The sequence below is a fragment of the Mytilus trossulus genome, chromosome 2 (assembly GCF_036588685.1).
Source record: "Mytilus trossulus isolate FHL-02 chromosome 2, PNRI_Mtr1.1.1.hap1, whole genome shotgun sequence".
Lineage (NCBI taxonomy): Eukaryota > Metazoa > Mollusca > Bivalvia > Mytilida > Mytilidae > Mytilus > Mytilus trossulus.
In genome coordinates this window covers 100,335,389-100,407,477 of record NC_086374.1, presented here as the reverse complement: position 1 = coordinate 100,407,477, position 72,089 = coordinate 100,335,389, and the positions used below count along the sequence as shown (strand labels likewise).

The window sequence follows — 72,089 nt, the reverse complement described above, 5'->3', positions numbered from 1 at the left end:
ATCTCCCATGGTGTACTACAAATCTATAGCAACATTCTGGATGACCTTTGAGTTATCTCCCATGGTGTACTACAAATCTATAGCAACATTCTGGTGACCTTTGAGTTATCTCCCATGGTGTACTACAAATCTATAGCAACATTCTGGTGACCTTTGAGTTATCTTCCGTAACCTTTGAGTTATCTCCCATGGCGACTACAAGTCAAGCAACATTCTGGTGACCTTTGAGTTATCTCCCATGGTGACTACAAGTCCAAAGCAACATTCTGGTGACCTTTGAGTTATCTCCCATGGTGTACTACAAGTCTAAAGCAACATTCTGGTGACCTTTGAGTTATCTCCCATGGTGTACTACAAGTCTATAGCAACATTATGGTGACCTTTGAGTTATCTCCCATGGTGTACTACAAATCTTTAGCAACATTCTGGTGATCTTTGAGTTATCTCCCATGGTGTACTACAAATCTATAGCAACATTCTGGTGACCTTTGAGTTATCTCCCATGGTGTACTACAAGTCTAAAGCAACATTCTGGTGACCTTTGAGTTATCTCCCATGGTGTACTACAAATCTATAGCAACATTCTGGATGACCTTTGAGTTATCTCCCATGGTGTACTACAAATCTATAGCAACATTCTGGTGACCTTTGAGTTATCTCCCATGGTGTACTACAAATCTATAGCAACATTCTGGTGACCTTTGAGTTATCTCCCATGGTGTACTACAAATATATAGCAACATTCTGATGACCTTTGAGTTATCTCCCATGGTGTACTACAAGTCTAAAGCAACATTCTGGTGACCTTTGATCAGTATTCTACTTTTCTATGGTTATTTTTAAAATATCTAAAGTTCCTTGTCATAGTGCAAAAATGACATGTTTGAAGATTATATATTCCTAAATCCTTCAATACAAATTCAAGATCTGTAAACAGTAAAATTAGTTGATCATTTTTAGCTTATAAATTTAACCTAATACAAATGTTTTACTCTCTTACCATAATCAAACTGGTGTAGGGTATTTGAGGTATGACAATCATAAATATTTATCAGTCTTGTCAGGCTAAATTTACCATAAAAGGGAACATAGTTCAGCATACTGTCAATTTTGAGATATTTCATCATTTCACAATTTTGAGATACATGTATTTCATCATTTTACAATTTTAAGATATTTCATCATATTAACACTGAAATAGTGTGATGACTGATGATGTTGAGCAATTTTACTGTTTCCAACACTGCAAGTGAGACAAATATTAATAAAATTGATGGTAATGTGTTATAAAGAAACTTTTATATCTGTCCATATTTTTGCAGGTTTGATGCCAGTTGGTGGATTTGAAAACAAGTCAAGAAATAACAGTTTGTATCTAATTTTAATGTTACTTATATATACATGTGTGTGTAGGGGGTAGATGTTGATATAAGAACCTTACAACACAGACACATGAAAGAAAAAATTTATACAAATACAGATGTCAATTGATAAAATAAATTGACATAATACTAGTTACACCTCTCCATAAAACATATACAAATTGGAATCCATGGAAGCCATGTGATATCTCAACTATAAGGATTGTCAAATACCTTTTTTAAATAGAAAATGTAAGTGTAATTCTAAAATAAATTGTATCTGCAGTTGGATATCTATATTCAATGTCTTGGTTTTGCCAAATTTGTAATTTGTTTAATATTTGAATTTGTGGTTAACGTAACAGTACCCATGGCATCTACAAATACTTATCCTACAAATAATAATGAATCCACAGAAGGCCTGTGTTCTGGAGTAATTGGACTGTAAAAATCCGAAATTAAGAAACGCAAGCTTATGAGAGAATATTGCCACTGATTATTTTTTGTTTATACTTGATTTGATTATCATGTTGGAATTATTGCAGGTCAAGGTTTCCAGAGGTTCTCAGCTTTACAGAATGGTCAAATCAGTGAAAGGGGAGATCAACCAACACATCCCTTTCATCAAAGAAACCATGGTAACCAGCAGGGAAATGGCCAAAATCCAATCACTCAGTCAAATACTGGAGCATCATTCTCCACAAATAGAAATTCTTTTTCTGGTGTAAATCAAATGGGAGATTCTTCCAGATCAATGAAACAGCAAACTAAGGGAAATAACTCTGTATCACATCAGCATCAGGGTGTTCCTTACCTAAAAGGAGGATATGCAAGTCAAAATAAGACAAGTTATGTTGATCAGAGTAAAGTCAACCAACCAAGAAGATTGCCAAGTGCTACGATCACATCTGCAAATCAAAGAATATGTAGTACTAGTTCTGGACTCCAGTATGGCCAGGAACAAGGAAACAATAGAAATCAGCAGCAAAACTTCCAACCAGCACACACTCCAACAGTTAAAACATATCATGGTCTTCAAAATAATCAACAGAATTATAGAAATTATAAGCAAAATACTCAGCAGAGCTATGGATATGCAAAAAACACTCAGCAGAGCTATGGATCAGCCCAAAACACTCAGCAGAGCTATGGATCAACAAAAAACACTCAGCAGAGCTATGGATCATCAAAAAACACTCAGCAGAGCTATGGATCATCAAAAATCACTCAACAGAGCTATGGATCAGCCCAAAACACTCAACAGAGCTATGGATCAGCCCAAAACTCTCAGCAGAGCTATGGATCAGCACAGCAACAAGGTTATCAACAGAATTCAAAAATTAATCAACAAAATAAACCTTTTAACAAAGTTGCAATGCCAAGTATGTTTCAACAAGAAAGGTATGCACTGCAATATTTGTTATTTAACTTAACTTCTTCTGTTTCCTGTAGTTCTCTTTATTCTATTAGCATAGCCTATTAAGGACTTATATGTTCTTGTTTTAAATTCATAATCATTAACTTTAGTATTTTCAATTGGAGAATTAATGGTCATAAAATATGAATTATTTAGTTCATTTTGCAGTATAACTAAAAGAGTTGAATTATAAAACCTCTTTTTTATTGCAAATTTATTGTTAAATTCAAAATAGATGTTTTTTTGTTATTTGTTATTGTTTGTATTTTATTCAAGTGGTACAAGTCCGTCTACTGGAGGTATTCCTATTGACAAGAGTCCAGCTAGGGGTGTTGTTTATCCTGGAGAGTCAAAGGTTTTTAGTAATGGATCCCAAACCAGAGGTAGCTTTCAGAAAGAGGTATAGTATTTTGGATTTATTCCATAAAAAAAAGATCCAAATTAAATAGCTTTTGCTTGATAAGAAAGTAATAATACATTTGTACTTCAACACTGATATGTTTGATAAGGTACAATTTTATAGAATTTCAATGTTTTAGTTGGTGTTTTTTTTATAGGTGTCAGACCACCAATTCAAAATCATGTATTATATCTATATTTATATTCAACTAAATTTTCTACTTCCACTATATCTCTGGCTGAGCTTTCTGATAATAAGTTTAACTTCATAGAAACCAGTGAGTTGAACATATATCACTTTTCTACATTCAAATTTTCAACCAATTTTTAATGTCTTGTAGTGAAACACATCAATTAAAGAAACTCCTTTCTCTATTTTTTTTCATTACAACAGTACAGATGCCTAAAAAAAGTTTCAAAACAGGATGTAGTGTTCTTGTGAGAGAAGCTTTGAACATGATCTGTTTTTCAAGCTGAATGCAAAATTTTCACAGATTGAAAACAATTCATCTTCTTGATGTACTTTCATTGGTAACACTCAAACTAAAAAAAGAATATAAAAGAAACAGTCAAATTCATTTAGGTCCTAATTTTGCTTAATAAGATTTTTTGCTGAGTTGAAAAAAAGCCATTTTTTTTTAAAACCAAAATGCTTATTTTATTTCAGAAACAGCAGAACAAAAAGCCCAGTGAGAAGAAGATAGACCCAAGTTTACATGTGATGACTCTTCATGCCTCAAGTGTTCCTCACTGGGCCAAGTATAGAGATAACATCAATATGATATTTGAAGTCTTTGGTAAATATTCTGAACTAGTATACATATTTGTTTAGGGTCCAGCTGAAAGAGTTTCTCGCTGCATTGAAGACCCATTGATGGCCTTCAGCTGTTGTCAGCTCTATGGTTGGGTTGTAGTCTCTTAGACATATTCCCCATTTCCATTCTCATTTTTATCATAGAATATAAATCTGACAGGTTCTATAATGGCAATTAATAGAATCAGCCTTAGTCTCCAGTCCCTTTCACGCTCATACAGGTCAAAGGATATGATACCTGTTACAGTAATGAGAATGCCATATAGTAAACTTAGATCTCTTTATGACTTGTGTATTCCCTTACCTAGAAGGATAAGAGATCAATTCTCAGGACTATTTGTCCAAAAGTTCAACTAATTAAAGGAAACTACTGTCAGACCCACATTGAGTCAAAGTTTAGTAGAATATATTTAAATAATTTTTTTTTTTACTTATAATAAAACGTAAGAAACTTTACAGTTTATATTTTGAAGACAAAGTTAATTTTTTCCTGATTGATTATAAAGAGAGAACTGATAAAACAAAAGCAGGAAATTTCAATGTTGTTTTGTTGATCACAAAAGCAGATGTTGTTTGGTATTTACAAATTCAGCAGGATGCATTTCAGAACAAACGTTGCTTTCTGGCTTCCTCCACCAATAAAAACTGAATGCCACAAAATAGCACAATAGTGTGGCATTAAACATCAATCAATCAATCAATCAATCTCAGAATATAGTCTGATTTAAATTTTAATCTTTATCAGAAGCATGTTTAGCTATTCAAAGTACATTTAAAGCTTTCAAATGTTTTAATCACTAGAATTTTTCGTTCATTAGGTATAATAGATTCAGCTGTTATGATGTTGTACTCACTAGACTTTTTCGTCCAGTAGGTATTATAGATTCAGCCATTATATGATGTTGTACTCACAAGAATTTTTTGTCCATTAAGTATTATAGATTCAACCATTATGATGTTGTACTCACTAGAATTTTTCCTCAATTAGGAATTATAGATTCAGCCATTATGATGTTATACTCACTTGAATTTTTCCTCCATTGGGTATTAGATTCAGCCGTTATGATGTTGTACTCACGAGAATTTTTCGTCCATTAGGTATTATAAATTCAGCTGTTATGATGTTGTACTCACTAGAATTTTCTGTCCATTAGGTATTATAAAGTCAGCTGTTATGATGTTGTACTCACTATAATTTTTCGTCCATTAGGTATCATTGATTCAGCTGTTATGATTTTGTACTCACTAGAATTTTTCGTCCATAATGTATTATAGATTCAGCCGTTATGATGTTGTACTCACTAGAATTTTTCGTCCATTAGGTATCATTGATTCAGCTGTTATGATTTTGTACTCACTAGAATTTTTCGTCCATTAGGTATCATTGATTCAGCTGTTATGATTTTGTACTCACTAGAATTTTTCGTCCATAATGTATTATAGATTCAGCCGTTATGATGTTGTACTCAAGAGAGTTTTTCGTTCATTAGGTATTATAGATTCAGCCGTTATGATGTTCTACTCACGAGAATTTTTCGTCCATTAGGTATTATAAATTCAGCTGTCATGATGTTGTACTCACTAGAATTTTTGGTCCATTAGGTATCATTGATTCAGCTGTTATGATGTTCTACTCACGAGAATTTTTCCTCCACTAGGTATTATAGATTCAGCCGTTATGATGTTCTACTCACGAGAATTTTTCGTCCATTAGGTATTATAAATTCAGCTGTTATGATGTTGTACTCACGAGAATTTTTCATCCATTATGTATTATAGATTCAGCCATTATGATGTTGTACTCACCAGAATTTTTGGTCCATTAGGTATCCTTGATTCAGCTGTTATGATGTTCTACTCACGAGAATTTTTCCTCCATTAGGTAATATAGATTCAGGCGTTATGATGTTCTACTCACTAGAATTTTTCGTCCATTAGGTATTATAGATTCAGCCATTATGATGTTGAACTCACGAGAATTTTTCCTCCATTAGGTATTATAGATTAAACTGTTATGATGTTCTACTCACGAGAATTTTTCGTCATTAGGTATTATAGATTCAGCCATTATGATGTTGTACTCATTAGAATTTTCCTCCATTAGTATTATAGATTCAGCCATTATGATGTTGTACTCACTAGAATTTTCCTCCATTAGGTATTATAGATTCAGCCATTATGATGTTGTACTCATTAGAATTTTCCTCCATTAGTTATTATAGATTCAGCCATTATGATGGTGTACTCATTAGAATTTTCCTCCATTAGGTATTACAGATTCAGCCTTTATGATGTTGTACTCACAAGAATTTTTTGTCCATTAGGTATTATAGATTCAGCTGTTATGATGATGTACTCAATAGATTTTTTTGTCCATTAAGTATTATAGATTTAGCCGTTATGACGTTGTACTCACGAAAATTTTTCCTCCATAAGTTATTATAGATTCAGCCTTTACGATGTTGAACTCACGAGAATTTTTCGTCCATTAAGTATTATAGATTCAGCCGTTATGATGTTGTACTCACTAGAATTTTTTGTCCATTAGGTATTATAGATTTAGCCATTATGATGTTGTACTCACGAACATTTTTCCTCCATAAGTTATTATAGATTCAGCCTTTATGATGTTGAACTCACGAGAATTTTTTGTCCATTAAGTATTATAGATTCAGCTGTTATGATGTTGTACTCACTAGAAATTTTCGTCCATTAGGTATTATAGATTTAGCTGTTATGATGTTGTACTCACTAGATTTTTTCGTCCATTAGGTATCATTGATTCAACTGTTATCAGAGATGCTACAGACACCTACAAAGAGTTTATACTGAGAGATGAACAACATCACTTGAAGTGTGTCTTCTATGAGATAGTAAGTATTGTTATGCTCAATAGACTTTTCTGTTGATATGCCCAGCAAAGGCACTCTTTACTCTGCTATTAAAATAACCTGAGGTGCCAATAACACTGCTTAAGAATTGTATTATGGTTATCTGAAGTTGCAAGAATAATTTAAAACCAAGTACATAATAGTGTGCTGAAAGATGATACTTGAACATTAAGAGTTACTTGATTATATTTTTAAACAAATTTTTGTTTTTTATTTCCATTAAAAATTATGTAGAATGATGTTGTTTTTTTTTAATATTTAGAGAGTAATAGACATGACAATTATTTCCAATTTTAATTTTTGAAACTGACAGCAAAAAATACAAAGTATGGTATAGTTGAATGTGTCTATGTACAGAATGACTGTAATATTTTTTCTGTCCATTCCAAATAACATAAAAAATGTGGTGCATACTGAATTTAGCAGGTTATTTTAAAGTGTGCACCACATTTTTATGTTATTTTGAATAGACAGATAAAATATTACAGTTATTTCTTATAATTTAACTCTAAACTCCTTTTTAAACTGGAGTAAACCATGAAAAAACATTGATGATGTCACAGTTACATGACTTAATTATGTCTATGAGCTGATAAACAAAACAACGTCAGCCAATCAGAAGACATGTTACATCCAAAATTGAATTATATGTGATTTAAGAATTAGTTTTTTTTATAACATATGATGTTTAATATAAGATTGTATTATTTAAGACAAGTTTTCTTTGTGATTAACAGGATAGAGAATTACAAAAGTTAATAAGAGGACACTGGCAAAGGTATGTATTAACTGTTTAGGTGCTGCAGTATAACATATGAGGTCAATCCCCAAATTAGGCAGTAAGTGTATCAAGAGGTTGATGATATACCTGTTATGCATATCTTTTGCTGTGTTATTGCAACATCTCTGTTAAAAGTTTGTCTTAAAAATTGTTGTGATCCTTTTTTTTTAGCACTCCTTGCCTGAAGGGTCAAGTGAGCTTTTCTCATCAATTTGCTTCTGTCTGTCAGCTATCTGTCATCGTTCGTTAACCTTTTCAAAAATCTTCTCCTCTGAATCTAATAAGCCAAATTTAACCAAACTTGGCCACAATCATCATTGGGGTGTCTAGTTTTAAAAATGTGTCCGATAACCTGCCCAACCTGTCAATGTGATAAGGCTAAGCATGTTTTTAGTATAACTTTAGTGTTCCCAACCCCTAAATTATATAAATAAGAAAGGCTTTCACTGGAATTACAACCAAGAAAAACTCACCTTAATAGCCCCCTGGAAATACTTTCATTTGAGTCATCACCCAGAATGACTTACACCAAATCATCCCCATCAAAACTTTTCCACCTTAATCACCAACCAGAAAAAATATCAATTGAATCACAACCTTGAAAAAATTTCACTTGAATCACTATCTTATTAAACTTTCACCTAAATCATCATCATAAAAAACTTTCACCTGAATCATCTAGAGAGACTTTCACTTGAATCATATTGTGTGTATACTGACTTAATTCTCTAAATGAGGACCCTTATAGCTTTACATTTGGCATATATTTAAATTACACCTGTTCATTGTTGAAAACCATCATTATATGCTCTCTAGATGACAGTAACCCATCATAGTTATTACACTTTTCTTAAAATAAACTCTGTTTGGTGAACCAACACCAGTATGATTCATTTCAATAGAGTCCCGTAAGTGGATATCTTGGTATACAGGGTTGTCAAATTATGCAAATGAATGCAACATTAAAATAATACTCCAATAAGAGTATTACTTTCTTAAAGTAGACCAACTATTTGATAGGCATTGCAATTATGTTTAGCTCTTTTACAAACTTGTATTTTTTTTTTACAAATTTTAGCAGGACTGCACATCCATTCTGTAAGTCTTCAAAGTGCAAGGTATAGACTGAAGTTGCATAGTCTGAAATTTTGAAATTGTTGGCTGTAGTAATTATCTGTAGTTGCAGTGGAACTTTGTCAAGTTTCTAATGTGAATTTATTATTTTACAGATGTGTTGGTACATATGATATCAAAAATGGATGTTTTAAGTGTGTATCTGTTAGAGCTGCTTCTATGGAGGAGAAAAATCATGGACAACAGCTGGCGAAATCTACAAATGAATTATTAAAACAGATTACTAGACATTTACCAGAACAGTGAACATAATTCTAAATCTTATTGGAGAAATGGTTGTTATTTCCATGAAACTCTGGGGAAAAAAGCTGGACATTTTTTTTTCAAACCTCAATTTAATAGAAATCAGTAAAAACTGATATTTTCAGAATACATGTATTAAAAACTAATTCATAAATGAGGCACTAAGCTATTCACATATGTGATGACCAACAATAGTGAGTTAGACTATCATGAAATGGCCTTGCTTGAACCTTACCAGTATAAATTTGAGGGCCAAAAATATACCATCTGTTTTCACATGTTAACTGATGAAGAATGAACAACAATCCTAAAGAATACAAGACATTTAATATTCTTTGTTCCAGAATATTACTACTGCTATGCTCAGTTGTTTTCAAAACTTTATCTTACTTTGATAAAAAAAATAATTTGCAATTGCTTGAACACAATAAATTACCACAAAACTGTATTGAACCATTCAGTAAACATTTTCTTTTTAATTATTCCTATATACAGATATGTTTCTCCTTTTAAAACCAACTGAGTTATGTCCCCTGGAATTGAGGAAACTGCCATTTTTTTAATGGTTTAATACTTTTTGGATAAAATCTTAAGACAGAAGTGACTATAATAAATAAAAAATATAGTTTAGATTCTATTTTCTATGATTACATTTGATAAATGAACTATTTGTCACTGGACATAGTCATAAAACAAACAATAGTCTATCAATCCTTTGATAAATTAATTAATAGTTTGATACTTGGATTTGAATTTGGTACTACAAATTAAATAGTACATGGGTTATGCCTATAAAAAAACTTCGTCTTCATGAATTGAATTATTTACTGTTCATGATTATTTTTTTTTGGTCATTCAAATACCCTTAAAAGGATTAGTTCTTAATTATAATTTCCTTTTACTTGTTAGTCAAACCTAATATCAATGCCTCCTCTTATTTAGGGTATTTTAACACAGCCTTTTCTTGAGTTATTCCCCTTTATCAATAATGCCTCTAAATTTCTACTCCTGTATATAAATTTTATACATGTTACAATGATGTGAACTACAAAGGAATTCAGAGAGCATCTGTTTGGTTGTGCCAAATATTTACTTATTTTTACTAGTGTGCTTTTATATTGTTATTAACAAAGTTTCATGTGATAAAATTGTTATATAATGTTAAAACTTTTTGTTGTTGATAATTAATTAAAACATTACTGATAGATTGTTTTTGTTTTGATTTTTTCAATAACAGAAGGTAAATTGGTATCTGAAAAGTGGTATATACATAATCATTGAATTAAATGGTAAAAAATGTCTGCACTTGACACTCATTTCCACAGTAAAAGTCTCTTCAGTTATGCTCAGTCCATAAACATTTGAAAACAAAAACTTTGTTAAAGAGCTGATTAAATTGAAATGGACACAAAGTACATTTAATGATTTATTGCCAAATTCAGAAAAGAAAGCAGAGATATGCATAAGGGAGATAATAAGTTAATATCAAATTATTTCCCTTGTTGTATTACAACAAAATACAATAAATACATATCTGCATGTTCATGCCATCATTAAAGTGCTGAGCTAGTGAATAAAATTGCTTAATGAATTTAAATAGAACATTTTTAATTGATGGTATCTCTGAGTAGGAAAAAAATCTACGGTTTCTTTTAAATAAATTCTTTTACTTTTTATGAACATCTTCAACCATTGTATGAAAACATATTTGAATTTAAACAGTTTCTGTCTGGCATTTAGCAGTTGATTTTGGCATTATTGTCATCCTTGTTGATATACTAATGTCAAAGTTTAATTATTGCACTTTAGATAACTTCTTGGTTACTTTAGGTGTAATACCACCAAATTGTGGTACGTCACATTCGAATATTGGTTGAAAAGAAATATTCCCTTGAATTTGACAGTTGTAGGTAATTAATCCTACCTTTTATTGCAGTAAAAGTTTTCTGCATCATAAACATGTCTTGGGTATTTCAAAGCACAATATTTTTATATTATTTTTTTTTTTTTGGGGGGGGGGGGGGGATTTCTATAGAATATTTACATGGTGACTAAACCTTGTACACATAAGGAGAGAAATTTGATTGGTTAACTTCAAGTGATGGTTATTTTCTTATATGCAATGCAATGTTATGTGAAAATAGTACTGGACAGGATAGAACTTGACTCATGCCAAGTATTTCTATTTCTTTATTTGAAACAAAGATAAATTCTACAGATTTTTTGAAAAAAAGTGCAGATTTAACATAGACTAATAGGGGAAAATCAATGGTTTACATAAGGTAAAATGTTGGCTCTATATTTGGTCTATTTGAAATATTTTGATCTGTCTGTCTGTTTGTCTGTCTGTCTGTCTGTCTGTCTGTCTGTCTGTCTGTCTGTCTGTCTGTCTGTCTGTCTGTCTGTCTGTCTGTCTGTCTGTCTGTCTGTCTGTCTGTCTGTCTGTCTGTCTGTCTGTCTGTCTGTCTGTCTGTCTGTCTGTCTGTCTGTTGTCTGTCTGTCTGTCTGTCTGTCTGTCTGTCTGTCTGTCTGTCTGTCTGTCTGTCTCTTTACTTTTACCTTTTCATTGATTAGGTAAAAAGAAATATCAAAAAATTACCAAAGGGATACTGAAACTAATAATAAGTAAATAAACTGACAATGACATCACAAAGGAATAAAAAGAAAAAAAGCCTGGTATTTGATGATTGATTTGCTTAACATCCAGTGGCAAATATGTCATGTATGTTCAGGATAATATTATTCATTGTTATGCATATGATCACTTCTCAGTAAACATCAACAAGACCAAGGCTGGCTAACTTTGACCTTGACATCATGTTGATGGTTCAAAGGTATTGTTTATTTTTTTCCATTTTATGGTGGTGTTATGAGTAAAATGAGAAGTAAATATGAACAATAGAATCAATGTGAGGTGCAGATGCTTGTCTGACCTTGACCTTATTTCATGGTTCAACTTTTAAGTTTTAATCATGCAAATAGTTTTAACTCCCTGATGTCAAAATATGATTTAGTTATAATCAATTAAGCAGACACTTTATAATGTGGTATGTTGGCAATGAGACAACTATCTTCCAGAGACTAATGACGTAGATGAAAGCAACACTAGGTCACAGGTCCAAATTATCCAAAAATGCCTTTTGTGAATATGAAATAGATCATTTGTATTGGCATGAAACACTATAACGAAGAGGGTAGATTAATGTAACTAAAATTACAGCTTTCACAGCCTAGAATGGTGTACTGGTACTAGCTTTGTTCAGTTATCCTAGAATGGTGTACTAGTACTAGCTTTGTTGAGTTATCATAGAATGGTGTACTGGTACTAGCTTTGTTGAGTTATCCTAGAATGGTGTACTGGTACTAGCTTTGTTGAGTTATCCTAGAATGGTGTACTGGTACTAGCTTTGTTGAGTTATCCTAGAATGGTGTACTGGTACTAGCTTTGTTGAGTTATCCTAGAATGGTGTACTGGTACTAGCTTTGTTGAGTTATCCTAGAATGGTGTACTGGTACTAGCTTTGTTGAGTTATCCTAGAATGGTGTACTGGTACTAGCTTTGTTGAGTTATCCATTGTTATGTGTAAATCAATTTTGTATTGCTCATTGTAATTAGAAAATTAAAAAGAGTACAGTTTGTTCTCTTTTTTCTTGTCAAAGATTGCCGACAATCTTGTCTTCAGGAAAACTTTTTGATTTGTAAAAATCATATTAAGATAAACTACCTTATAAAAAAACATATGCTCCATTTAATTTTATGTAACAATAGACATACTGACTTGTGTGAAAGTTTGGATCTTGATTGCTATCTCGATTTCTAGCTTCAAGTGGAAACTTTTCTTTATAACTAAATTTTTACTTTTTATGTCAGTATACTTTTCCCAAAACCACAAACTCTGATAACCTTTTTAGCTTACTAGGCCCAAAGGGCATAGTGAGCTTTTCTCATCACCTGGCGTCCGGCGTCATTCGTCGTCGTCGTTGTCCGTCGTCGTTAACTTTTACCAAAATCTTCTCTGAAACTACTGGCCCAAATTTAACCTAACTTGGCCACAATGATCATTGGGGAATCTAGTTTAAAAATTGTGTCCGGTGACCCGGCAAACCAACCAAGATGTCCGACATGGCTAAAAATAGAACATAGGGGTAAAATGTATATTTTGGCTTATAAATCTGAAACCAAAGCATTTAGAGCAAATCTGACATGGAATGAAATTGTTTATCAAGTGAAGATCTATCTGCTTTGAAGTTTTCAGATGAATCGGACAATTGATTGTTGAGTTGCTGCCCCTGAATTGGTAATTTTAAAGAAAATTTTCCGTTTTCTGATATTATCTTGAATATTATTATAGATAAAGATAAACTTTAAACAGCAATAGTGTTCAGCAAAGTAAGATCTACAAATAAGTCATATGAACAAAATGATCAGTTGACCCTTTAATGAGTTATTCAGTGCCCTTTATAGTTATTTTTTACCAATTTTTCGTAAATTTTTGCAATCTTATACAAAAATCTTCTATGAAACTGATGGGCCAAATTTAACAAAACGTAGCCACAATCATTATTTTGGTATCTAGTTTTTAAAATGTGAACGGTGGCCCAGCCAACCAACCAAAATGGCTGCCATAGCTAAAAATAGAACATAGGGGTAAAATGTAGATTTTCAAGTGGCTTATAACTTTGAAACCAAAGCATTCAAAGCAAATCTTATAAGGGGACAACTTGTTTATCAAGTAAAAATCTATATCCCCTGAAATTTTCAGATGAATTAGACAACTAGTTGTTAGGTTGCTGCCCCTGAATTGGTAATTTTTATGGAAATTGTGGTCGTTTTTGGTTATTATCTTGAATGACCAAACATGTGATCCAATCCCATTAAATACACATCCCTTAAATATTTTAATGTATGCTGATGATGTAGTTCTTTTATCATCATCAGAGCAAGGACTTCAAAATTGTGTTAACAAATTAAATAAATTTACAGTTGATTATAAAATGACAGTTAACACAAAAAAAACCAAGGTTCTTGTATTTAACAAATCAGGAAGACTTAAAAATATTAAAATATCATTAGGAAACCAGACTTTAGAATGTGTACAAAACTACACATACTTAGGTATAAATTTTTCATCATCTGGGAGTTTCCAAAAAGCAAAGAAAGAACTTTATAACAAAGGAATGAAAGCATATTTCAAATTAAGGAAGACCTTTTCAGTAGAAAGCCCAAAACCTAGTACTTTACTACACATCTATAACCATACAATCCGACCAATCTTGTTGTATGGATCTGAAATTTGGGGTTATATACCACATAAGAAACAAATACATTTGGATAACTTTATATCAAAAGAAACTGATTATCTTGTACTAGAGAAAATTCATACTAAGCTTTGTAAATTTTCACTTGGAGTTAACATAAAAACATCAAATATGGCATGTAGAGGAGAACTAGGTTCACTCCCTACACTGTATTATGTAATAATGAATATGATAAAATATTGGATCCATCTTATGAAAGATATTGAACCTTCAAATATTATTCTAAGGGAAGCCATAAATCTGTCTCATTCTATGGTCAAACATAACCAGGAATCTTGGATAGGAAGTATTAAACATATATTTAAATTTCTAGACTTAGAATATCTATTTGTTAACCAGTCAAACTTTAAACAAAACCATATTCTAAAAAAGGTAAAAACATCTTTAACTATTAAATTTAAAGAAAGCTGGTTAGCTAGTTTAGAAAGCAATTATGGGAAGTGTACTAATTTACAATCTGGCAATAAATTAAGAACTTACAGAAAATTTAAAAATATTTTTATGTTTGAACCATATTTAAAAATGAATTCAAAAAAAGACAGGCAAATAATCACAAGATTTAGAACTAGCTGTCATGATCTTGAAATCGAAAGAGGGAGGTATTTTGGGATTAAAGCTGAAGACAGAAAGTGTAAGCTATGTAAGAACGCAGTTGAAGACGAACTACATTTTCTTTTAAAATGTCCTGTTCTAAAAGATACTCGATCTCAACATCTATCTAATTTAAATTCAAAATTCAAAAATTTTTCAAGATTATCTGATGAAATGAAATTTGTTTGGATTCTTTCATCTGAAGATTTGTTTGTAACTTCAAACTTATCTAATTTATTGCACTCCCTTTTTGAAGAACGAAAGAAAATTATAGAAAATATTGTTGTTTAAAAAAAACAAAAACAAAAAAGAAATAAATAGAAGAAAAATATAGATAGATATATAATTATAGGAAATAAAATTGATCAGGAGTTGTCTCCCATAGACCTAGTACTATAAAGAATTATGTCATTTCTCCAGGTCACAGTGGCACCCATAACAACTATGTTTTGTTAATAACTTGGTTTATATCAGGTTAATTAGTGTAAATGTGTATTCATGTGTTGTTTTTTTATTTTTTGTTGTCTAAATGTACTTTAATCATTCTAATCATTTTCTGTGCTTTATTTTGTAATTCATTCATTTGATTGTATAGCTCAAATTTTGGGCACCATGATTGGTTAATAAAAATTATCTTATCTATCTTATCTTATCTTATTATAGATAGAGATAAACAGTAAACAGCAATAATGTTCAGCAAACTAAGATATACAAATAAGTCAACATGACCAAATGGTCAGTTGACCCCTTAAAGTAATTGCCCTTTATAGTCAATTTTTAACAATTTTCATTAATTTGGTAAATTTTGGTAAACAGTTTTTACAAAATATTTTCCTCTGTAACTAAAGGGCCAAGTTCATTTCAGATAGATAAAATTTTAAGTAGCAAGAATGATCAGTAAAGTATGATCTACAAACACATCACCAAAACACAGTGTTGTCATGAATCAATCTGTTTCCTTTGTTTAATATGCACATAGACAAAGGTGAGCAACACAGGCTCTTAAGAGCCTCTAGTTTTACTTGTAGCTGATCATTTTGTTTCTGACAATATAGATACATTTGAGGGTTTATCTTACTAGTAACATAATGTGAGGTTAATTTACATCAAGACAGAATATATATAATTGATAAATATATGCAAATTAAAAATAGAGGAAAAATGAATTCGATGTGAATATAAAAACGAAGATGTGGTATGATTGCCAATATGACAACTCTCCACAAGAGTCCAAATGACACAGAATTGAAAAATTAGAGGTCACCGTACGGCCTTCAATAGTTCAGTTTGATATTGATGTTTGGAAATCGAAAACTTCAGATTGTCTACTTATGCGCTATTAGATCTCGTGGTAGCAATTTTTTTCTTGCTGTACTGTGTTTTGCAGGACGAAATTTGTAAACGTTTAGTCTTTGAATGTCTTGTCATCTTTTTTATGGATTGATTTTGCAACCTTTTCGTACTATATTTTATACAGCATTACCAATAGCGAATCTTTCTTCTGTAAGAGAACTTGGGCTTCGGCTTTCAAGGTGTTGTGTTTCAATCTGTAGTTTGTAGTTACAAAACGGACGTCTCACACCGATTAAAATCCTACTTACTAGGGACATGTATACCTTCTCTTTAATCATGGATATTCACGATTCCCTCGCAGGACAACCTTACCCACCGTGATATTGGGCTAATATTCAGGTTCTACGACCTCTGTCAATATAATCTGAACAGCAGGTCCATATATAACGTATTGGCCTCGTCAAAGTCTATAATTGATAAATATTTAATATAGTGTGAAATCCGAACTAAAAACATCTGTTCGAGCTAGTGGCATGTTTATAAGGGACTGGTCATTTGAACTTGAAAGGGGGTAAAGGATGCCTCGATTGCTGTTTTGGAAACGGGGAGTGTAAAATTTATAAAATCAGATGGGGGACATCTAGAAAAAAAAACAAGATTTGAGCAAATCGGTATTAAATAGCTAGTCTTGTGACGGTTTCAAAATCAGAATCTTCTTATTCCTTAGAATTGTCCAACGCTTGATTCTGGTATTCCAGATAAATGGTGTACTTGATTTATAACTTCAAACTTCCTTCATATGTTAAATATTTTACTATGTGAGTCATGGACATCTTCTGTTTGTTTGTTGGACATGAAGAATGGCAATATTACGGAATAAAGGGTCGATGTCTTTCAGTTTTAGCAGTTTTTGCGCGCAGTCTTTATAATATTATATCATTTTCCATATTATACACACAGGCACTTGTCTCAGAAAAAAAAATTGCCTATATACCTTAATAATTAAGGTATATAGGCAATTTTCTTTCTTTCTGAGACAAGTGCCTGTGGGCAAAACTTATGATTGATATGAGCAAAAAGCCGATGATATATTAATTCAATCGGGTTCAAGTTTAAAAGAACTTCATCTATATCTAGGAGTCAAGGGTGGCATTTTTTCTTTTTTGTAACAATTCCTTTTTTAAAGTCGTGTAACCCATTAACTTTGCTTTCCCTTACAATAAAGAAAATTCATTTTTTGGCGGGAAAGTCATAAAAATTCGCTCCACTCGACTCAATTGTTCAAAAGAAAATCCTAATGAGCTTCCAGCACGAATATTTTTATCTGGATACTGCAGTAAATTTTTTTGATAAAGGATAGGATTCATGTGCTGAACTTTAATTTCTATGACTTGAGACCATATCATACCACTGTATAGCCACGTACAGTAGACTTATCTGAATAAAATATTCTATGTAGTCACACACCACTCGAAGCTCTATATTATTTCCAATGACTGATGTAGGGCCTATTACTTTACTCGTGGAATGTTTATACATGTACTTTTTGTTGTAAATAAGAAATTCATATAAACTCTGAACATGATAAGGGAGCTACCATTTGATTTTTTATGGGGGGGGGGGGGGGGCTAGGATGAAATTTGAAAAAAATAGGCAGGACAGGAGTTTTGAGTAAAAAAAAAGTCAGGATGACAATTTATGTAAAAAAAAGTCAGGATAAACTAAAAAAGAAAAAGCAGGACCGGATAGAGTGAAAAAGAAAAAGGCAGAACAGAGATTACAACTAAAAAAAAATGCAGGACAAAATTTTTCATCCTAGCCCCCCCATAAAAATCAAATGGTAGCTCCCTAAGTTTATCAATAAAGACAGTTGAAGTATGCTGGTAGGGTGTAAATTTTTTTTTATATCTGTCGTTGATAGAAGTGGAAGTGGCGGATCCAGTGTGGTCCGGGACCCCTTCTTTTTTGGACGATCAATGCATTTGAAAGGGGACATGTACAGAGTAGTTGAACCCCCCCCCCCCTTTTGTGCTGGGGTAGGACCCCCGTTTTTAAATGACTGGATCCGCCACTGAGTGGGGGTCTTGAATATATATTTTCCTCAAGGTAGATACTTGAAAAAAATATTGAGAAATTCTCTTTTTCAATGAAAGAAAATAACCAATCCTTAGCCAATGATATGATAGAAAAAATGATTAGTAAATATAGTGACATTCTAAATATAAATGTCTTTTGTCTGCACGAAAGTCGTTGACCATATATAATAAATACGTTGTGTACACACATCGCATCATTCGTGTGATAAGCTTTGTTAAGAGGTCATTTGAACCTGGCACACTTGGAGTTGCGGGTTTTATTTCGTTTGTAAACTTGTTAAATGTTTACACCACGTGGTTTACACGCAGGTGTAACTTGACTGCCGACTTGGTGTGTCATATCAGTCAAGGTCAAGGTACACACAACATGTGTATAATACAATGATATACTTTGTGTCAACTGTTCACACTTACGACTGTTTTGTGTAAAGGGTAAACGAAGGCTATTTAATATATAACATACTAACAGGTCAGTATCATTCGTTTTAAATGGTAATATTTTATGAGCAGTATAAACCTTAAACAACATTCTGATTCAAGAACACTTCGTGTCCTATTTTGATACGCCATACGGGATCATATGGCATTTGTGTGAAAGGATGTATTTTATAGTTTATTGTGGCATTCGGGGTACATGCCATTGATAAATTGGTAGAGTGCATCATACTCGAAGGGGGGCAGTAGGAAATAACTTTAAAAGAGAAAAAAAGATATGTTCCCGGCTCCGTCAAAATAGCGATTTATATAGAGTACAGCCACGGGCACTCGTCTCAGATTGTCCCCCCTACTTTTCTTCTGAGCTTTCATAAGGTTCATAAAAAGGGGGGGGGGGGGGGGGGTCTGAGACGACTGCCTGTGAGTATTGATATTCGATACAAATTTGAATTCAGATTTTCACTATAATGATTTTGAATAGAAAAAAAAAAGAAACATTACACATGTAACAGTTTTAAAATAAACTGTTTTGAATCATTTATTTACAAATTACCTTCAATTGACATGCTTGGCATTTGCATTTTTAGAATGCATATATATAAAATAAGTTATATTAAAATCATGAAAATTTACAGTTTATATTACTTTCATAAGACATGTAAGAGGACTCTATACATATATGTCTTTAGAAAAAATATAAAACACTCCAAGCACTTTAAGCATGCTTAAAAAATCTACAGCAAAAAGTCAAACTAAAAATTCAAGATTAGAAAATATCTGAAAAAATTATTTAAATTTTTTTTTGTAATAATAGTAATAGTATAGTACATTTGTAGATCATAGTAAGCTTTCTGAAGCCTAAACAAAAACTATTTGTATTAAAAGAGCCTCCTGGCCCTGGGGAAACTAAATATTAATCAAATTTGATGAAAATGTAATACACTTTCCAGTGGCGGATCCAGAAATTTTCATAAGTGGGGGCCCCACTGACTGACCTAAGAGAGGGCCCCCACAAGTCACGCTTCAGTGATTCCCTATATAAGTAACCAAAAAACTAAATCCGCCTATGTTTTCAGCTTCTGTGAACCAACTTCTCGAGCGATTTATTTTCGTGACAGATTTATTTTCGCAACTTTTGCAAGTAGAAAAATAACGTAAATAAAAATTGTCACAAATATGTCAATCTTTGATCTTTCCTTAATAAACTTCATCAAGTAAATCAGATAATCACGAAATTAAATAGCCGGGAAGAAGGCAAGAAAGGGTAAAACTTGAAATTAAGTATCCGTGAAAATAAGTTGGTTTACAGTATTCTTTAGTCATCCCCACCCCCAACTCTGTAACGTCAGAGTATATACTTTCATCAGCAGGACTGTTTGTTACGTGAAAATTCAAACATCCCACAATACATAAAATGGGTATAACTTTTTTGTTTCCATTTACCATGTTTACATGATTTAGTAGATGTTTTTCTACCCTATTAGTAAATCTTTACTGAATTCAGTGAGTTGACATCTCTACTTTCAATAGACATAATTGACACTATATTTACATATTTTTTTTCTATCTTCAGATTATTTTTCATGCAAACAGTAGAAGATGTTAGATTTGGGATTTGTAAAGAAAGATTTTACATCTTTGATTGGAAACATTCATCCATGGATGCTGAGTCATTTTATAATGTGGTTGGATATTAAAGTTGCAGAGTACAAAGTGTACGGCCATATGGTTCTAGGTTTGTATATAATAGATATAGGAAGATGTGGTATCATACGTATGAGTGCCAATTAGACAACTCTCCATCCAAGTATCAATTTATAAAAGTAAATCGTTATAGGTCAAGGTACGGCCTCCAACATGGCGCTTTGGCTCACACCAAACAGCAAACTTTAAAGGGCCCTAAAGATTACAAGTGTAAAACCATTTAAATGGGAAAACCAACAATCTATTCTTCATATATATATAAAAAAGAAAAATGAGAAACACCTATGAACCACATAAACAGACAGCAGGTTTCAACCACTGAACTCACTTAGGGCATGTGCAAACAAATGCAGCGGGATTCAACGTTTTAATGGTACCAAACCTTCTCCATTTTCTGAAACAATAGTATAACATCAGAACATAGAAAGACACACTATAAAATATCAATTTAAATGAATTAACTTTTAATATATATACTTAATATACATACACTGATACATGTTTAGATGAACAACATATTTAGTGAGCATCTTTATTGTTGACTCATCAAGATACATGTACTTACAAAATTTATCTACATTTTCGTATGAAAATAATTTAAGAAGATGTAGTATGATGCCAATGAGACAACTCTCCAAAAAGAACCAAATTACATAAAGTTAACATACATATACATACAATGTAGACACAACGGATGGCCTTTAATAATGATTAAAACCCATACTACAAAGGCCCAAAAAAGACAAATGTAAAGCAATTCAAAAGACAAATGAAAGAGAAAACTTGATGTGTGTATTAAACAATAAAAGGAAACAAAACGATATCAAAAATGAAAAAAAATTGCAAAACTTTTCATTTCTGTTCTCTAATACAAGTTGAACTTATACACAAAACTTACTACCACAAAACTCTGATTACAAAACTTGGGTAGTATCACTGCTACTGTTTTTCAGTTATGTTCCTTAATAACTTTATATGATATGCAAGAGAGACACATTCCCCATTTATTCACTTGTCATCTACAATAATGATATAATTCTGATGATTATAGAAGGAAATAATTGTGTATTTTCAATGTGCGTGTTTTGTTGTTTGTAGATGATACTGCCAATGACACCCCACAATGGTTGAGAGGTAACAAGTCATCTGATGTAACAAGTATTGAGAAGTCACATGAAAATGAGGAGTCAAGGTCACATTCGGAAGGTAACTTATGCAAATTTGATCGATTATATGTTCATAGACATACCTTAGATAACACATTGTACATACATTAAAAGGATAATGGGGATAGGTGGACAGTTTGACAAAACACAAAATATCATCAACTACCAACTTTTTATGCACCGGCCGTAGCCTTACAAATTTTACCCTTGTCCCCTTTATAAATTGAAAATTTGCAAAATTTTTAGTTGCCATTCTGTAACTTACATGTAAATTTGCCGGAACCAAACATTATGAAATATTTACTTAATTCTTATTGCCACAAAACTCAGAAATGAAGTTGAAGAAGATTCAATTAAAACAAATTGATTTTAATTTTGCTGATTGTATTTTTGTGGGTTTATATGTGAAAAGTACAGTAGTGAAATGATAAATAAAAACTGCATCTCTGAATTCAAAGATTTTTTTGCACAAACACTAAGAAAATGAAGAATTTGAGACATTTCATTCTAAAAACATTCTATTATAAAAGTAATTTATCTTCAGTTATCTCTCATTATGTTTGAATTATCTACCCTTATGTGGCAGAGTTGAACAAAATAAATCAAAACAAAAATATTCTTTTTTGTGTGAAAAGCCATTAATATATATGATACCATGATAAAACACATAATTTTTTATATAAATTGATAATATGAAGAATCTTACACATGAAAAGAATCTTACACATAAGTTACACATGAATTTAATCCTACTCTTGAAATTTGCACATATGCATGTATATTAAAATCATATGAAACTTCAAGTTAAAAAAAAATGATGCATTTGATATTTATAACTAATTGACTAGACTTAATAATTAAACTTATGCACCTGTTTATAAAGATTTACATGATATACTTTTTTCTCAAGAAAATTATATAATTTGTCCAAATTTAGAAGAATTTACGTTTTTTAGAATACTCCTTTAGAGATCAGGCTTTTGCCATCACTTGGCGTCTGTTGTCGTCGTAAACTATTTCAAAGATCTTTTCCTCTGAACCATTTACAACCAAACTTTAGCTGAATGATCCTTAGGGTATCTAGAGTTAAGATTGTGTTTTATTTTCCATTTTGTGAATAAAAACATGGCCGCCATGGCTAAAAATAGAACATGTGGGTAAAATGCAGTTTTTGGCTTATATCTCAAAAACGAAAGCATTTAGAGCAAATTTGACATGCGGTAAAAATTTTCACTAGGTCAACATCTATCAGCCCTAAAAGTTTCAGATGAATCAAACAACCCATTGTTGGGTTGCTGCCACTTAATTGGTAATTTTAAGGAAATTTTGCAGTTATTGGTCATTATCTTGTATATTATTATAGATAAAGATAAACTGTAAACAGCAAAAATGATCAGCAAAGTAAGATCTACAAATAAGTTAATATGACCAAAATTGTCAATTGACCCCTTAAGGGGTCCTTTAATGACAATTTTTCACAATTTGTTCATCATATTTGCTAACTTTAAAAAATCTTCTTTTCTAAAACTACTCAACCAAATTCAACCAAACTTCAACTGAATCATCAGTAGAGTGTATAAAATAAATTTTGTGTTTTATTTTCTATTTCGTCAAAAAACATGGCCGTCATGGCTAAAAATAGAACACAGGGTAAAATGCAGTTTTTGGCTTATATTTCAATAACTCCAGCATTTAGAGCAAATAAGACAAGAAGTTAAAGTATTTATTAGGTCAAGATCTACCTGTTCTGAAATTTTCAGCCGAATTGGGTAACTGGTTTTTCAGGTATATTGCCTCTGAATTGATGGATTTGAAAGAAATTTTGCAGTTTTTGGTTATTATCTTGAATATTATTATAGATACAGATACATTGTTAATAGCAAAATTGTTGAGCAAAGTAAGATCTACAAATAAGTCAATTTGACCAAAATTGTCAATTGACCCCTTAAGGAGTTATTGCCCTTTAAAGACTTTTTCACAATTTGTTCATCATGTTGACTTACTTTAAAAAATCTTCTCCTTTGAAACTGCTGTATCAATTTCAGCCAAACTTAGGCTAAATGAGTTTCAGAGTATCTAGTATAAATTTTATATTTTATTTCCTTGTATGTCAAGAAACATAGCTCCTATGGCTAAAATAGAACATAGGAGAAAATGATTTTTTTTTGCTTTTAAAGAAAATAGGACGATTCAAAGAACATTTAAATAAATTGAAAAGCCAAAATAATCATTGATAAGAGATTTACTTGCTTCCAGTAATCATTTTGCCACTATTTTTGTATATGTAGTTAACTCATCATCACTTTCTCATAAAAATCTGGTACTGTATATGCATGGATCTGCTATTGAAATAAACTTTTATCTAATTGTACATTTTAAACATGTGCTCAATATCCATACATCTTTGTTGATTGTTTACTTTAAGGTGACAATCAGTAAACTATGGTTTCAAAACACTTCAATTAATTAACTGCTATATTTTTACATCATAACAGACTGAGAGATTTTTTTGGAAGATTATATATATATACACATGCATTGGTTCAAGAAATGGATAAATATTATTTCTCACCATTCACTTGTTTCGTATGACTTTAAAGATCTAGACAGATTGTTAACTGTTATTTCAAAATTCAAGATGGAGGAAGGCACCCCAGGTATGTTACGTATTCTAATGCAATTTGGATGTTACAATGATTTTCATTGGCTAAAAGTTGCTGTCAAATCCACAGTTGACCAGGCGTAACTAAGGAGAGACCCGCCATTTTGAATTGATGAATCAACAAATGTTCGATTACTAATATATAATCGAAAATAAAACAACACCTACCTCAAATTCACCGTTTTAATGTAATTTTATCTGAATTTGAAGCGTACAGGTAATGTAATAACCTCCAGTTTGTAAGTTTTCATTTGTATGACGTCACGTTTAGCCATGACGTCTTTGTGCCAAAATCATTTTGAGGCTGTTTTTGATTTCATTAACAGTATACATTTAGCCATCTTTTGCAGGATCTTCAAGTAGACCAATTCAACCATTTGTGGAAGATTCACCTTCACCTGTCAAGCAGACTAGATTGAGTACATCATCATCATCACTTAATCAGTCATGTGATCAGGGTAGTTTTCCTCAGTCTCACCAAACACCACAAAGACAAATATCACCATATTCACACACACACCAAAGTTTGCCTACATTAGTAAAACATTCTCCAATGTATAGAAAGGAAAAACCAACATCAGCCGAGCCTCATAGTGAAAAACAAGCGATACCATGTGACAATGAAAGTAGACTTGCACATTATGGAACGAAACAATTCATGGACATGATTATAGAGAGAGACTTCACACAGGGACTTAGAAATACAAAGGTTTCCCAGATACAACTTCAGGAAAGATGGTCACATGAAATTGAAAAAAGTGTCAACAAATCTGGAGTCATAAAGGACAGAAGTTTATCAAGTCAGTCAAGTTTTGATCCGGTTCAAGCTTCTAAACAGGACCTCCCGTCAGAGACCTTATCTAGAAGTACTATAGTTCTAAATGAACCAACAGAACACATCAAGGAGCTCCAGAAAAGACTCTCTTATGCAGGTTCTCAAGAGGTAAATTTTTACTTTACTTTAATCAGAAACTTTACTAATATTAGAAAATTTGGTACCATAATTAATGATGAAAACAAAACTGAATAGCTTCTCCGTCAATAAAAAGTTCATATCACTTTCAATTTCTAAAGATATTTCTTAAAATTATACATACATCAACTTGTTATTCATGTTATTGTTGTCAATGTAATGTAATTTATTATAAATAAATTTGCATGATAAACACAAATAAACAAATATGATATCCAGGCCTATATGTAGACACACCATATTTTGAATACACTAAATAACTTTTTCTTTTATCTCTTTAATAGAATAAACTAAATGGAATACTCCTTTTAAAAATAGAGATCAGGATTTCCAATATACATGACCTTGTGACTCATGAGCCTTTTCTATAAATTAAGATATATTGAAAAATATCTTTAATTTTGTATAAGTTTTGATCATACAGTTTAACATGTTTAAGAATATTCTGTTTTATATTTAACATTCTGGACAGAAAAAATATACATGTATACATGTACACTGCGTTTATTGGTGTCCATAAGAAACAATATGAGAATCTAAAAAAAGAGAATGTGGTATGATTGCAATGAAACAACTCTTTACCAAAGACCAAATGATATAGAAGTTAACAACATTTGGTCACTGTACAGCTTTCAACAATCTGACAATCAGCAAATATTATGTTTTCTGGTCTGTGCATCTGTTCGTCCGTCCATTTGTTTATCTGTCTGTAATGCTTCAGGTTAAAGTTATTGGTCAAGGTAGTTAATGATGCAGTTGAAGTCCAACCAACTTGAAACTTAGAACACATGTTCCCTATGAAAATGTATGATATGAATTTTCTAATTTTATTGCCAAACTATAGTTTTTATCCCAATTTCATGGTCCACTGAACATAGAAAATGATAGTGCCTGTGGGGCATCTGTGTACTATGGACACATTCTTGTTTTAAACTCAATTATTTTATTATTCAGGTACCTGGGAAGAATCCTGGAAATATTTCATCAGAACCTACTATTCAAGATATAATAAAAATAGAATTATCTTCTGATGAAGAATCTCAAACAGGCAATCCTGAAGGTCAACAAGGGCAGATAACTAGCTTAGATACTGGACAGACTGATACTAATTTAGATGGCTGCATGGGATTTGATCCAAATGACCATTTATTACAGGAAACTAGTAAGAATGTATTTTAATGGTTTTTGTTTACTAGATGTGAGATCTAGAGAAACTCAAATAGAAAACATTTATGATTACAATGAAAAATATTATTTGATAAAAAGTATTATAAAAATTAGATGTGGTATTATGAACAATGAGACAACTCTCCATCAGCATGAACAGAGACAATATTGATACATGTAGGTTCCTGTAGGGCTATATAACCAAAGGGACCTAAAAGTAATAGCCAAATTCATCTAAGGTCTTTATGTTTTCATAGGATTATATTCAGACCTAAGGCTAAGCAAACCATGAAATCAAATATACACGAAAATTCATTTTTTTCGCAATCTTCTAAAATGGTACATGTTCATCTGTACCTATGATAATAAACGAATTCACATGGATAAGATTATAACTTTTGTCTAAACTGCGATTAATACCATGTCATAGTTTTGTGTCAGTATTGTTTTATTTGTGTCTTGTTTTGTCCTCAAAATAAATAAATTTTAAATGAACTTCATAATGACATTTCTATTTGACTGATAAAATCTTCTGTGAACTTGACTTCAAGTAGGTTTTATATAATATGTCTTACATGTCTTAGTGTAACTCTACAGGATTAAAATAAAAACAGTTGATACTCATTATCTGGTATCATGTTTCTATCATAATCTTTACCAGATACTCAATACCAAAGACTTAGCTTTCTTTATTTTTTTAGATTTAAAGGAATTAGCAGATGTTAATATTCCAGTACCTGTAACATTATACTCAAATGATATCAGACCAACAAATCAAATAAATGGTAAGGTTATTAGTTTTCTCGTTTGAAAATAACATAAAATGTCAACTTATCACCTCTTGCCACCAACAACTGACTTCACCAAGAAGATAGCAAATACAATAATGAACAACACATGGTCAATATAAGGGAAATACCATTTGAATTTTTTTTTTGGAGGGGGGGTGAAATTAAATTTAAAAAAAAAAAGTAGGACAGGAGCTTGAAATAATATAATAAATTGGCACAATGAGCAACTTGGCAACAATAAAAAAAGGGCAGGTTAAACTTTAAAAAAAAATGCAGGACTGAATATAATGAAAAATAAAAAGGCATGACAGATATTACAACAACAACAAATGCAGGACAATATTTTTCATCCTAGCCCCGCATTACAGTTATTGTTTCCTCTACATATTGCCCATTCCTATTCTCAATTTTATACTAACAAGTTTTCCTGAATTATCCTGGTAAATTAAATTGTCAGTGGAAATATTTGTTAGGAAACAGCTAGAGTTTGTAATGAATTTTAGTTATAGAAAATGTAAGAAGTCAGTCAATAAAACTCACCAAAGATACAGAGTTATAATTTTATATGCAAAATTCTCATCAGTGATGCTTGAATAAAAATTTAAAAAGTTAAGTTGAAGGGCATTGTGCAACAAAAATTCATAAAGGTTTTGCCAAATACAGCTATGGTAATTTTTTCCTAAGAATTTTAAACAATTCAATGAGACACAATAAAATAATTTAAACAAAAGACAATTGAAAATGTTAAAGGTTTGCATACATATCTGAATTTTTGCCAATGATACGACTATTAAGCAGAGTTCAAATGAAGTGGATGTTTGTAACTAAAGTTATATGCCACTGTTCAGCTTTCAACAATGAGATAAACCCATAATTTATAGTTCCCTAAAAAAAGGTATAAAAAATGTTGAACAATTGAAACTTTAAAAAAGGTTCATTGTTATCGTATTGTGTATTTCAGCTGTTGGAGGGATGGAAGAAGAGGCATCTTGGAAAAGTAAAAAATGGGAATATTTTGAAAAATTACGTAAATCACGAGGTTCAAGTTATATGGGTGCGAGAGTTCACTCTCAGTCATTACAAACTGTATTACCTTTTCCTGATCCATTCCCATTGGAAAACCTTCCATATGGAGCCAGGGCAAAGGAAATGATTAATACGGGAATAGTCAGCAGGCCAGGGAAAATGCAATTTCTAGACACAATCTTTAATGAAGTTGTTAAATACACAGGATTGTAAGTTAATCTTTTTAAATGTCTATAATGCTCTTTGAAAAATTTGGCATTTATAGTAAAGTTTGTCTATTTGTTAATCTACTCTGCATAACTTTAAATCTAACAAATATTTCACAATGTTAAGTTGCATGAAAAAACTGCCTTTCTTATGCTGTGACTATTAGTACACTATAACAGAGTTATGAGACTTTGTCAATTTCACCTTGATTGTTTTGCTTTCAACCATAACAAACTAAATATATATGTTTTGCAATGTTTGGCCAAGGCAAATTTAATATACTTTTCTTGGATTTGACTATTTTTTTTTACATTCAAGTATAAAAAGGTATCTATCTTCAACAGAGATAGTGTTACAATTTGTACATTATAAGTCTTATAATTTAATTTGGATGTAACACGTCTTCTGATTGGCTGACTGTGTTTTGTATTTCAGGCAAAGACACAATTTTGTCATGTGACCGTGACATCGTCAATGTATTTCATGATTTACTCCGGTTTATAATTGAATTTTGAATTAAATTATAAGGAATGACTGTAATATTTTGTCTGTCAATTTGAAATAACACAAAAAATGTGGTGCCCACTTTAAAATAAGTTTGCACCACATTTTTGATGTTATTTCTTTATAGACAGAAAAAATATAACAGCCATTCCTTAATTATTATTGTGAACATTGTAATATCTTCATGTTTCTTTGCATAAATTATAATTTTATTGTATTTAGACTGATAAATAAATATTGTATATTTACTAAACCCTGTACATTATTATAAGTATTGTACATTTGTGGTTTAGCATATTGTTTCTTTTGGTATTAATGTAATGTAAAAATGAAAAGATGCGGTATGATTGCCAATAAGATAGCAATCCATTAAAGACCAAAGTACAAAGATATACAGACAATTAAAGGACATTCTTTACCTTTCAACAATGAGCATATTGTATATTTAGCAATAGAAGCCCCAGGCACCACAAATTAAGAAACAATTCAAAACATAGTTTGATTTATACTATTTATATATCAAGAAACATTGCACACATTTGATTTACAACATATTTGTTGACTACTTTTATTTTCTGTTTACAGATATCCAACACCACAACAAAAAGTAGAAGTTGCTAAAGCCATAGTGACCACTTTTCCGAAGCTTGACCAGAAAACCAATCGAGGTCAAGCATCATCTCTTGTAAGTTGTGGTTTATTTTTCTCTCCTGTGCAAAAGGAGTTATGCCCTTTTGAAATAAATGTTATATGGAAAATTGAATTGTTAGAATGTTTATGTTTACAATTTTTGCAAGATTTTATAAAATTTATGTCAAACTTTTGCATCAGCAATTTCAGGGATGATTTGGAAAAATTGGTGTCACAGAAATATTTTTAAAACTGTTATGAACTTGGAAATATTAAATTTATTGGAATTTGCATTGCATTTCCTCTTAAGCCTTCATTTCTCTGAGATATTAGTAAAACTTGAACAACAGCAAAAAGTGTTTTTTTTTAAATATTGGCCTTGGAACATGTGGAAAGAGGAATATGTGCAACGCTGGGCCTTTTTAAAAAATAAGGTGCTTTTTATGTCAAAATTAGACATACATCAAACTGTACAACTACATGTTGTTATACAATGTTATATTGTAGTAAATACATTTTTTTAGAAAATTTATTTTTATGAAATCGTCAGTTATATTTTATTGTGAGTGGATAACACATGGTGCTCATTCTCCATTTCCTGGAATTTTCTTGGAAAACATTATTGACTTTTCAACCTAACATCAAGCCAAAAAAAGATATTAAACACAATTAAAATCCTTATTTTGTTTGTATAATTATTTGATTATGGTTCTTTTAAGATCAATGGCAAATATTTTATGTATATTTGATAATAAGACAAGAACAAAATTAATAAATAATTTGTATCAATTGATATGATCTAGTTGAATATTACCTTTATGGTTAGGAATTCAATTGACCAGGGTGATTCATTGCATGAGGATAGAACATTTAATTTTTGGGCAACATATGGAACCCTAAGGAGTTTGGCCAAGGGTTTAAAGGCATGCAGAGAAATTCAATGTGGTATATTCCCTTTTTGTAAATGAGGATAAAACAAGGATATCAGGTTATATTCCACAATAGTTTTAACATATTTCAAAAATAGTATAATGCCAAGAAGGTGGTGGTTAATATTTGGATTATTTTCTATTTTTAGGACCAGTGGTTAAATGTATTAAATGATAAATTCAGAAATGAACGGAGAATGTTGCACCATGGTCCATATCTGAGTAGGCAAAGGTAGTTTTTATAAAAGCCTATATTTTATATACTGGTACAAATTCACTAAGTAAGAGTAATATTTCAAGCTGTTGGAAAATTTTAGCTATTCAAACAGCTGTCAAATTTTGATTTTTTTTCTTCTTCTAGTTTAATTTGTTTGTAAGTTAGGTTTGCAAGTTTTTTATTTGTTAATAATTACATTAGATGTATGTTTCATTATAATACGTTATTCTGATTGGCTAATTGCACATCACATGTTATTCCGTAAGCAGTTGCATGAGACAATAACATTTCATTCATGATGACACGAGGTCCCACAATAAAGTGCACGGGTGAATTTAAAAATTAAACTTCATGAAAATCGTGTTTTTATAATCCTAGCTAAAAAATGTAATTATAAGTATTGAATGCTTCTTTTTGTAACTTTATAGGGTTGTAAAAGCGTTGACCGTGCGTACATTTTTAGAATGAAGTGCTTCCGCGCTTCATACAAAATGTACTTCGGTCAATGCTTTTACACCCCAATAAATTTACAAAAAGAAGCATTCAATTTTTAAGTACAAAATTCATGATAATTATTCAAAGTCAAAATTTTCTGTTTGTAACTGAGAAGATTTATTACCTGGTTACATACATTTAGACTAAATACATCTTTGTACAGTATTTCTTTTTTTTATCTTACTTTTATAATATCCATTGACTTGACCAGTCTCATTTTAGTAATTCTTATAATAGAACATTGTTTGAATGAATTATGTAGATTTTTCAGGGAAAGTATTTAATTTTATACAAAATTATAATATTATATTTCAGGATTCCTGGGGTACAGTCCTCAGTGACAAATACAGAAATGAAAGACGACTCTTGAATCATGGACAGTTTTATAGAAAACCTATAAACTATGTAAGTCCTTGGAAAAAACGGCAGAAAATTTCTCAGAAACACACTTATACTCTGTCAAGACATTCAGAAGAAACACCAGAGATCCAGGAATTTCAAGAAGAGGCTCAGAATCTAAATTTAGAACTTCCAGATGATGAACTATCAAATGCCATAAGTGAACAGTTGCAAACTTTAGTTTCTCAAACAATGGGAGATAACTCTGTAATGGATATAGACATTAAGACAGAACCAGTGGTTATAATAGAACCAGGTGGTCAATAAAAATTATCAAAAAGTTATTGTTTGAATTTTGTAATAAGAATCATCAAGAAAAAAGACATTAATTACCACCTTTTACTTTTTTGGGGAATTGGGAGGGGGAAATAACCTTTTCATTCATTCAGGAAAATAAAAAAAACTCTCACTGTCTCAGACATATAGTTGATCAACATATATTTTGATACAAGAGTGCACACACTGAAATGTCTCGCCTTCTTTAACTAATCATTGATTTTATGTTGATAGTCCTTAATGTAAAGCTTTATTACAACTGTCACAAAAACTTAACATTAACCAAGAAAACTAAACATTGATCAATTCAATGAACCATGAAAATGATGTCAAGGTCAGATAAACATGATAAACCATGCCAGACATGAACAGCTAACAAATTCTTCCATACAACAAATATAGTTGACCTATAGCTTATATTTTAAGAAAAACAGACCAAAAGACAAAAATTTAACAATGAGCAATGAACTGAGAGAATGAGGTCATGGTCAAACAAAATCTGTGCTACTGACATGTAGATCATAAAATATTTACATACACCAAATATAGAAGTCCTATACTTATTGTATTAGAAAAATAGACCAAAACTCAAACACTTAACTTTGACCACTGAACCATGAAAATGAGGTCAAGGTCAGATGACACCTACCAGCTAGACATGTACACCTTACAATCATTCCATACACCAAATATAGTAGACCAATTGCAAACAGTATAAGCAAAACAGACCAAAACACAAAACCTAACTATAACCACTGAACCATGAAAATGAGGTCAAGGTCAGATGACACCTGCCAGTTGACATGTACACCTTGCAGTCCTTCCATACACCAAATATACTAGACCTATTGCTTATAGTATCTTAGATATGGACTTGACCACCAAAACTTAACCTTGTTCACTGATCCATGAAATGAGGTCGAGGTCAAGTGAAAACTGTCTGACAGGTATGAGGACCTTGCAAGGTACGCACATACCAAATATAGTTATCCTATTACTACTAATAAGAAAGAATAAAAAAAATATTAACTTTTTTTTCAAGAAGTCACTGAACCATGAAAATGTGGTCAAGGACATTGGCCATGTGACTGACGGAAACTTGGTAACATGAGGCATCTATATACAACGTATGAAGCACCCAGGTCTTCCACCTACTAAAATATAAAGCTTTCAAGAAGTGAGCTAACACCACCGCCGCCACTGCCGTAGCCGCCGGATCACTATCCTTATGTTGAGCTTTCTGCAACTAAAGTCGCAGGCTCGACAATAACCATGGTTTTGCATGGCCTTTGTTACAGTTTAAGAAGCAAATACTGCCAAAATATAAATGTTGTACAGTATTATATTGCTTCGTAACTAACAATTGCTATTGATGTCTATCTAGATCCAAACTGAACACACTGGCAAATCAGTTTTAAATAAATTTAACTTTCCAGAAAATAAATCTCCAATCTGATTAAAATAAAGATTCGGTGCCTATACTTTACTGACTACATGTAGGAAAGGACAACACCCTGTTTACTACCACAAAAAAAAATGCAGTGGTATATTGGTATCAGATCCTCAGCATAAAGTTTGAATAACCATCCTAACACTGACTTTAAATTATGTATAAAGAGATGTTGTATTGTCTTGAGGTGATCAGCTGTCAATTTATTATTAGAAGTTACTATTTTAAAAATGCTGATTAAAATATATTAATGTCAAGACTTTTATGATGTATTTCAATGGGTAATTATGGTTGCAAACTCCAATGGAAATTAGGACCATTTCTTGAGGGATTTTTTTTTTTTTTTGATAAAAGGGGGCGGGGTAAAAATAAATTTGTAATGTAACCAAAACCCTATGGTACTGACTTGAAATCAAAATTTTCTAAGGTTTATCACTACCTTTAATTTGAGATATACTAAATATAGTGAATTGCTAATGACATTTTATAATCCTATCCATAAACATTTCCAGAAATTTATCAATGAAATTCCAGTAACAAAATGGTGTTATACTTGTCAGGAAAAATTACACAAATTTTGCAAGGTGCAGGAATCTAATAAGTTCTCAAATATCAATGATGTCATTGTTAAAATCACCTTTAAAAATTAAAGTTATGTTCCTTTGTCCAGAATTGTTCAACTAAAACCAATGCTTTATACAATGCAATAGTTAATTTGACTTCCAACTGATATATTACAGCAATCTTTATCATTCAGTACTTATAAGCACTTTGATTGTGTTTTTTGTAAAGCAAATGAAACGGTAAACTGGAAAAAATTATCAGCAAAATCAGATCAATAAAAAAGATTTTTGTCACAAATTCTATTCTCATCCACAATTTTGTAGAGCATACCTTGTTGAAGATGAACATAGACCTAGGGGAGCGACACAGGCCAGCCTCTAGTTCTCTTACTTTCACCTTTTATCTTGAAAACTTTACTGAATGATCTTCTTTTTAGAGCTGCTAGTTTGCATTGAACTAGTTTCCAGTAGCTGTTAGTACTTTGATGAATACTTTGAGTTTTTACCATCTTTGTTTGCATTTTGTTTTGTATAGATTTGATGAGTATAGCCCGTTCTTGTAGTTAAACTTCATGTGCTGTTATACCACAGTCCCAGATTAGGGTTGGAATTCAGTGTTTCAGTTTGTAACTTTTTACTGTGTATAAGCTGTTTTTTAAAGGGGCAATAGTTAACGAGATATATTAAAAAAAATAAAGTATTATTTGTTTTTGTTCAGTCATTAATGAAAGTGAAATAGTCAAACAATAATTTGCTTTCAGCAGCCAGTATGGTTCAATTTTGTCAAAATAAGCTAAGAAACATTGACGATGAATTATTAACATTGTGAAAAATTCGACCTCATTGAATCAGTATTAATCTGAACTTCAATATAGTAACATTTATATACACCCTGACATGACCCTGCAACAACGCATTGAATCCGAAAATATGAGAGTTCTAGCTAAAACTCTGAAATCTGTGAACCCAGATCTACGTGTGAGAGGATCTAGACTTGTTGACGAATCCGCCCGTTCAGATTCCCACAGTAATGTTCGTTCAAATAGGCATCGTGAACATAATAGTCACGCTGGAAGTTACGATCGTCATTCTTCAACCAGCCGACACAGGGACAGTTCTGATTACCACACACAACGTAGTAGTTACAATGAAAGCTTCGACCGCCGATCATCAAGACATAACAGTGAACATTACATGCAAGACAATTCAAGTCAATACCATGGAGGGAGATAGGTGAAAATAGGTTTTTGGAATGTCAACGGATGGAGTAAAAATACCTTTTCTGACAATTTTAATGTTCGTTTAAATTCAATTTCATGTTTAAATCTTGATGTTTTAGGTATAGCTGAAACTCATCTAAAGAAAGATGAAGTACTGATTGTAAATGATTTTAAATGGTTTGGTCATAACAGAAATGGCATCCATAAAAACGCCAAGTGTGGGTCAGGTGGAGTTGGTTTTTTAATTAAAAATTATTTAACTGAAATTTTTGATATTGGTATTTTAGACCAATCTTTTGAAGGTATTTTATGGTTGTACCTGCATCACAGGCTGTCAAATTTTAGATTTAATATATGTGTTTGCTATCTTCCACCTGATCACTCTACTAGGCAAGTAGACAAGGAACTATTTTTTGACACATTGATTTCACAAGTTTATGAATTCCAAAATGATGGTTTATTTTATATTTGTGGAGACTTTAATAGTAGATGTGGGGATGAGTATGATTACATTCCTGGAGTCGATTGTATAAATATGAGAAGTATTATAGATTTTACACGTAATAGTTACTGTTCTACATTTATTGATTTTTTAACAAGTAGCAATTGTTGTATGTTGAACGGTAGACTTGGTACAAACAATGATTTCACATGTGTGTCATCAAAGGGTCAATCGGTTGTTGATTATTGTATTACTAGCTATGAAAATCTTCATTTTTTTCAAGACTTCAAAGTTATTAGAGCTTCGGACCTAATTATAAAATCTAAGCTTAATACGACTGGGTTGGATGCGAGATCGATACCCGATCATTCTTTGTTGTATTGTGAGTTAAATACACGTATCAGTGCCTCATTACCGTCGTGTCATACCTCAGGAAATCGTAGTCCTGAAATTATTAAGTTTGATGTAAAAAACATACCTTCAAATTTTTGTCACGGCGATGATATACATTTGCGACTTTTAGATACTATCAATGGTCTTGAAACAAATGAAGTATCCCAAGGTAATATTGATCAAGTTTATACTGATTTTTGTGCTATTGTCAGCGAAGAGATGAATCAGAAGTTGCATTCAAAAGTAATTGTCATGTCTGATAGTATGTATTGTAATAAGAGAAAAAGAATTAAAAAACCTTGGTGGAGTGATAATTTAAGTGTATTGTTTAATGATATGTGTTGTGCAGAAAAGTTATGGAAAAAGGGCAAATTGTCTCGTGTATCTTGTGTTGAGTTAAAGTCCAGTTTTGTGTCAAAACGAAGGGTTTTCGATCGTGAGGTTCAAAAAGCAAAACGTAAGTACTGGTACACATTGCAGCAAGAATTATTGTTGGAATCAAAAACTGATCAACAAACGTTTTGGAAGAAGATAGGTAAGATAGGAATTGCTTCAGAACGCAAAACTTTAATACCAATGGAAGTTGTAGACGCAAATGGTAATGTATCTTCAAATATTGATGATGTTTTGTTAAAGTGGAAATCGGACTATGCCGATCTACTTAATCAAACAGGTAACCAGGTTACAACGGATAGGAACATTCCAGTCGGTCATAGCCCAGCCGTTTTGACAGAAAGCGACTTTCTTTTAACAGAAGAAATTTCATTTGAAGAGGTTTTTAATGTCGTATGTAAAAGCAAAAGAGGCAAAGCCTCTGGTGTAGATAATATTCCAGCTGATGTTTTATGTAACCAGAATTGTATTATATTTTTACATAGATTGTTTAATTGGTGTTTTAAAACTGGTAAAGTCCCAGAGATGTGGAATAATATAATTATTAATCCGATACCCAAAAATAACATGTCAGATAAAAGAGACCCCTTAAATTATAGGGGTATTGCTTTAGCCCCAGCTTCATATAAATTATATTGTAACATATTAAACTTGAGGCTGTCTCAATGGGTTGAAGATAATAAGTCCTTAGTTGATGATCAAAATGGGTTCCGGAAGGGAAGGAGTACCATAGATCAAATATCTTCACTTACTAGTTTAGTCGATGTTCGTAAAAAGCTACGAAAATCCACCTTTTGTGCATTTATCGATTTTAAGAAGGCGTATGATACGATAAATAGGACATTGTTATGGGAAAAACTCACATCTCTGGGGGTTGATGTAAAAATGTGTATGGCTATTAAGTCCCTTTATAATGGGGTCAGGTGCTCGATCAGAGTCAATAGCTTCAATACAGATTGGTTTACTGTGAACTGTGGTTTAAAACAAGGTTGTCCACTTTCTCCTTTATTATTTAACATTTTCATAAATGAATTAGCTGTATACTTAAAATCATTTGATTTTGGTGTTGACATTGGGGGAGAAAAAGTATGTATTTTATTGTATGCTGATGATATCGTACTGTTAGCAAATACTGAGAATGAGTTACAAAACCTCTTAGATGAGTTATATCATTGGTGTACTGACAACAAAATGACTATTAATTCATGTAAGAGTAATGTTGTCCATTTTAGACCGACCTCATTTGAACGATCAAGTCACGTCTTTAAGTGTGGGGATATGAATATTGCTACTAGCAGCGAATATGCTTATCTAGGCCTTGTTTTAAATGAGTCTCTAGACTTTAGTATTACTGCAAAAGCAGTTGCTAGGTCAGCAAACAGAGCTCTAGGTCTGGTTATAGCTAAGTGTAAAGCTATTGGTGGCATGTCATATGACGTCTATAAAAAACTATTTGATGCCCTTGTAAGTCCTATTGTTGAATATGGTGCCGCGATTTGGGGCTGCAAGAATTTCTCATTTATTAATGCGATTCAAATGAGAGCGTGTAGGTTCTTCCTTGGTGTTGGTAAATATACACCTAATCCAGCTGTTATGGGAGACATGGGGTGGATTCCAATTTACCATACTCAATGGAAAGTAATTTCCAGACACTGGCACAGATTAGTAAATATGGAGCCAGATCGTATTAATAGGAAAATATTTATATGGGCAGATGAGGTCGGTCTGAAACATAAAATTGTGAAAAATTGGAATTTCATTGTTAAAAAACAATTCACGGAACTTGAATTGGTTGACTTTTGTGATATAAACACTAATTTTAATAAAAATATGTTTATTGATACAGTGATGTCAAGAATGATTGATAATTATATTGAAGAGTGGAAATGTATTGTTAGTTTATCCTCTTCCAGACGGGGAAATGGGCGTAATAAACTAAGAACCTATAATATTTTTAAGAAGGAGTATGTTGTTGAAAACTATTGCAAACTGGTTATGCCTTTTTGTGAAAGAAGCGCCTTTGCAAAATTTAGATGTGGGGTGGCTCCTATTAGACTGGAAACTGGGAGGTATGAAAATTTGCCGCTGGAAGAGAGATGTTGTTTTAATTGTTTTAATATTGTCGAAGATGAATATCATGTTATTTTACATTGTCCTGTTTATAATGATCTTAGACAAGTTCTTTTTACTGAGTCTCTTAAAATTGATGAACATTTTAATAGTTTTACAGATTGTCAGAAAATGGTATTTTTATTTTCGAATCAAGATATTATAAGATTATGTGCCAAAACCTGTAATTTTATTCTTAAACGACGCCGAGAAGTTTTATATTGTAAATAATAATGAAATACTTTTGTTGTATAATTTTACCACTCAGGTTTAATATTTATTATGTACATAAACATATTCTTTTAAGTGATTATCGTCTCTCATAAATCTGTACAGATTGGCTTATGTATACAAAATGTATCTTTTATAAATGTATTGTGTAATTTTATACATAAGGTGAGACGTAAATAAAATATTGAATTGAATTGAATTGAATATTTAACCCCTAATTAAGAGATTGATAATGCATGAATTGTGAGTATTCAGATATTAAAAGTAGTGTTGTCAACGGTTAACTGGTTAACAGTTTGAACGACTGAATACCAAAAATGCTAACCGGTTAAGCAGACTTTTTTTCAATTTTGATAGATTTGATATAAATTTGAATTGAAATCATTAAAAAGTTTTCTTTAGATAGTGTCCTGTTGGTAAATAATTTGATAGATCAATTGTCCAGTTTATTGATTGCTATTATTAATTCTTAAATATAAAATTAATTAGAACCTGTCTCTCTGCTCAGGGCAAGATCTTAGAGAAACATAATTAGTATACATGTTTTTTTAACAGTAACTTTAAATCAGTAATACGATCAAATTTTACGTTTTACTTTATTATTTAATTTTTGTTCTTATATAGTGTAGACCTATATCTGAATGTGCAATCTCTGTCGTGCAAGGCTTTGTCATACTGTAAACGAAATGCTTACTAAAAATTTGTGAAATGCAAACTAAAAATGAGTTCGGAGACAACAAAAGAAAACGAAAGAACCATCGGTTTCAGAGATATTAAATTCTACGAGATCAAACAGGTTTTTTTTTATTTTTAAAGTTAGCACAAACGCCATAGTTGATAGTGTGTATTTGATTATTAAAAGTCAAACTTCGCCAGGAATCTTTACAAACAAGCCTTATAATACCAAAGAACAAACATCAATTCATTGCATTATAAAAACGTTAATGTATGACTTGGATGGAACAGGAAGGTTATCATATTGACACTCATACCACATCTTCTTATATCTATGTGTAGGGTACTATAGATAAGGCCTTCAAAAATCAACTTAGTTTAAACATATTTATTTAAAGTGGATTGGGAAATAAGTTTTACAACTTATATTCATCCCTTTCCATCAACATATAATCGGTCGAACAATTATCCAAGTAACCGGTTAGGCAAAAGTGTACGATTTGACAACACTAATTAAAAGGAAAATGATGTCAACATTGACAGTGAAACAAAGGTAAAATATTTGTTTGACTGATTTTGATTCACAAAAACTCATTGTTTTAGACGTAAAAAAAAATGATTAAAATATATTTTAAACCTATTAAATGAAATTAAACAGATCTAAAAAAACATCCAATTGCAACTGAATATCATATAACATTGACCTGCCACTAATGGTACCATTTGAACAGACCTTATCGCTTATACATGCAAACTAAGCAAAATTTTTGGTCAATAGACCATGACTAAGGAGAAGGAGCGGAATAATCTGGATTGAAACGAGATGTGTCAATGTTTATAAAACTGCATAAGAAATATCATTGACCTACCACTAACGAATCACCATAAACTAGACCTAATCACACTAATACATTGTCTCTATTTTAGACTCCGTTAAGGCGAGACTAAAGCATAAAGCACATGAAAAGCAAGTGATTTGAAGGAGCAATATATTTTTTCTTGTATTTTCAATGAGTTCCAAATACATTTTTAAAACTTTTTCGCATCAGTTGTTATCTTATTTGTTCTCCATGAAAACAAAAATATCCAGTGTATGTTTGTTTATATTCTCTCATCACACACTTGGGCTCACATCAGTGTGTGACAGCTGAAGTTTTAACGAGATGTCTAGAAGTTAAGTCACTGCATACGTAAAAATATAAATATCGTTGAATAACAATAACAACATTGATAGTAAAGCTACAAAAACAATACCTTTATCTTCAAATTTTCGTGATCAAGTCTGGGTGTCTATTGCACATACTATCATGCATGTCGGATTGTATATAAGTGTTTTTCAAATATTTCATACCATATTTGTATATGAAAATGGCATTGTCTAATTGGGGTCAGATTCCATTATGAATAAATGTCACGAATATATACAGGAAGACTTAGCAGAACATTGTTTCTATTCATTTATTGTTCTGTTCAGCTCATAGAAAGCACAAACACATCTTGTAAACCCTGACTTGAAATTTTCTCAAGATTTTGACAAGATACGATAGAGGATTTTTTTTTAAATACACGTTCACATGCACTTGTTAGTTTAAACAATATTTAATCAGATAATTCATCATGATACCATATCATTATACAAAGGAAATAATATTCAGGATTCAGAAATTTGCTTTTATAACTCCGTCTCCTTTACAAAAATAAACAATATACGACGAATTTTTTTTTAAAATTTGCGGTCGTATAAAAACGTATTGAACAATACGTTGTAACTCTGGAGATGTGGAGGATGAATATCATTTTTTATTCCAATGTGTTAAATTTAATGATGACCGCAATCATCTATTTCAAGAGATAACTAAAAGTTGCCCCAACTTTTTAACTCTTAACGCAAGAGATAAACTGATATGGCTTATGAACACAGAAGATAAGTCTATTCTCACTGCTGCATGTAAATTTATTTCGAAAAATTGTTAATTATGTGGCCTTCTTGTCTGCTTCAGACACGAGGAGGACTGTGTAAATACCACAGCTCCTTGAGTACCGCCCCTTGGTGTCTGTTGCAGTAGGGAAACCTACACTATTCTCAATACCTGTTTACTGCAGTATATGTTATTTGCTGTGAATATACATAAACTTTTTTCATTTGTGTTTGTTTTTCTGCATCAGATACGAGGAGGATTGTTAGAGCTTTTAAGATCACAATCCTAGAGCATCGTCCCTTGGTGTCTGTTGCAGCTAAACAATCATTTATTTTATATTTTATATTTATACATTTTCAGCAAAATATTATAAAATCAAGTGAGAAAAAAAAATAATAAATAAATGGGGTTTGCCACATCTCTGGAGTAGCAACTCTCAAATACTTTTTTATTTAACAAATAATACCTGTATGACTATTTCAATAGTTTATTTTACAATGTTATGTAAAATACTGTATGTTGTATCAATCATATATGTTATGTGTATATGCCCCCCTGGGGACCTAATTTGGAAAATAAAATTTATCTTATCTTATCTTATCTATCATAAATATAAATACAGGCATGCTCTGTAATAAATATATGAATATGAAAAAGGTGAAAGAAGAAAAAATAGTCTGAAATGCTTTGGTTCCTATTGAGTGATGAAGCATTAACATCAGGGATAAAACGTTTACTTTTAATAATATATTTCTGCACCAACTAAATAAAAGACTATTTTGCTCATCTGAGAGTATTACTACCGTTGATCCAAAAAGCAAAGTTTTTGTGTTAACTTGGACAGGAAGAACTGAAACAGAATCTAATAGTTCTTGTCTTAAATTAGTATATATATAGAACAAGATAACAGGAAGTGAGAATTTGTTTCTACATCATCTCACCACAACGACAATTTGGAGAGTCAACTAAGTTACGAAGGAAAAGGTGAGAATTCAATGAGCTGGAATCCATTAAGCATGCACTTGTTAAATGGTAAAAATTGTCCATTTAAGTATATAAAACACATTTCCCTTTTTTGCTCACCTGACCCTAAGGGATTTCCCTTTTTTGCTCACCTGGCCCTAAGGACCAAGTGAGCTTTTCTCACCACTTGGCGTCCGTCGTCGTCGTGAACTTTTTACATTTTGAACTTCTTCTAGAGAACCACTGAATGGAATGAAACAAAACATGGCATGAATGTTCCTTATGAAGTGTTGACCAAGTGTTGTTACTTTGTAGCCGATCCATCATCCAAGATGGCCGCTAGCGGGGGACTTAGTTTAACATAGGACCCTATGGGAAATGCATACAAATGACTTCTTTTAGAGAACCACTGAATGGAATGAAACCAAACATAGCATGAATGTTCCTTATGAGGTGCTGACCAAGTGTTGTTACTTTGTAGCCGATCCATCATTCAAGATGGCCATGGGGGACTTAGTTTAACATAGGACCCTATGGGAATTACATACAAATGTCTTCTTTTAGTGAACCACTAAATGGAATGACACCAAACATGGCATTTCAATGTTCCTTTTGAGGTGCTGACCAAGTGTTGTTATTTTGTAGCTGATCCATCATCCAAGATGGCCGCTAGTGGGGTGGGACTTAGTTTAACATAGGACCCTATGGGAAATGCATACAAAAGTTTTCTTCTAGAGAACCACTGAATTGAATGAAATCAAACATAGCCTGAATTTTCCTTTCCTTATGAGGTTGTGTTGTTACTTTTAGCCAAATTTTATATTTTTTTATATGATTTCAAAAACCCAAGTAGAATCAGGTGAGCGATACAGGCTCTTGAGAGCCTCTAGTTCAATTTAATTTAAAGTATCATATGAATTAGTTTACCTCCAAGCACTGAACCATAACTTTTTGCAGTTCAGTTTTTATTTTATCTTTCCAACATTTGATGCAAATGCCACCAACAATTATTCCCCAGACTCCTCATATTTTGGAGATTCGAAGTGTATGAAACTTGTAAAAAGTCTTATGCATTAAATGCATTTATTTGTATGAAAAAATAATAATACAGAAAATCATTGATTTAATTGTTTATTATATTATGCATGTTCATCATTAAAACATTTACATACAAAACTTACAAAATGTAAAATGCAGATTTTGCAAACTGAATTTAAAGTTACTATTTACCTTCTGCAATGTGAAAAATTCATATATTTTATAATCTGATTAAAAGTAAATGTATATACCTGCATTAAAATGATTTGAGAGAAGGGATATTTCCTTTAAGTATAAGTAAAGACTGAGTTTTAATCAGCAAAATATAGTTAAAATGTAGTAATTTGATTGTATCGCTATAATCAACTGACTTGAAAATCTACTAGGAAAATTTGCTTAAATGAATGTTTCTATCTTGGCATATAACAACAAGAGTGCACACGCTAAAATGTCTCGCCTTCATTAATAATCATTGATATTATGTTGATAGTCCTAAGTATAAAGTTCCTAAGTATAAAGCTTTATTACAACTGTCACATAAACTTAACATTAACCAAGATAACTAAATAAAGACCAATGAACCATGAGAATGAGGTCAATGTCAGATGAACCATGCCAGGCAGACATATCCAGCTAACAATGCTTCCATACAACAATAAAAGTTGACCTATTACTTAGAGTTTAAGAAAAATAGACCAAATCATAAAAAACCCTGCATGATCAATGAACCGTGAAAATGAGATCAAGGTCAAATAAAACCTGCGCCACTGACATAGATCATAAAATATTTCTATACACCAAATATAGTATGGCTTATAGTATTAGAAAAAGAGACCAAAACTCAAAAACTTAACTTTGACCACTGAACCATGAAAATGAGGTCAAGGTCAGATGACATCTGCAACTAGACATGTACACCTTACAATCATTCCATACAACAAATATAGTAGACCTATTGCATAAAGTACGGGAAAAACAGACCAAAAACTAAACTATAACCACTGAACCATGAAAATGAGGTCAAGGTCAGATGACACCTGCCAGTTGGACATGCACACCTTACAGTCTTTCCATACATCGAATATACTAGCCCTACTGCTTAAAGTATCTGAGATATGGACTTGACCACCAAAACTTAACCTTGTTCACTGATCCATGAAATGAGGTCAAGGTCAAGTGAAAACCGTCTGACGGGCATGAGGACCTTGCAAGGTACGCACATACCAAATATAATTATTCTATTACTTATAATAAGAGAGAATTCAACATTACAAAAAATCTGAACTTTTTTTTCAAGTGGTTATACTGAGCCATGAAAATGAGGTCAAGGACATTGGAAATGTGACTGACAGAAACTTCGTAACATGAGGCATCTATATACAAAGTATGAAGCATCCAGGTCTTCCATTTTCTAAAATAGAAAGCTTTTTAGAAGTTAGCTAACACCGTCACCGCCGCAAGATCACTATCCCTATGTCGAGCTTTCTGCAACAAAAGTTGCAGGCTCGACAAAAACTAGTACATGTATTTTTTTTTTATTTTAGGCTAGAAAATATAGTATTTTCATGGTGTATCTTCACACATTTTATCTTGAAAATGTTTTCTTTGAACATAAATCCTAAAAATTCTGCAATAAATTTTCAATTTTAAAGTTTATAAACAATTCTTTGCAATTGTAAGAAAGCTGAAGGGGAAAGTGCACAAAACAGTACAATATCATAACCTACCTAGTACATGCATCTAATAACTTTTAGAGCATCAAATTGAATTATCATGGGTTCAAGTCAATTCAACTGAAATAATCCTGTCAATAGAGAACATATTTAACAAATACAAATCATATAGTTTTACTAGTATACACATTGCAGACCTTGATATTTACAAATATACAAATAAACCAATTAGTCATCAACTACTTCATGTCAATTATAATCTTCAAATATACAGATATAACAACTCTTTTCTAGATTATTAAAATCAAAATAATTTAAGCAATAAAAACATATTTGAGTTTTTGCATTTTGCAACATAGAAACATATTAAAAGATTTCGAAGTTTATAAAAGCACTCAAAAGTTGTACATGTATATAAATACATAATATTAAAAAAAAAAAAATGACAGTCCATTATTTTATTACCATACATTTATTTACCCAAAACAGTTTCCATGGTTAGTTTGAACATGTTACACCTGTTATTGATTGACAAATCTTCTATGGAGCTCAAACAAATTTTATAGAAACTTGGCCATTGAGCTAGTTCACCTATAGTTACTATTGTTCTAACAAACTGTTGGCACACAGATATGTCTAACATTTATGTTATTTTGCTTGTTTAAAGCAAATGTTGAAGTCTGTCAAATATGTTTTTTTCATAAATTTTGCTATCAATTACACTTGTTTTTGTTTGTTTGAATTGTTCAAATTTTTATGTAACAGCCTTTTATAGCGTAAAGGATATGGATATAATTGCTTACATCCATAACATTCTTTGGTGAACTCTGGTGGATAATTGCCTTATTGATATTCATACCATGTCACCTTGTTTTCAAATTTTTAAAACATGTGATAATGCAACATTGTCAACATCAATGAACCAAGAGGAGGGACAGGGCCACTATGTCCTTGATGATTTAAACGTGCAAATGATAATTCATGTATAACTGCATACCAAATACCATGGTTATTCCTATAAAACTGACCTAATCAAGCAAGGCAAGACAAAAACAAGAGGGGTTAAAAAATTAGATAAGATGTAGCCAAGAAATTGCCTTGGCTTTAAAGTCTATAGATAATCTATTGATTTCTTTTTTCCTAGGCAATGTCAATGACATTCAGCTTATGATGATTTTCTCATTCTTCTGGTCCAGTGTCAATTGAGATGCAACAAAACAAGGTTGTCTATTGTTGATAAAAAGATACAACATTTATCAAAATACAAATTACAATTAAAAAAGGAAAAAACATTAAAAACGCATGTATAATTAAAATTATTTGGTTAATATTTAGAACTGTACAAAGACAAACAAGTTATAGTTTTAGGCCTTTTGACCTGTTATTTGAGAAAAAAACAAAAGCTTTTCTGTCAATAGCTGCCAATATATGATTGCATGCTTTTATCTTAATTATAATTTTTTTGGTTGAAAATGAATTCTGCTTGTAATGAATATATAAAATAAGGTATTTGATAAAAATTAAAATAGATTTTTTTTAATATTAAAAAGAACAATTTTTTAATTGACAAGATGAATGAAATTGATAAAAACAAGTACATAAGAGCAAATCAACCTACTCTTTATTATCTACGAAAATATTTTACTTCCCTTCTTTCTTTAAAACTAAAAAAAATGACCAGCACCTTTTCTCTTTATTTAAAAAGCAATTAATTTATATATATACTCATAAAAAAATAAAAACAATTGTTCCTAGTGACAAGTATAAATATACACATTTACACTTATACAATATATGACATCTGATTCAAATTAATAATACATTTTTCAAGGTTAATTTGAACATTGTGCAATGTATATCTATAGGTGGTTAAATGACATGTGAAATATTATGACAAATAAGAACATATAACCATACAGCAATATTACCACAATATTTTTTTCATAAACTTTAGATGTTTACACAAACTTACACATTGAAATATCTAACCTGACCAATGTTAATATTTTTATGCCACTTGAAGCATTCTTGGTTTTATTATGCAACCCTTTGTTGGAGGAAGCAAGAGAGATCAACCTACCTTCAACTCACAACCCAAGTTTTGACAGAATAGTGATCATTTTAGATGAAATTCGACCACTTATTCCCAGCAACACTCTGGACAATATGAATACTGAATCAAGATAAATATAAGAACCAAAAAGTACAATATTATTAATGCACATGTTCCTACTCCTAAAAATCTCTTCACTTGTCAACTTGGAATATAATTTGGGTAACTTACAGTGATCCTTTCTTTAGATTTTTTTTTTATATTAAAATTGGAATATAAAAACAATGAATGATTTATAAAAAAACCAGCATGCTAATTTTTGTTTTTGTTTATATTAAAACAAGGTGAAGATCTGGTGACTGGCATCTGAATCACCAGACAGATAAAAAAGCATGCTAAAAAATAATCTTTAAAAATTAAATGATTAAAAAAAAAGAGAGAGAAGGTCAAATGAAAATGAATTGGGAATCAACAGACAAGGCACACAGCATGTTGAAAACATGTCAACAAGCAAGAGAACTGAATACTGGTATCTGACAATTAACCCCTTCATAAGTCACTAAAAAAAATTGACTGATCTGGATGAAGGAAATTATTCAACCAAAAGGAATCTGCAATTAACAATGCAGATGTAATACTTGTACTGGATAGGTTTTTATCACAGGGCTAAACAAAATATAAACTTTTACAATCTATCTACATACTATAAATACATACAATACGTTCTGAAAGATATCATATAAACCTTGCATATCATTTTAAAAAAAAAATTACCAACACAAAACATACCAACTTTCCATTCAATTTACGATCTGACTAGTCATAAGTCATTGTGCTGTCATAGTTTATGATGCTGTTCCTTTTGAAATATAGTATTTTCTAAACAGATCTGTTGCTGTCATCCTGTCCTTGCTTTCAGTTACTGTTATGAAATCTTTAATTAAATACATATATCGTTCTATCTCCAAGATAATTCCTCTTCATTTATTTCTTTTATTGCCTAAAAAAAAAGTTTAACTTCCATTGAAATTTTCATATTTGATTTATAACATACTAAAACGTATATTCAAATTATAAACAGTATACAATAAACAGTTCACAATGGACGGGCTTCATAATAAGTATCAGTATTTGTGTGTATTCTAGCCTATATGTCGTCTAATCAACCATCTTGCAAGGTGACATATGAAGACTGCCCAAGGCCATTTAACCCTATTTAAAGATAAATATAGAAATAAATAGAACTTATACAATTGGATTTCTTAGGTTTGTTTGAGTTCATATTTTAGGTTATAAATATATGTTAATCATCCATTTACCCATATAAGAATGAGTTTTTGTGGATCTAATTAATCAATCCAATGGTTTACCTTTGTTTCACTTTCAATGTTGACATTCTTTTCCTTTTAATAACTGAAAAAGCCTCATTCATGCCTAACCCATCTCTAGCTAAGGGGCTTCATTAATAGTAACATGTATACTGATTCAGAGGTCTAATTATTCAATTGCAAGTGAATAATTTATCAGTGATGTTTCTTAGCGTATTTGACAAATTTGAACCAAACTCGCTACTAAAAGTGAACTATTATTTCACTTTTTCAATTTTATTAATACAAGAAATGACTGAACTAAGTAATGAGATAATTTTGGGCATTTACTATGAAAACATTCATCTTCAAAGTCCTGTAAATAAGAATAATTGGCACTGATTGAGAACCTTATCAAAGACATTATTAAAATAAGCTTTTTATGTAAATTTCATAAAATCTGACAAAATGAAATGTACAGTTAACTCTTGTTTATTGATTACTGTTTAGCCCTGATATATCAACTTTGAGACATTGTTGATATACACCTCTTAAAAATGTGTTTCCAAGACCAGACTGATGGTACGAAAATACAATATGTACCTAGAAGATGAATTGCTTACCTAGGCATATGTGCATATTCAACAATGTACTCTCTCCAACAGAGTGGACAATAAGAAAAAGATTTACAGTATTTGAATCTGAAACTAACTATCTACCACTTGTTTTTTTTTAATCCTTGCTCTTATATACTTTGCTGAATCTTTTTATTAACTAGAGACATACAACCTTCACAATGATACATAGTAAATCAAAGCTGCCCCCCCCAAAAAAAAATAAAAAAAATAAAAAAAAATAAACCCCAACCCCTATGTTCTGTAGTCATAGTGGCTATGTTTCTTGATGTACAAGGAAATAAAATACAAAATGTATACTAGATACTCTGAAACTCATTTAGCCTAAGTTTGGCTGAAATAGATTGAACAATATCAAAAGAGAAGATTTTTAAAAGTAAGCAAACTAGATGAACAAAGAGCAATAACTCATTATGGTGCCATTCACAATTTTAATTAGAGAAAAAATATTTGTAAATCTTACTTCATTGAATATTTTTGCTGTTAAAATAATATTCATGACAATAACCGAAAACTGCTAAATGTCTGTATTATCAGTTTGCTACTACAACTTAAGCTAAATTAGCTAGAAGTTAACATGATAAATTTTATCAGTATTACAGAGAAAGTACTTTTTATTCTTGGGTATCAATTTCTCGTGGTTTGAGCAATACATGTATTTACATGTTTGAAGCCACAAGAAAACAAAGAGTTCAAATTTTCTGGATTATGGAAATTGCAAAGTAAACATTGACCCTTGTAAATCACAGTGATCACACTAATCAACCTGAGATAAAGTGATCAACAAATTAAAGACCATCAAAATTAGGCCATAAACATGTCACCTAAAGAAAACAGTTACATTAACAAATGCTATAAACATATCTTGAATGCTAAAATAATTTTTATCAAAAGCAAGCCCAGCATGCACTTATTATTTCTCATACGTATTAAAAATATGAGGATATAAAATGAACACTTAAGCAAATCAATACCAGAAATCTGACTTCCATTGATCAAAGTTATTTTTTATGAGAATTATAAGATAAAAAATTGTACAGTTTAAGTTTTTAAAGATTATATGGCTATAATCCTGCCTGCTGTTGTAGTTCATGGTGCGTTTGACCATTGACCTCTTTTATGGTATTCTCAGATTTGGCGATATTCAATATATTCCATCAGTAGTCAAAACTAAATGGGGATCTTGCTATGTCTTGATTTGGACAAGGGTTGTTTTATTTCTTTGGGCACTTAAATTCGTGGATAAAGTCATCTACGAAAACCATGAAAATTGGTTTCCCACAGATAAAAGTACTTTCAAAGTTGTATAATATGCCAAGGTTTAAGAGATATATGCCAAATACTACACCTCTAACTGGTCACCTAGATATCAGTGAAAAGGATCTTATTAATTCACTGAATATCAGTTGACCGTGAATTTGGGATTAAATCTCTAATTTGGACCGTGAAATAGGGTAAAAATCTAATTTGGCATTAAAATTAGAAAGATTATACTATAGGGAAAATGTGTACTAAATTTCAAGTTGATTTTACTTCAATTTCATCAAAAACTACCTTGACCAAAAACTTTCACCTGAAACTCCAACTTTCATTTTCTAAGTTTAGTGGACCGTGAAATTGGGGTCAAAACTTAAATTTGGCACTAAAATTAGAAAGATCATACCATAAGCAACAAGTGAACTAAGTTTCTAGTTGATAGGACTTCAGCTTCATCAAAAACTACCTTGACCTAAAACTTTAACCTGAAACTCCCACTTTCATTTTCTATGTTCAATGGACCGTGAAATTGGGGTCTAAAGTCTAATTTGGTTTTAAAATTAGGAAGATCATATCATAAGCAACAAGTGTACTAAGTTTCAAGTTGATTGAACTTCAGCTTCATCAAAAACTACCTTGAACAAAAACTTTAACCTGAAGCGGGACGAACGAACAAATGGTCGAATGAAAGAACAAACGAACGGAGCCACAGACCAGAAAACATAATGCCCCTCTACTATTGTAGGTGGGGCATAAAACAAGCATTCTGAGACTATTGCATGGCAATACATAGTCCCCTACTGGTTAAAAATTAATTGTACTAGAACAAAATGCTAACTTGATCTATCACATGTCTAGCTGCGGTATCGTAGCTCTTTAGGTCCTTTTGTTATTTTTTGACTATTTGCGGACCATAGAGCTACGGATTTTTCCTATTTCAAAACGTTCGGAATTGCGACCCAGGTTCAGGTCGCACTTATTTCCCAAAAAAATATTGTTTATAATCAATGCAAAGCTTGTCAATATACATAGTTCGTTTCGTTAGATATTTTTCTAGGATATGACGTACCTATTTATGTTTGAATATTCATTTCCTAAACACTATTATCTAATTATTTCCATTTGTATACATTCTCCGCCTATTTTGTTCGGCCATATTGAATCTCGTGGCGACGTCACGAAAGTAGGGGACTATGTATTGCCATGCAATAGTCTCAGAATGCTTGTTTTATGCCCCACCTACGATAGTAGAGGGGCATTATGTTTTCTGGTCTGTGGCTCCGTTCGTTTGTTCTTTCATTCGACCATTTGTTCGTTCGTCCCGCTTCAGGTTAAAGTTTTTGTTCAAGGTAGTTTTTGATGAAGCTGAAGTTCAATCAACTTGAAACTTAGTACACTTGTTGCTTATGATATGATCTTCCTAATTTTAAAACCAAATTAGACGATTTTGAAGTTTTTCTGATCAATTTAAAAAAAAATTCATTTAACCTGGGAACGTCATATTATGACAAGTTAATGACCCTACCTAATCAACAGTCACAACAGGTGTCATAATTAGTGGTTGTATGTAATCAGATTACCTAATGGGTCGTAACAGTCCTCAAAATTAATTTGTCAAACAGAAAACATCGTTTATCTTGAAATTTGTTTAATTTTTGAAATCAGACATCGTGTGTCTGTTGATTTAAAATCGACGCCATTTTGGAGGTATACACTTCTACTGTGTTACTGTATAAGCCCCCGCCGGTAAGAGCACCTCTGAATACAAAGAAAGATAACTCAAATTTTATCCATTTTTTCATTGATATTGACAAGACCATGAGTAAGACTAAATCAAAATCTGTCTTCATCCTTCTTACTTTAGGACATGTAGTTTTAGGTGTTTTGGGTCAAGGTTCATAGATGAGAAGGTCTTTGGAGGGGGGAAAGGGGGGTCTCTACTTTGAAACCTTTATTTTTAATGCCATTTTCTCTATTCCTCAGTTATTTTGTCAATTTTATAATTTAATAGTACAAGAATCATGCAAATAAAAGAAATCAAGGCCTATAAGCTCATCATTAGTATTCTAAAAGAAAAAAGAAGAGAACTAAGACTATTTTAGGAGTAAAAAACAATGCTCACAGAAAAGTTGCTAAAATTGTAACCCTTAAAAATCTTGTCGCGAGCTAAATCCCCCATGGAGATTTTCAAAAGTTGGCAGGTCTGATATCTTCCAGCATGACGAAAACAAGTGTGGAAAACTGATAATTTAATTGAATTTTGAAGTCCAAGGACCATAATTCTACACAAAATCATCAAACCAAAAAGAAATAAACAGCTGCGCCATGGGAACATGATACATGTGAGGTCTTGTGTGGAAGTTTTATGCAATAATCATAAATAGTTTCTGAGAAAGTTTTAAGCAATAACCATTTATTGTTTTTGAGACATGGCAGGACATGTGACCCCCCACCAACCCCCCTGGTTTTTTTTTTACAAAAACCTTAATATCATTAAAATAAAATTTTGAATCAAACCAAGAAGTATACAGATCTTTATATTATTATAACAAAGAAGTGTGTAAAGTTTAAATCAATAATCATAAATCGTTTTTGAGATACAGTGCGACATGTAAAAACCCCTCCCCCTTTTTTACAAAATACTCAATAACTCAAAAATGAAATTTTGAATCATCACCAAAAAGTATACAGATATTAAGATTAATATAACTAAGAAGTGTGTAAAGTTTTAAGCAATAATCAAGAATCGTTTTTGAAATAGGGTGCGACATGTGAAAAAACACACCCCTGTTTTAGTTACAAAGTGCCGTAACTCAAAAAGGTTAAATCTTATTTTCAGCAAAAAGTATACAGGTCATTTGACCATCATAAGAAAGAAGTATAGTTAGTTTTATAAAATTTAGATAAGTTGTTCTCAAGTTACGGTGCGAAATGTTTACACAGGACAGACAGACTGACAGACGGACAAATGTATGGGCAGACGCACAGACAGATGGATGGACAGACAGACGGACACCGTACATTTGTATACCATAATATGTCCTGTCAAAATTAAAAATCACACTTTGACTGATAATTAACAAACCAATATCTTCAAGGATGATAAAAAGTGTGGAAATGATTATTTGAATGAATTTTCTTAGTCCTATTAAAGGATCATAACTTTGCACAAAATCATCAGACTAAAACAAAATTTAAAATTGATCTGAAACTTGTCATGAAAACAACAGACTAATTATTAAATCATTAGAAAAAAAGTGTGGACAACTGAATGTTTGAGAGAATTTTCAAAGTCCGAGAATCATAACTCTGCACAAAATTATCAGACCTGAAAAAAATTTGAATTAACTCATGATAAAACCAACATACCAAATATCAAATCAATATCTTAAAGTACTAAGAAAAAAGTGTAAAAAACTGTTTTGCAGGTCTGACGGACAAACAGACAATAGATGGAGTGCAAACCTAAAGTCCTCTTTGACTTCTTGACTTCTTTGGTAGGGGACTAATTAGTGAGTTAACATAAATTTTCAAAATTAAATTGTGAAGTGTAAGTAGAAATTTTACTCTCTGTTAGGAAATCTAAGAAAATTTCTAACCTAAGTTTTAATATCAATTCAATGTAGTTATTTAATATATTTTACCTGCATTATTGCTTTACGGTATTCCTTTGGTCTGGATAGAAAGTTTTGTAAATTTTCTATTGTTTTAAATATCTCTTTATCTTTTAATGAAGTATTGCTCAGGAGTATTATCATCACCTTTATATCAAACCGTGCAGATGACAGGCTGTCTGAAATATGAATAGTAACATTAAATACAAATGATGCTGTTGGAAAAATAGACAATTAAGGATAGCAAATCCTTTGTATTTAATCTATATGGACAACCATTTTAAATAGAAACAGCATGAGACAGGAAAACTCAAAACTGTTTGGTAATCTATTTCCCTATCTTTCTTGTTTGAATAGGTAAATTTTAATCTGTGAGGATGAAAAGCACTATCTAAAAATTGTTCAAAATGATATCTTAAGAAATTATGACAAAAAAGGAAAATGGACTTGCTGTAATGGGCTTATGCCATCTTTACACTAAATTGTTTGGATGTTGGATGTGAACTAATTGAACTGATTGATAATGGTATGCATGATTTTCTTTTTTTAGTTGTTATTGGCTTTGAAATAGCTATCAGGAACTGCAAGTACTCTTAGATTTGTGTCTTTAGGTCGTTGGGATGTACAAGTATCTAGCCATGTCTACTTTGCATTTTTGTTAGATATATTTCTATTTGAATCAATTTGGTGAGATAGTCTTTTTCAACTGTTTATAGTTTGTTCTTATGCTGTACTGTTATACAACTGTCCAAGGTTTGGAGAGGGTTGAGCACCTGCTGACATGTGTAATCATTGTTTTTTTATTGGTGTTTCTATAGAATATTTTGGAAACTTAAAGTTTACATGGTTACAAAAAGCTTGCACACAGGTAAAACAAATAGGTGAACTTCCATTGATGGTTATTTTCTTATATGCAAAGAAATTTTATGTGAAATGGTTTCTATAGTACTGGAACCTGAAACCAAATATTTTCCAACAATGACACTGACAACATCATAGCATTATACAAAAGGCAAACTTTTCCTGTGGTATAAAATGAAGAACAAAAATTCACCTGGCCAGCATACATATTTCTGAATTAAGAATTATGGTCTATTAAAAACAAGAGTGTCTAACCTTTTTTTTAATAATTATGATTGAATTTATGTTGAATTCCTTACCCTTTAAATATTTAATTTCCTTTGGCTCAGTGATCATGACTCCTTTCCGTACACATTTATCATTTTAAATTGCAATCGTTTTTAATATAATACGACGTTTATTGACAGAACGAGCAAATACTTGACGACTTGATTGATTCAGAATTCACGGAAATTACTTATGGAAAGGAGACAACTCGAAACGATGGAAGACTCCATTTAGCCCGAAGTGGTGTTCTACGATGTGGAGACATTTATTCTAATTTAAATGATGCATATGATTTAAAATTATGCAACAACAATAACCTTCAATAGCAGACACACATAGAAAAGATCCCATGAGTTATAAATTAATTAATTGAGGGGGAATCCAGAGCAACCATTTAATCTAAAACCCCTTGAAGTCAAGACAAGAGTGCACACACTGAAATGTCTCGCCTTCTTTATTAATCATTGATATTATGTTGATAGTCCTAAGTATAAAGCTGTATTACAACTGTCACATAAATTTAACATTAACCAAGATAGCTAAACAAAGACTAATGAACCATGAAAATGAGGTCAAGGTCAGATGAACCATGCCAGGCAGACATGTACAGCTAACAATGCTTCCATACATTAAATATAGTTGACCTATTAATACTTATAGTTTTAGAAAAATAGACCAAAACACAAAAACTTAACACTGTGCAATAAACCATGAAATTAAGGTCATGGTCAAATAAAACGTGCGGGACTGACATATAGATCATAAAATATTTCCATACATCAAATATAGTTGACCTTTTGCATATAATATTAGATAAAAAGAGCAAAACTCAAATACTTAACTAAAACCACTGAGCCATGAAAATGAGGTCAAGGTCAAATGACATCTGCCTGCTAGACATGTACACCTTACAAGCATTCCATACACCAAATATAGTAGACCTATTGCATAAAGTATAGGAAAAACAGACCAAAACACAAAAACTTAACTATAACCACTGAACCATGAAAATGAGGTCAAGGTCAGATGACACCTGCCAGTTGGACATGTACACCTTACAGTCCTTCCATACACCGAATATACTAGCCCTATTGCTTATAGTATCTGAGATATGGACTTGACCACCAAAACTTAACCTCGTTCACTGATCCATGAAATGAGGTCGAGGTCAAGTGAAAACTGTCTGACGGGCATGAGGACCTTGGAAGGTACGCACATACCAAATATAGTAATCCTATTACTTATAATAAGAGAGAATTCAACATTACAAAAAAATCTTAACTTTTTTTTCAAGTGGTCACTGAACCATGAAAATGAGGTCAAGGACATTGGACATGTGACTGACGTAAACTTCATAACATGAGGCATCTATATACAAAGTATGAAGCATCCAGGTCTTCCAGCTTCTAAAATATAAAGCTTTTAAGAAGTAAGCTAATGCAGCCGCCGCCGTAGCCACCTGCCGGATCACTATCCCTATGTCGAGCTTTCTGCAACAAAAGTTGCAGGCTCAACAAAAACTATACACATGCGCATAATTTTCAAAACAAACCCTGGAGCAAGAACGTATATTAAATGTTTATTAAACAACCTAGATGGTTCTCTATTTCTTTATGGAAGTACAATCTCAAATATAAGTTTCAAAACGGTAACATATAAGAAAACTCCACTTCAGTTCTTATATGACAGAAATAGATTTATCGGAATTCAGAGAACTCTCGCATTTTTTCAAAACTGAAAATTCCCTCTGACAAGTTTCTAATTTTATATAAACACTAAATATAAATACTGCTAAATTCTGATTTTCCGTGTTGTTAAAAACAACTATATAAGTCAATGGAATTATTAAACATGAAGATTATGAAAAGAATATTATAGGAAAGTTGTTAAAGTTCAATCCTTTTGTTTGTTTTTATCTTTTAAAGCAAGACAATCATAAGAATCTGAGATGTTCCTTAATGTTTAGAATAAAACGATTGACGTGAGGGCAATGCTCTGAGCCACCGGTATAAGTCTACAGATTGCTTGAAAGCAATCGTATCCTAAAAACTAAACATTTTCCAATTAAACAAGAAATTTCAAAACTCCAAAATTCAAGTATTTTTTTTTTAAAAGCAGTCACTGAATTATCAAAATAGGGTCAAGGACAATGAAAATATAACAAACATAAACTTTGTAAAATAAGGTATCTGCATCCAAGGTATGAAGCATCCAGGTCTTCTAGCTTCTGAAATATATGTAGTTTAAACCATAGCATTGTAATACCTTTGTCTCATATTCTGTGATTTCAGTTGCAGGACAAAAACTGTGAAAACAATGGACAAACGAAATTTTGAAGAAAAAATAATTTTAATCTGTAAAAAAACCCAAGAATGGACACTTTTATAATGATCTCTCTTACTTATGAAATCAAGCTTTGTTCAAATGAAACATCTTAAGACACACACTTGTATCTAAACAAAATAAATATATAACTTGACTATTAATAACATAGACCCTTATCTTTCAAAACTTTTTTACATTCTCAGTCTGGTTAATTGTCTTTAAAGGGAGGTTAATCTGATTTATCAAAATTTGTAGAAATATAAAGACAAGAGTACATTCCCTGAAATGTCTCACCTTCTTTACTAACCATTGATATTATGATGATAGTCCTACATATAAAGCTTTACTACCAAGTACAACTATCACATTAACTGATTATGATCAGAGAAAATGAGGTCATTAAGACAAGGTCACATTAACCAAACAAGAAATACATGTAAACCTTACAAACATTCAATAAAATAAATATAGTTGACCTATTGCTTATATAGTTTCCAAAAAACAGACTCAACCAAGAAAACTAAACTTTGACCACTGAACCATGAAAACGAGGTCAATGACAGATTACACCTGCCTGTAAGACATGTACACCTTACAATTATTCTGTAAACCAAACATAGTACAGGTAGACCAATTGCATACAGTATAAGAAAAACATACCAAAACTCAAAAATTTAACTATAACCAGATGCTCCGCAGGGCGCAGCTTTATATAACCGGAAAGGTCGAACCCTGAACGGTTGGGGCTAGTATGGACACAACATTAAAACTGGATACAGCTCTGAATTTGGATTGTAATTAAATAGTTGACACAGAATGAATGTGGTCTAATGAACTTAAAAATGTTGTTTTTGTGCCTTTGAACAATTCAGTATGCTGTTGAATATTAATCCTTTGATATTTGAAGAAATTTTCTTTTTTATTTCTGAAATTAGAAAAATTGAACCCCACCAATTTTTTTCACCTCCCACTTTCCCTTATTCCAAAAATGATCTCAATTCAAATTTCTTATGGAGTTTTCACCAATAACTACTCATTTAAATACATATAAAATGTCATACAATCATGATTTATATTAATTTAACTACTATTCTAAACAAAGAAAGATAACTCCAATGCAACATTTTATATTGGCAAATTTCCAATGAGGTTCATTAACCTAAAGTTTTTGGCAAATTTCTAATGGAATTTATTAATAATATACACAACTTAAGAGCAGTTTAGGTGAGATATTAAAATGAGTTTCAATTACCAACCTTACACTGCTTTTAAATTATGTTTTGTACTTAAAGGTAATTGTCCATTAACCTGGAAACCCTTTTCCACCCTTTTTTGCACCTTATTCCTTAACAGTTTGAGCCATAACTCTCAAAGACAATTCTTACCATCCCTTTATGGTATTCCAATATCCAAAATCTAAATGCATGGTTAGATTCATCATATCAAAGAACCCCAAGAATTCAATTTTTGATGAAATCAAATAAAGTTCAATTTTGGACCCTTTAGACCTCAATGTGAACCAATTTGATAACCGGTGTCATATGGTATCTTGAACCCCATGGTAAAATGACCCCGGGGTCAAAATACCGCTATGGTAAATTGAACCCCCCCATGGTAAATTGAACCCCCCCTGTATGGAAAATTGAACCCCCATGGTAAATTGAACCCCCCTGTTTTTTTCATTTTAGATGATTTATAAAACATTTAACATTATATAAAAGCTAATCAAATATTAAAAATCATTTAAACAAGAAGGGGAGGTCAATTTTCAATGATTGGTTAAAAGAAAAATATTTGCTTGGTATAAGTGCTTTGAAGTCTTAACCAACAAAATTTCATTCAAAAAACTTCTTATAGCATTAAAACTAGACCATGTAGCTTGGACACTATAATTCTTTGAAATTTAAAATATTTGTATAGAATGGTAGACTTTTAAGTTTTAATTCTCCATGGTAAAAAAGGGGGAGGGGGTCAAATTACCATGGCTCACTTGATTTTAAAAAGTAAAATTTTCAAAACATCTTTTCAAACTAATAAAATAAATACAAACTACTGATTGGAGTATAATGAATATGTTAAGGAGTTACAGTAGCAAGATATTTTAACATGAAAGGTCTTTAGATGTATAGTAGGGGGTTCAATATACCATGGTACAATAACATGGCTAAGTAAAATTTTCAACATATCTTTTCCAGCATGTTAAATACAAACAAACTACTTATTGGAGTATTAAAACTATGTCAAGGAGTTAGAAAAACTTGGATTTTTAAAATTCAAGGTCTATAGGATGGGGTTCAATATACCATGGAAGGGGGGTCAAAATACAATGGATTTTTTTTTCTTCTCAAAATATCTTTTCAAGCATGTTTTAAAAATGCATTCAAACTACAAATTGGAGTATTATTACTATGTTAGGGATTAAGAATAGCTGGAATTTTTAAAATTGAATGTCTATGGTAGGGGGTTCAATATACCGCAGGGGGTCAAAATACCATGGCAAAGTAAAATTTTCAAAATATTTTTTCCAGTATGTTAAATACATACAAACTACTTGTAGGAGTATTATAACTATGTTAAGGAGTTTGAATAGCTAGAGTTTTTGAAATTTAAGGTCTATGGTAGGGGGTTCAATATACAACAGGGGGTCAAAATACCATGGCTAAGTAATTTTTTTAAAATATCTTTTCCAGCATGTTGAATACATGCATCCTACAAATTGGAGTATTGTTACTATGTTAAGTAGTTAGAATAGCTTGAATTTTTGAAAATTAAGGTCTATAGAAGGGGGTTCAATATACCGCAGGGGGTCAAAATACCATGGCTACGTAAATTTTTCAAAATATCTTTGCCAGTTTGTTTAATACATACAAACTACTGATTGGAGTATTATAATTATGTTAAGGATTTAAAATAGCTTGGGTTTTTGAAATTCAAGGTCTGTAGTAGGGGGATCAATATACCATGGTAGGGGGGTCATGAAATACCATGAAAATATTTTTTCTTAAATTATCTTTTCCAGCATGTTAAATGCATATGAACTACTTATTGGAGTATTATAACTATGTTAAGGATTAAGAATAGCTTGAATTTTTGAAATTGAATGTCTATGGTAGGGGGTTCAATATACCGCAGGGGGGTCAAAATACCATGGCTAAGTAAAATTTTCAAAATATCTTTTCCAGCATGTTATATACATACAAACAACTTATTGAAGTATTATTACTATTTTAAGGAGTTAGAATAGCTTGAATATTTGAAAATCAAGGTCTGTAGAAGGGGGTTCAATATACCGCAGGGGTCAAAAAACCATGGCTACGTAAAATTTTCAAAATATCTTTGCCAGTTTGTTAAATACATACAAACTACTGATTGGAGTATTATAATTATGTTAAGGATTTAGAATAGCTTGGGTTTTTGAAATTCAAGGTCTATAGTAGGCTAGTCACTAGGGGGTTCAATATACCATGGTAGGGGGGTCAAAATACCATGAAAATATTTTTTCTTCAAAATATCTTTTCCAGCATGTTAAATGCATACAAACTACTTATTGGAGTATTATTACTATGTTAAGGATTAAGAATAGCTGGAATTTCTTAAATTGAATGTCTATGGTAGGGGGTTCAATATACCGCAGGGGGTCAAAATACCATGGCTAAGTAAAATTTTCAAAATATCTTTTCCAGCATGTTATATATATACAAACAACTTAATGAAGTATTATTACTATTTTAAGGAGTTAGAATAGCTTGAATTTTTGAAAATCAAGGTCTATAGAAGGGGGTTCAATGTACCACAGGGGGTCAAAATACCATGGCTACGTAAAATTTTCAAAATATCTTTTCCAGCATGTTGAATACATACAAACTACAAATTGGAGTATTATAACTATGTTAAGGAGTTAGAATAGCTTGAATTTTTGAAATTCAAGGTCTATAGTAGGGGGTTCAATAAACGTATTTACACTTTCGGTATTTAGCTGTATCCTGCCTCCAAATGACCTTAGATCGACTCCAAATCACCTTTTGACGTCAAGCAACAAACAATTTTAAATTGTGACGTCAAATATTTTAAATTATGATGTCAAAGTTTACGGGAACCTGTGTGACTTTATGTAATGGCGGACAAATTTGCATACAAGTGTAAATACGTCTATATACTACAGGGGGGCAAAATACCATGGCTAAGTAAAATTTTCAAAATATCTTTTCCAGCATGTTAAATACATACAAACTACAAATTGGAGTATTATTACTATGTTAAGGAGTTAGAATATTCTAACTGTTAAGGAGTTAGAATATTCTATTTCCTTAACATAGTTATAATATTCCAACAAGTAGTTTGAATGTATTTAACATGCTGGAAAAGATATTTTGAAAATTTTACTTAGCCATGGTATATTGACCCCCTGAGGTTGTTGAACCCCCTACCATAGACCCCAAAGTTCAAAAATTCTTGTTATTCTAACTCCTTAACATAGTTATAATACTCCAATAAGTAGTTTGTATGTATTTAAAATTCTGGTAAAGATATTAGGAAAAAAAATAATTTCCATGGTATTTTGACCCCCCTGCGGTATATTGAACCCCCTACCATAGACCTTCAATTTCAAAAATCTTGCAATTCTTTCTCCTTAACATATTTATTATACTCCAATAAGTAGTTTGTATGTATTTAAAATGCTGGAAAAGATGTAAGAAAAAAAATAATTTCCATGGTATTTTGACCCCCTGCGGTATATTGAACCCCCTACCATAGACCTTGAATTTCAAAAATTCTAGCTATTCAAACTCCTAAACATAGTTATAATACTCCTACAAGTAGTTTGTATGTATTTAACATACTGGAAAAGATCTTTTGAAAATTTTACTTTGCCATGGTATTTTGACCCCCCTGCGGTATATTGAACCCCCTACCATAGACCTTCAATTTCAAAAATTCAAGCTATTTTAACTCCTTAACATAGTTATAATACTCATACAAGTAGTTTGTATGTATTTAACATACTGGAAAAGATATATTGAAAATTTTACTTTGCCATGGTATTTTGACCCCCTGAGGTATATTGAACCCCCTACCATAGACCTTCAATTTCAAAAATTCAAGCTATTTTAACTCCTTAACATAGTAATAATACTCCAAATTGTAATTTGTATGTATTCAACATGCTGGAAAAGATATTTTGAAAATTTTACTTAGCCATGGTAATTTGACCCCCCCTGCGGTATATTGAACCCCCTACTATAGACCTTGAATTTCAAAAATCCAAGCTATTCTAACTCCTTAACATAGTTATTATACTCCAATAAGTAGTTTGTATGTATTTAACATACTGGAAAAGATATATTGAAAATTTTACTTTGCCATGGTATTTTGACCCCCCTGCGGTATATTGAACCCCCTACCATACACCTGGAATTTCAAAAATTCTAGCTATTCAAACCCCTTAACATAGTTATAATACTCCTACAAGTAGTTTGTATGTATTTAACATACTGGAAAAGATATATTGAAAATTTTACTTTGCCATGGTATATTGACCCCCTGCGGTATTTGAACCCCCTACTATAGACCTTAAATTAAAAAAAATCAAGCTATTCTAACTCCTTAGCATAGTAATAATACTTCAATAAGTAGTTTGTATGCATTTAACATCCTGGAAAAAATGTTTTGAAAAAAAATAATTTCCATGGTATATTGACCCCCCTGCGGTATATTGAACCCCCTACTATAGACCTTAAATTTCAAAAATTCTAGCTATTCTAACTCCTTAACATTGTAATAACACTTCAATAAGTTGTTTGTATGTATTTAAAATTCTGGAAAAGATATTAGGAAAAAAATAATTTCCATGGTATTTTGACCCCCTGCTGTATATTGAACCCCTACCATAGACCTTAGATTTCAAAAACTCTAGCTATTCAAACTCCTTAACATAGTTATAATACTCCTACAAGTAGTTTTTATGTATTTAACATACTGGAAAAAATATTTTGAAAATTTTACTTTGCCATGGTATTTTGACCCCCTGCGGTATATTGACCCCCTGCGGTATATTGAACCCCCTACCATAGACCTTGAATTTCAAAAATTCTAGCTATTCAAACTCCTTAACATAGTTATAATACTCCTACAAGTAGTTTGTATGTATTTAACAAACTGGCAAAGATATTTTGAAAATTTTACTTAGCCATGGTATTTTGACCCCCTGCGGTATATTGAACCCCCTACCATAGACCTTCAATTTCAAAAATTCAAGCTATTTTAACTCCTTAACATAGTAATAATACTCCAAATTGTAATTTGTATGTATTCAACATGCTGGAAAAGATATTTTGAAAATTTTACTTAGCCATGGTAATTTGACCCCCCTGCGGTATATTGAACCCCCTACTATAGACCTTGAATTTCAAAAATCCAAGCTATTCTAACTCCTTAACATAGTTATTATACTCCAATAAGTAGTTTGTATGTATTTAACATACTGGAAAAGATATATTGAAAATTTTACTTTGCCATGGTATTTTGACCCCCCTGCGGTATATTGAACCCCCTACTCATAACCTCTAATTAAAAAGAAAAATAATAGCCAATAAATTGTAAATAAGATTATCTGCAATACTATTTCTCAAAAACAGGGGGGTTCAATATACCGCAGGGGGGTTCAAAATACCATATGTGAAAAATGACCCCGGGGTCAAAATACCATGCGGTATAATGACCCCGGGGTCATTTTACCGCATGGTATTTTGACCCCGGGTTCAATTTTTAGGGGGTTCAAAATACCATATGACACCGGTCCAAAATATTAAAAATTTGTAAGGGTTCCGCCAAACCCAGTGTCTCGCCTACTTTTGCTGTAAATTGCAGGCGCAACAAAAATGAGGTAAAAATCAATAAAAATATTCCTCTTGATACTATCTTATGATTGTAAGAAGCTTCTGTCCAAGTTTGGTAAAAGTCTAGGATAGTTAATGAATCTAATAAATGTTTTGAAAACTTAACTGCTGACTGTATGTAATGTTTACCGGAAGACTAACTAAGTCCATTTAAAAGAAAAGAAAAGAAAAAATGGAGTTATCTTTTTTCAAAATTTACTTCTGGATAATATCTTATGATCATAAATAAGTTTCTGTCCAAGTTTGGTACAAACCCATGATAGTTTAAGAAAGTTATTAAAATTTTAAAAAATTTAACCAGAGTGAATGTAATGTTTCCCTGCAGAAAAACTAAGTCCTTTTAAAAGTAAAATATGGAAAAAATGGATTTATTTTTTTACAAAATTTACTTTTGGATACTATCTTATGATCATAAATAAGCTTCTGTCCAAGTTTGGTACAAACCCAGGATAGTTTAAGAAAGTTATTAAAATTTTAAAAACTTTAACCACAGAGTGAATGTAATGTTTCCCTGCAGAAAAACTAAGTCCATTTATAAGTAAAATATGGAAAAAATGGAATTTTATTTTTACAAAATTCACTTCTGGATACTATCATATGATCATAAACAAGCTTCTGTCTGAGTTTGGTAGAAATCCAGTACAGTTTAAGAAAGTTATTAAAATTTCAAAAACTTTAACCACAGAGTGAATATTTGTTGACGCCGCCGACGACGACGGAATGTAGGATCGCTTAGTCTCGCTTTTTCGACTAAAGTCGAAAGCTCGTCAAAAATCTAAATGTATGGTTGAATTCAGCTTATTGAAGAACCCCAAATATTGAATTTTTGTTGAAATCAAACAAAGTTTAATTTTGGACCCCGATTTGGACCAACTTGAAAATTGGGCCCAAAATCAAAAAACTAAGAACATGTTTAGATTCAGCATATCAAAGAACCCCAAGAATTCAATTTTTGTTAAAATCAAAGTAAGTTTAAATTTGGACCCTTTGGACCTTAATGTAGACCAATTTGAAAATGGGACCAAAAATTAAGAATCTAAATACATGGTTAGATTGGGCATATCAAAGAACCCCAATTATTCAATTTTAGATGAAATCAAACAAAGTTTAATTTTGGCCCCTTTTGGCCACTTATTCGTTGGGACCAAAACTCCCGAAATCAATCCCAACCTTCCTTTTATGGTCATAAACCTTGTGTTTAAATTTCATAGATTTCTTTTTACTTATACTAATGTAATGGTGCAAAAACCCAGAAGTATGCTTATTTGGACCCTTTTTGGCCCCTAATTCCTTAACTGTTGGGACCTTAACTCCCAAAATCAATCCCAACCTTCCTTTTGTGTAACCTAATGTTAAAATTTCATTGATTTCTATTTACTTATACTAAAGTTAATGTGCGAAAACCAAGAAAAATGCTTATTTGGGCCCTTTTTTGGCCCCTAATTCCTAAACGTTTTGGAACAAATCTCCCAAAATCAATCCCAACCTTCCTTTTGTAGCAATAAACCTTGTGTCAAAATTTCATAGATTTCTATTAATTTAAACTAAAGTTATAGTGCGAAAACCAAGAAAATGCTTATTTGGGCCCTTTTTGGCCCCTAATTCCTAAACGGTTGGGTACAAAACTGCCAAAATCAATCCTGACCTTCCTTTTGAGGTCATAAACCTTGTGTTTAAATTTCATAGATTTCTATTGACTTATACTAAAGTTACAGTGCGAAAACCAAAAGTATTCGGAAAACAACGACAACGACGCAGACAACGACTCCAACGTGATACCAATATACGACCAAAAATTTTTCAATTTTTGTGGTCGTATAACAACTGAACCATGAAAATGATGTCAAGGTCAAATGACACCAAGCAGCTGGACATGTACACCTACAATCTTTCCATACATCAAATATACTAGACCTATTGCTTATAGTATTTGAGATATGGACTTGACCACCAAAACTTAACCATGTTCACTGATCCATGAAATGAAGTCATGGTCAAGTAAAAAACTGTCTGACATGCATGAGGACCTTGCAAGGTACCAAATATAGTTATCTTATTACTCATAATAAGAGATCTAGAGAAATTAATATTTAAAAAAATCTTTTCTTTTTTTCAAGTAGTCAATGAAGCATGAAAATGGGATCAAGGACAATTGATATGTGACTGACGGAAACTTGGTTACATAAAGCATCTATATACACAAAGTAAGAAGCATCGAGGTCATCCACCTTCTAAAATATAAGGCTTTTAAGAGTTACTTAATGCTGCAGCCAACACCACCAGATCACTATTTCTATATGGCGAGCTTTCTGCAATTAAATTCACAGGCTCAACAAAAATGTTATTAATAAGATGAAATAAGATAAGATCTAGAACTAAGTTACCTTTTTCTCTGGGAAATAAATCATCCCACTGAGACTGTGTTATCCCACGCTGTTTTTTTAAGTTTCTGAGGGGTTGTTTTTGCTTTTCTATTTCTTTCTGAAGAGCTTGTGGTGGAATTTGTTTGTCAAATATCTGCCTCACTGCATATCTAGCAGAGTTATTCGTGAGTGTTTCTTGAACAAAATCGTTAGTCAAGGATTCATTACTACAAGTAAAAAGGGCAGTAAAAACATTGAGGGAAATTACAGACATTGAGGGAAGTTACAGACATACAGACATTGAGGGAAGTTACAGACATACAAACATTGAGGGAAGTTACAGACATACAGACATTGAAGTCATTAGAATGTTTGATAAATGTTTCAAATTGGCGCATAATGTTTAACTAAAGGCTCTAAAGAGCCTGTGTCGCTCACCTTGGTCTATGTGAATATTAAACAAAGGAAGCAGATGGATTCATGACAAAATTGTGTATTGGTGATGTGTTTGTAAATCTTTCTTTAATAAACAGTCTTGCTGCTTACAATTATCTCTATCTATAATGAACTTGGCCCAGTAGTTTCAGTGTAAAATGTTAATAAAAATTTACAAATTTTATGAAAATTGTTAAAAATTGTCAATATAGGACAATAACTCCTTAAATGGTCTATTTACCATTTCGGTCATGTTGACTTATTGTAAATCTTACTTTGCTGAACATTATTGCTGTTTACAGTTTATCTTTATCTATAATAATATTCGAGATAATAACCAAAAACAGCAAAATGTCCTTAAAATTACCGATTCAGGGGCAGCAACCCAACAACGGGTTGTCAGATTCGTCTGAAAATTACAGGGCAGATAGATCTAGATCTGATAAACAATTTTACCCACATCAGATTTGCTCTAAATGCTTTGCCTTTGGTTTTTGAGTTATAAGCCAAAAACTGCATTTTACCCCTATGTTCTATTTTTAGCTGTGGCGGCCATCTTGATTTGATGGCTGGGTCACCGGACACAATTTTTATAAACTAGATACCCCAAAGATGATTGTTGTCAAGTTTGGATTAATTTGGCCCAGTAGTTTCAGAGAAGAAGATTTTTGTAAAAGATAACTAAGATTTACGAAAATGGTTAAAAGTTTACTATAAAGGGCAATAACTCCTAAAGGGGTCAACTGACAATTTCGGTCATGTTGACTTATTTGTAAATCCTACTTTGCTGAACATTATTGCTGTTTACAGTTTAAATCTATCTATAATAATATTCAAGATAATAACCAAAAACAGCAAAATTTCCTTAAAATTTCCAATTCAGAGGCAGCAACCCATTGAAAGGTTGTCAGATTCGTCTGAAAATTTCAGGGCAGATAGATCTTGACATGATTAAAGAATATACCTGTTGTCAGATTAGCTCTTAATTCTTTGGTTTTTTAGTTATAAGGCAAAAACTGCATTTTACCCCATATGTTCTATCTTTAGCTGTGGCTGCCATCTTGGTTGGTTGACCGGGTCACGCCACACATTTATTAAACTAGATACCCGAAAGATGATTGTTGCCAAGTTTGGATTAATTTGGCCCAGTAGTTTCAGAGGAGAAGATTTTTGTAAAAGATAACTAAGATTTACGAAAAATGGTTAAAAATTGACTATAAAGGGCAATAACTCCTAAAGGGGTCAACTGACCATTTCAGTCATGTTGACTTATTTGTAAATCTTACTTTGCTGAACATTACTGCTGTTTACAGTTTATCTCTATCTATAATAATATTCAAGATAATAACCAAAAACAGCAAAATTTCCTTTATATTACCAATTCAGGGGCAGCAACCCAACAAAGGGTTGTCCGATTCGTCTGAAAATTATAAGGCAGATAGATCTTGACCTGATAAACAATAATACCCCATGTCAGATTTGCTCTAAATGCTTTGGTTTTTGAGTTATAAGCCAAAAACTGCATTTTACCCCTATGTTCTATTTTTAGCCGTGGCGGCCATCTTGGTTGGTTGGCCGGGTCACGCCACACATTTTTTAAACTAGATACCCCAAGAATGATTGTGGCCAAGTTTAGTTTAATTTGGCCCAGTAGTTTCAGAGGAGAAGATTTTTGTAAAAGCTAAGGACGCCGGACGCCAAGTGATGGGAAAAGCTCACTTGGCCCTTCGGGCCAGGTGAGCTAAAAATGCATAGGGTCAAGAAATATAAATGAACCAGATGCTCCACAGGGCGCAGCTTTATACGACCGCAGAGGTTGAACCCTGAACGGTTGGGGAAAGTATGGACATAACATTCAAGCTGGATTCAGCTCTAAATTTGGATTGTGACGTAATAGTAGACACAGCATAGGTTCCTGCCACAGACTGAATGTGGACTAATGAACTTAAAATTTTTTTTGCCTTTGAGCAATTCACTTTGCTGTTGAATATTAATCACATCACACGGTATGGCTGACATATATAAATGTTGATACCAAATTACAGAAAGGGTGGATGTGTAGTTCCTGAGAACAAAGTGACGAAAGTTTCATGGGACAGACTGACTGACGGACAGACAGAGGTAAAATAGTATACCCCCCTTTTTTCAAAGCAGGGGTATAAAAATCTAAGTACATTTTTAGATTCAGCATATCAAAGAACCCCAAGAATTCAATTTTTGTTAAAATCAAAGTAAGTTTAATTTTAGACCCTTTGGACCTTAATGTAGACCAATTTGAAAACGGGACCAACAAATTAAGAATCTACATACACAGTTAGATTCGGCATATCAAAGTACCCCAATTATTCAATTTTTGATGAAATCAAACAAAGTGTAATTTTGGACCCTTTGGGCCCCTTATTCCTAAACTGCTAGGACCAAAACTCCCAAAATCAATATCAACCTTCCTCTTATGATCATAAATCTTGTGTTTAAATTTCATAGATTTCTATTTACTTATACTTAAGTTATGTTGCGAAAACCAAGAAAAATGCTTATTTGGACCCCTTTTTGACCCCTAATTCCTTAACAGTCAGAACCAAAACTTCCAAAATCAATCCCAACCTTCCTTTTGCGGTCATAAACCTTGTGTTAAAATTTCATAGATTTCTATTCACTTTTTTCAAAAGTAAGAGTGCAAAAACTAAAAGTTTTCGGACGACGACAACGCCAACGTGATAGCAATATACGACGAAATACTAATTATTCAACAAAATTTCACAAAATTTGGTGGAAGCGGTTTTTAGTAATTGTTTGAAATGTGGACAACAGATGGACAGAGGGATATTATGGATGGACAAAGGTATACCATATTACATCCCGTCATAGATGGGCATATAAAAACTACATTGACCAAAAGAAGGTAGTGAAATAGTGTTCACATACATGTCACCGACAGATTTATGATTGCACAATATCTGTCAATTAAACTCCATGAGGTGATCCAACGCCTGTATCTGTCAATGTTTTTTTGTTAAGTCTGACACTTTTCTATAATCAATGCCATAAAATGTGATGCTGTTTGAAGAAATGATCTAAAATTACCCTTTACTGTTACAAAAATAAAACTGTATTATTTGTACGTTGTACCATCGGAAATAATACATGTAATGTTTTAGAATATTTCTTCAATTTTGAACTTACATTATGAAGAAACTTCTATTCTAACGACACATCTACACATACCTTATACTTCCTTGATCACATTGGAGATTTTCTGTATTTAAATAATCTGAAATGAAAATAATCATAAACAAGGATTAATTTTTTAACATCAATCAAGATTTTTTTTTAAATCTTTAAAGACGTTGCTGCTATAAGCATGATAAACCCATAATATAATTTTTTCAAAAATACCGCAAAAATTGTTCACATGTAAATCAATATTTTCGAGGGACATAACTTCTTTTTTAGAAGATTTTGAACTTGTCCCAGAAATTGTTGATATGATTGATGTAATTTTGATACACTTGAGAGCCCTATATAAACAAGTACAAACAGACTAACAGACATACATCTGGTATTCCTGTGTCCCCTGCACAGGGTTGCACAGAGGCAATACATGAACACAACTAAAAAATAAATCAAAGGTTTCAAGAAGGTTATCAAATGGTCAAAAAACTTTTAAACAAAGGAGTATGTTCGATAAAGTTCTAAAATGGCCCCCTTTTTTTAGCGTAAATTTCAAATTTTGATTTATTGACCAATATCACGATAAATTATAGTTAATACATTGACTAGATAGGATATAAGCCATTCTGTTGAAAATTTACGTTTCTGCGTTTCATTATGATGTTACAAGTTATTCTCATATTGATTTTTCACAAAAAAATCAATGAAAATGGGTAACTTTCCAAAGATTATTTGACAGGAAACATAGAGCGCATAAGTCGACAACAAAGATCTTTTAAAATATTGTTTGTGAAGACATTTTACATGTCTTATTTGAATATTAAGCTCGGTGACGCCTGTGCTCTACATTTCCTGGTCCTTTATTTGGTTGAAATCCAGCTGATTTTGTCAAATTTCACCAAAATCCCTTATCTGACCTTATTGGGATGTAAAAATCAACGTGTTAGAATTAAACTTTGACAAAAACAGCTCTGTTTAACTTTCTCACATGTCTTTAAGGCAACTTAAAACAATTATTGCCTTGTAACCTTGAACTTTATAATTTGGGCCAAATATGGCACTTACTAAACTTACTCTTAAATAAACTTTTGTTTGTCAACTATATATTCACGAACCTATACATTGCTGAGGTGTCGGCTGATATTCTTTAAGTGTTCTACATTCTTCTGCTACAGATTCTCCTCCTAAACGTATCAGTGCCTGTAAGCATATAAAGAAATGATGTAACTATAAACAAATGAAATGTATCTTAACAAGAGGCTCATGAGAGCCTCATATCACTCACTTATAATTGCAGATCTTACTTTGCTACTTTGCAGAACTTTTTTGTCATTCACACTTTTTTTTATACATTTGTATCTATTATAATATTAAAGATAATAACCAAAAACAGTAAAGTTTCATAAAAATAAACTTTTTTTGATAGTAACCCCACAATCGGTGGTCCAATTGGTCTGAACATTTCATAACAGATAGATTTAGACTTATTCATCACATTATCTTATATCCCTTTTGCTCTTACTGCTTTAGTTTTTCAGATAAAAGCCAAAAAATAAATTTGTTCTTTAAAATTCTTAATTAATATTTTTGAGAAATGAAAAATATAAGTGCTATTTCCTAGGAACATATTACTCTTTAAAAAATATGATTGACACTATTTTTTTTAATCCTGCCAAAGACATTGCTTATATAAGATATAACCAAGGCCAGTACTATGCCTATTAATGACCTGGTCCTGCTGGTAAATCATAATACTAGTTTAGGGGAACTAGCTGTTTTTTTTTCTAATGAATACATGTCAACCTAAAACAGATTCAAAGTTCTCTATATAAATGATTATCAAATAAGCAAAGAACATTTTTTGGGTAAAAAACAATCAGGTAGTTAAATGACCACCTGTTGGTAATCTCGCACAA

General features: G+C 31.7%; 2 protein-coding genes across 3 annotated transcripts in view; both read left to right on the top strand.

Annotated features, from left to right (window-relative positions):
- LOC134706155 (uncharacterized) overlaps positions 1–10,245 on the top strand; it is a 14,642-nt gene extending 4,397 nt beyond the window's left edge. Inside the window, exons 3-9 of the mRNA XM_063564862.1 lie at positions 1,323–1,367; positions 1,907–2,762; positions 3,055–3,178; positions 3,845–3,974; positions 6,764–6,864; positions 7,620–7,660; positions 8,893–10,245. Of these exons, the coding sequence (XP_063420932.1) occupies positions 1,323–1,367; positions 1,907–2,762; positions 3,055–3,178; positions 3,845–3,974; positions 6,764–6,864; positions 7,620–7,660; positions 8,893–9,043 (1,448 nt within the window). The 3' untranslated portion in view covers positions 9,044–10,245. The remainder of the gene's footprint in view (positions 1–1,322; positions 1,368–1,906; positions 2,763–3,054; positions 3,179–3,844; positions 3,975–6,763; positions 6,865–7,619; positions 7,661–8,892) is intronic.
- Positions 10,246–18,648: 8,403 nt separating this feature from the next.
- Positions 18,649–31,928, top strand: LOC134708538 (uncharacterized). Of its 2 annotated transcripts, XM_063569167.1 has the most exons (10): positions 18,649–18,808; positions 20,348–20,509; positions 21,577–21,684; positions 24,657–25,249; positions 26,234–26,441; positions 27,148–27,231; positions 28,199–28,472; positions 29,560–29,659; positions 30,683–30,765; positions 31,561–31,928. In XM_063569167.1, the coding sequence occupies exons 2-10, from the start codon at positions 20,374–20,376 to the stop codon at positions 31,613–31,615; spliced, it is 1,641 nt and encodes a 546-aa protein (XP_063425237.1). In that variant the 5' UTR covers positions 18,649–18,808; positions 20,348–20,373; the 3' UTR covers positions 31,616–31,928. The 2 variants fall into 2 exon arrangements, with proteins under 2 accessions (XP_063425237.1, XP_063425236.1); XM_063569166.1 differs by lacking the exon at positions 30,683–30,765.
- Positions 31,929–72,089: the final 40,161 nt, after the last annotated feature.

Coding starts and splice junctions, on each gene's coding strand:
- LOC134708538 (XM_063569166.1), top strand. CDS start 20,374: ATGTTAGATTTGGGATTTGTAAAGAAAGATTTTACATCTTTGATTGGA. Junction 25,250..26,233: donor CTTATGCAGGTTCTCAAGAG/GTAAATTTTTAC, acceptor TTTATTATTCAG/GTACCTGGGAAGAATCCTGG. Junction 27,232..28,198: donor ACCAACAAATCAAATAAATG/GTAAGGTTATTA, acceptor TGTGTATTTCAG/CTGTTGGAGGGATGGAAGAA.